The sequence below is a fragment of the Bufo bufo genome, chromosome 2 (assembly GCF_905171765.1).
Source record: "Bufo bufo chromosome 2, aBufBuf1.1, whole genome shotgun sequence".
NCBI lineage: Eukaryota > Metazoa > Chordata > Amphibia > Anura > Bufonidae > Bufo > Bufo bufo.
The window spans coordinates 634,573,907-634,645,995 of record NC_053390.1 but is presented as its reverse complement, the minus strand read 5'-3'; the positions used below and the strand labels follow the sequence as shown (position 1 = coordinate 634,645,995).

General features: G+C 44.9%; 1 protein-coding gene across 1 annotated transcript; it reads right to left on the bottom strand.

The window, feature by feature from the left end:
* Positions 1–32,927: 32,927 nt before the first annotated feature.
* LOC120989986 (microsomal glutathione S-transferase 2-like) lies at positions 32,928–65,050 on the bottom strand. The gene is made up of 5 exons (XM_040418471.1): positions 64,951–65,050; positions 51,916–52,015; positions 45,145–45,215; positions 36,724–36,805; positions 32,928–33,172 (listed from the first exon to the last, which is right to left on the bottom strand). The coding sequence occupies exons 1-5, from the start codon at positions 65,012–65,014 to the stop codon at positions 33,040–33,042; spliced, it is 450 nt and encodes a 149-aa protein (XP_040274405.1). The 5' UTR covers positions 65,015–65,050; the 3' UTR covers positions 32,928–33,039.
* Between the last annotated feature and the right edge of the window lie 7,039 nt (positions 65,051–72,089).

Sequence of the window (72,089 nt, the reverse complement as noted above, 5' to 3'; positions counted from 1 at the left end):
CTGCCGGTGAGCCTCAAGCCCGGCCTGGTGGTGTGCGATAATGGGCGAAATCTCTGGGACTAGCCGGTTTGACGCACATCCCTTGCCTGGCGCATGTGCTGAATTTGGTGGTGCAGAAGTTCATTCGCAACTACCCCGACATGTCAGAGCTGCTGCATAAAGTGCGGACCGTACTTCCGGCGTTCACACCCTGCCGCTGCTCGCCTGTCTGCGCTACAGCGTAACTTCGGCCTTCCCGCTCACCGCCTCATATGCGACGTGCCCACCAGGTGGAACTCCACCTTGCATATGCTGGACAGACTGTGCGAGCAGCAGCAGGCCATAGTGGAGTTTCAGCTGCAGCACGCACGGGTCAGTCGCACTGTGGATCAGACCCACTTCACCACCAATGACTGGGCCTCCATGCGAGACCTGTGTGCCCTGTTGCGCTGTTTCGAGTACTCCACCAACATGGCCAGTGGCGATGACGCCGTTATCAGCGTTACAATACCACTTCTATGTCTCCTTGAGAAAACACTTAGGGCGATGATGGAAGAGGAGGTGGCCCAGGAGGAAGAGGAGGAAGAGGGGTCATTTTTAGCACTTTCAGGCCAGTCTCTTCGAAGTGACTCAGAGGGAGGTTTTTTGCAACACCAGAGGCCAGGTACAAATGTGGCCAGACAGGGCCCACTACTGGAGGACGAGGAGGATGAGGATGAGGAGGAGGAGGATGAGGATGAAGCATGTTCACAGTGGGGTGGCACCCAAAGCAGCTCGGGCCCATCACTGGTGCGTGGCTGGGGGGAAACACAGGACGATGACGATACGCCTCCCACAGAGGACAGCTTGTCCTTACCTCTGGGCAGCCTGGCACACATGAGCGACTACATGCTGCAGTGCCTGCGCAACGACAGCAGAGTTGCCCACATTTTAACGTGTGCGGACTACTGGGTTGCCACCCTGCTGGATCCCCGGTACAAAGACAATGTGCCCACCTTACTTCCTACACTGGAGCGTGATAGGAAGATGCGCGAGTACAAGCGCACGTTGGTAGACGCGCTACTGAGAGCATTCCCAAATGTCACAGGGGAACCAGTGGAAGCCCAAGGCGAAGGCAGAGGAGGAGCAAGAGGTCGCCAACGCAGCTGTGTCATGCCCAGCTCCTCTGAGGGCAGGGTGAGCATGGCAGAGATGTGGAAAAGTTTTGTCAACACGCCACAGCTAAGTGCACCACCACCTGATACGGAACGTGTTAGCAGGAGGCAACATTTCACTAACATGGTGGAACAGTACCTGTGCACACCCCTCCACGTACTGACTGATGGTTCGGCCCCATTCAACTTCTGGGTCTCCAAATTGTCCACGTGGCCAGAGCTAGCCTTTTATGCCTTGGAGGTGCTGGCCTGCCCGGCGGCCAGCGTTTTGTCTGAACGTGTATTCAGCACGGCAGGGGGCATCATTACAGACAAACGCAGCTGCCTGTCTACAGCCAATGTGGACAAGCTGACGTTCATAAAAATGAACCAGGCATGGATCCCACAGGACCTGTCCATCCCTTGTGCAGATTAGATATTAACTACCTCCCCTTAACAATATATTATTCTACTCCAGGGCACTTCCTCATTCAATACTATTTTTAATTTCATTTTACCATTATATTGCGGGGCAACCCAAAGTTGAATGAACCTCTCCTCTGTCTGGGTGCCGGGGCCTAAATGTGTGACAGTGGCCTGTTCCAGTGGTGGGTGACGTGAAGCCTGATTCTCTGCTATGACATGAATACAGATTCTGCGCTGACATAAGGCCAGATTCTCTGTTACGGGACCGCTCTCCTCTGTCTCGGTGCCGGGGCCCAAATGTGTGACAGTGGCCTGTTCCAGTGGTGGGTGACGTGAAGCCTGATTCTCTGCTATGACATGAATACAGATTCTGCGCTGACATAAGGCCAGATTCTCTGTTACGGGACCTCTCTCCTCTGCCTGGGTGCCTGGGCCTAAATGTGTGACAGTGGCCTGTTCCAGTGGTGGGTGACGTAAAGCCTGATTCTCTGCTATGACATGAAAACAGATTCTGCGCTGACATAAGGCCAGATTCTCTGTTACGGGACCGCTCTCCTCTGTCTGGGTGCCGGGGCCTAAATGTGTGACAGTGGCCTGTTCCAGTGGTGGGTGACGTGAAGCCTGAATCTCTGCTATGACATGAATACAGATTCTGCGCTGACATAAGGCCAGATTCTCTGTTACGGGACCTCTCTCCTCTGCCTGGGTGCCTGGGCCTAAATGTGTGACAGTGGCCTGTTCCAGTGGTGGGTGACATGAAGCCTGATTCTCTGCTATGACATGAAGACAGATTCTGTGCTGACATCAAGCCAGATTCTCTGTTACGAGACCTCTCTCCTCTGACTGGGTGCCTGGGCCTAAATGTGTGACAGTGGCCTGTTCCAGTGGTGGGTGATGTGAAGCCTGATTCTCTGCTATGACATGAAGACAGATTCTGCGCTGACATAAGACCAGATTCTCTGTTACGGGACCGCTCTCCTCTGTCTGGGTGCCGGGGCCTAAATGTGTGACAATGGCCTGTTCCAGTGGTGGGTGACGTGAAGCCTGATTCTCTGCTATGACATGAAGACAGATTCTGCGCTGACATAAGGCCAGATTCTCTGTTACGGGACCTCTCTCCTCTGCCTGGGTGCCTGGGCCTAAATGTGTGACAGTGGCCTGTTCCAGTGGTGGGTGACGTGAAGCCTGATTCTCTGCTATGACATGAAGACAGATTCTGCGCTGACATAAGGCCAGATTCTCTGTTACGGGACCGCTCTCCTCTGTCTGGGTGCCGGGGCCTAAATGTGTGACAGTGGCCTGTTCCAGTGGTGGGTGACGTGAAGCCTGATTCTCTGCTATGACATGAAGACAGATTCTGCGCTGACATAAGGCCAGATTCTCTGTTACGGGACCTCTCCTCTGCCTGGGTGCCTGGGCCTAAATGTGTGACAGTGGCCTGTTCCAGTGGTGGGTGACATGAAGCCTGATTCTCTGCTATGACATGAAGACTGAATCTGCGCTGACATGAAGCCATATTCTCTGCTATGGAATGAAGAGACTGATTCTCTGCTGACATGAAGCCAGATTCTTTGCTATGGCATGAAGAGACTGATTCTCTGCTGACGTGAAGCCAGATTCTCTGCTATGGGACCTCTGTCCAATTGATATTGGTTCATTTTTATTTTTTTAATTTTAATTTTAATTCATTTCCCTATCCACATTTGTTTGCAGGGGATTTACCTACATGTTGCTGCCTTTTGCAGCCCTCTAGCTCTTTCCTGGGCTGTTTTACAGCCTTTTTAGTGCCCAAAAGTTCGGGTCCCCATTGACTTCAATGGGGTTCGGGTTCGGGACGAAGTTCGGATCGGGTTCGGATCCTGAACCCGAACATTTCCGGGAAGTTCGGCCGAACTTCTCGAACCCGAACATCCAGGTGTTCGCTCAACTCTAGTCCCTAACACTAGTTCCTACCTGTTTATGGGCCATGATAGCCACACAAAGTCCAGGGAATGCAGGTCAGCATGCGCGCCAAGCACACTCTGCTTTTAACCCCGTCCGGTGCCATTATAGCTTTCATCGGATCCAGGGATGCAAGTACCAACATGCATGCCGAGCCCACCATATACTTCTCCTGGAGCCAAATGGCTACTGGTAGGTTCTATATAAGCAGACTCAGTTTTATACTGACTTTAAAACCAGCCTCCAGGACAGATTGACTGGTCAGGTGTGCATGACTGCATGGAGATCGCCACGCCTCCAATATATACTACAAAGAAAAAATGTGGGTGATTGAGTCAGCACAACCCTGTATGTGGTGCACATCACTATGGCGAAATACATATACAAACGCAAAATACAAATGTGATAGCACTCTGCAACCAGCATTCTGCCCTGCCTCTATGCTGGATGAGGCATTGGTGTACATTTTGGCCAAAGCGTAATAAGCCACTCACCACGTCAAGGTCGCCTCTATGGAGTGGTCCCTAACACTAGTTCCTACCTGTTTATGGGCCATGATAGCCACACAAAGTCCAGGGAATGCAGGTCAGCATGCGCGCCAAGCACACTCTGCTTTTAACCCCGTCCGGTGCCATTACAGCTTTCATCGGATCCAGGGATGCAAGTACCAACATGCATGCCGAGCCCACTATATACTTCTCCTGGAGCCAAATGGCTACTGGTAGGTTCTATATAAGCAGACTCAGTTTTATACTGACTTTAAAACCAGCCTCCAGGACAGATTGACTGGTCAGGTGTGCATGACTGCATGGAGATCGCCACGCCTCCAATATATACTACAAAGAAAAAATGTGGGTGATTGAGTCAGCACAACCCTGTATGTGGTGCACATCACTATGGCGAAATACATATACAAACGCAAAATACAAATGTGTAAAACTGAGTCTGCTTATATAGAACCTACCAGTAGCCATTTGGCTCCAGGAGAAGTATATGGTGGGCTCGGCATGCATGTTGGTACTTGCATCCCTGGATCCGATGAAAGCTGTAATGGCACCGGACGGGGTTAAAAGCAGAGTGTGCTTGGCGCGCATGCTGACCTGCATTCCCTGGACTTTGTGTGGCTATCATGGCCCATAAACAGGTAGGAACTAGTGTTAGGGACCACTCCATAGAGGCGACCTTGACGTGGTGAGTGGCTTATTACGCTTTGGCCAAAATGTACACCAATGCCTCATCCAGCATAGAGGCAGGGCAGAATGCTGGTTGCAGAGTGCTATCACATTTGTATTTTGCGTTTGTATATGTATTTTGCCATAGTGATGTGCACCACATACAGGGTTGTGCTGACTCAATCACCCACATTTTATATTTATATATAGCCAATATTTATGGGGATTCTTTATGACGCCCGTTTTAGAAAATTTGTATGTGGAACAGACTGATTGCCCAGTTGAGGAATCACTACGATAGTTCCACATACATTTTTTTTCATGCCTCTGCCACCACCTATGACAAAATAAAATAAACAAGGGGCATATTTGTTTTTTTACCCCTGTCATTGACGGTATTTTCTTTCTATACTGTGCTCAACCACCACGAGGTGATGGATATTTTCTTTTTAGTGTTTTATCCTCCCCTGACATAAGCACAGTATATTTGGAGGTATTGCCTGCAATATTGAGGGCACCCTGCCCATTTTTGAGTTTTAAACAGCCTTTAATAAAGATTTATTATTTTTCTTTTAGTATCCTTTCAGGTAGTGATAGTCACTTAATATCACCAAATTTTGCAACTTACCGTATTTTTCGCCCTATAGGACTCACCGGCCCATAAGACGCACCTAAGTTTTTGAGGAGGAAAATAAGAAAAAAAATTTTTTTAACCAAAAGGTGTGCTTTTGAACTAATGGTGGTCTGTGCATGACACTATTATGGGGGATCTGTGGATGACGCACTGTTATGGAGGGGATCTGTGGATGGCACTGTTATGTGAGGGATCTGTGGATGGCACTGTTATGGGGGGATCTGTGGATGGCACTTTTATGGGGAGGGGCATCTGTGGATGGCACTACAATGGGGTGGAGGATATGTGGATGACTCTGTTATGAGGGAGATCTGTGGATAACACTGCTATATATGTGTCATCCACAGATTCCCCCCCATAACATTGTCCCCCAATACACCGGGCCCCGACACTCACAACAATATTTCTAAACAGTAATCCTTAACCTCTTAATAACTTTAACTAAAGTTGCGCTCTCCCCTGTATCAGCACTTACTAACGAGCATCCGGAGCAGGCAGAGCGGCTGGCAGCATTACATCACTCACTGACGTCGCGCGCCTGCTCCGCCTGCTTCATTCATAAAGTGGGAGGAGCAGGCATGCGACATCAGTGAGTGACGTAACGCTGCCAGCCTCTCTGCCTGCTCGTTAGTAAGTGCTGATACAGGGGATAGCGCAACTTCAGTTAAAGTTATTAAGAGGTTAAGGATTACTGTTTAGAAATACTGCTGTGAGCGGCGGGGCCCGATGTAAGAGAACAGTGACTGCACCGGGCCCCGCCGCAAGTTCCCGGACTCCAGCCCCTCCTCCCTCCCCGCTGATATATCGCAGTCTGTGATGCTGCAGCATCGCAAACTGCAATGTAAAATGGCAGCATTCGTCCATAAGACGCAGCGGCAGTTCCCCCCCACTTTTAGGGGGAAAAGTGCGTCTTATGGGGCGAAAAATAGGGGTATTTAAGCCAAAAGCCTGCCAAAAAAAATCAAACTGGTGGGCCCCTTGCCTGTCTGCCTATACTATAGCCAGAGCCACCAGCAGGGCAGTTACTATACTGTCAGGGGCCTCCCAGCTACCACCACCCGCTGTTATCAGGTTCTGGACTGCAGCACTGGCACCGGACCCCACATGAGCAGACAGCTCCGCTCCTCGCTGAAGTGTGATATTCCTTCATGTGTGAGGAGGGGGCAGAGACAGAGGAGCCGAGGCAGCAGCAGCAGGAGGTGATGGAGACGCTGCTCCTTCTGACCTCCTGTGTTACTGCGCCTCCGTCCAGTATAATGTTCAGTTCTCTCACTGGTCCTCCTACACAGCAGCACTGGGGTAAGTTACTGTGGGAGGGAAATAGTAGAACCCTGAAGCTGCTGCCCCTGCCCCTGTATCCCCCTGTTGTTCTAGCCCCTCACAGACCTTTTCCCACCAACTTTCTCACCTATACTTTATACAGAGCTCCTAAGAAGTTACAGGTGAAACTCGAAAAATTTGAATATCGTGCAAAAGTCCATTTATTTCAGTAATGCAAATGAAAAGGAATTGCATTAATGCAGCTTAAAATTAGAATTTTGTGAAAATGTTCAATATTCTAGGCTCAAAGTGTCACACTCTAGTCAGCTAATTAATCCATACCCCCTGAGCAAAGGGTACCTCAAAATTGTGACTTTGGGGTTTCATAAGCTGTAAGCAATAATCATCCAAATTATAACAAATAAAGGCTTGAAATATCTCGCTTTGCATGTAATGAGTCTCATATGTTAGTTTCACCTTTTAAGTTGCAATACTGAAATAAATGAACTTTGCACGATATTCAAATTTTTTGAGTTTCACCTGTATATCCTCCAGAGACACCCCCCCCCCCAAACATCAGTGTAGTCTACGCGTTTCGGACCCTAGACATGTTGGTCCTTCATCATACAAAACTCGAGCAAATCCACTTCTTATAAACCAGGATATGATCACATATAATTAAATAATTCCTAACACCTGTTCCTCCAGCAAAGGAAACACCAGTGCTGAAAACAGGGGTGGAATAAAAAAAGGGATTGTAATGATCCGGAAGGGATCCAAGTTTCATAAAAACATTCAGTTATATTGAAGAACTAGATCATATTTTCTATTCAGACCACCTGGAACACAAGTCCCTACTCTGAACATCCAGAAAGCTTCCCTACTTAGGAGCTTCTGTCTGTGGTTGCCCCCTCTAATAGGTAAAGAAACCCTTTCCACCCCCTGCCCTACAACGCAGTAATGCTGCCTTTGTGAACAGTGGCAAAGTGGAAAGTGGCCGCTGAAACATTCCGTGTTTTGTAATGTGGGATGTCAGACAAGTGTTTCCTAATTCTGACCTTAATCTGTTTAGTGGTACAACCTACATACTGCAGCAAGCAATCTTTGCAAGTAATGACATAAACGGCATACTCAGCGTTACCATTCACGTATTGTTGTATCTTATAGTAAGTGCCGATTGCTGTAGAAGTAACAGTCTGGCAGACATTCATGTAATAACAGCAAAGACATATATTGCTGCCACATTTAAAACGTAGAAAAAAATAAATAAAACATCCTGCACGATATGATAATAAATGCTGCGGATGTACATGGCTACATTTATACAGTCACAGAAAATAATGCACTATAATAATAGATGCAAGCATAACATATGGACTAAGCCCTCACTCTATTGATAAAATCTGAGACACTTGGTCAATAGATTTTTATCAAAACACATGTAAGCCCACCTACCAAGCGACAAGGTGGTCTCAGTTCAGGCGGGTCCTACACTAAACCTGCCTATGCCGTTATGCATTTATGTTCAGGAGCGCAGACCCCGCACATATAGTGTTTTGCTCCTAGTTACCTCCATGTGCTGCAGCAATCGGTGGGAGTAGGAGCACACACACCTATATGTACCACCTTAATCAAGGTCGCCTATTAGATAGGTGGGGCAAAAGTGCACATAAATACTACTCCCAAGTTTTATTGAATTTATTTCTCCTTTTGCCACCCATCCTTTCTTTATCCACATATGGAAATAGTAAAGCCTTTCCATCCCGCATGAGCGCCCATTGTTTTGCATGTGTAATACTCTGCTCCGTCTCATCGCTAATCTCATGGCAACCTTGTCTGCTTCAAGATCAAAAATATTGACATTCGAACAATTACGCCTACTTCTGATTATTTCTCCTTTCGGAATGTTTTTAATAACATGTGGTGGATGACAGGACGTGGCCAGGAGAGTAGTATTCCCTGCAGTTTGTTTTCTGAAGGTGCATGTTATTACTTTTGTCATGGTAATGTCCTCTTGGAGACACAGATCAAAAAACACTATGTGTGATGGATCACTGTGTATATCAAGTTTAATTGAAGGGATACATTGATTCATGTGTTCCACAAAAGATGACATGTCACATGTGTCCCCCTGCCACACTACTAACATATCATCTATATAATGGCCATACCATTTTATACTTTGAAAAAAAGGATTGACATCAGAAAACAAAAAAAATCTTCTCCCACCAGGCCATGAAAATGTTGGCAATCGATGGTGAGAATTTGGCACCCATAGAAACTCCAGATATCTGGAGAAAGAAATCCCCATTAAACATAAAAAAATTATGTCTTAATAAAAAATCAATTGATAAACACAAAAAATCCTGGAGAACCATTGTGTAGTTTTTCTGCCATCTAAAATCTTCAAAGTTTTGTAAAACCATACATGTGTCTTTTAAATAGCCTGGCATAAGTGGGACTAAAGGTGTAAAGGGGATTCAACCCACTGAGAAATTTTTTCAGAGTAGGAACCAATGCCTGCAGCAATGGGTCTAAGAGGTGGTGGATTTTAGGTACCGCATGAAAAATAGGAGTGACCGCATGTTCCACTATCTAATAAGACAACAGCTCCCCCCTTATCAGCTTCCTTGATAACCACATTCTGTGTTGATTTTTTGATATATAGCAAAAAGAATTTGAGATCTAAGGTATTATGGAGTCCACAGCATTGAGGTCCGTGGAGGAATGTGAGGACCGAATAAAAAAAATGGACAGTATATTTAATACATCAGACCCAACAACATAGGAAACATTGGATCTAAAAATCCGAATGACATCATTGGAAAAACTTTTAACTAGAGTTGAGCGGACATCTGGATGTTCGGGTTCAAGGGGTTCGGCCGAACTTCGCAAAAAAGTTTGAGTTCTGGACCCGAACTTGCCCCCGAACCCCATTGAAGTCGAAGGGGACCCGAACTTTGGAGCACTAAAAAGGTCATGGAAAGGGCTAGGAGACTGCAAAAGGCAGCAAAATGTGGTTAAGAACATGGCAAGTGCTCTGCAAACAAATGTGGATAGGGAAATGACTTCAAATAACATAAAATACGTAAAAATATAAAATAATAATCTTGATCTAGGAGGAGGAGGTCCATATGGAGTAGGAGGTTGAGCAGGCAGTGGATGTGGTGGTGTAGGTGGAAGCGGCAGTGGAAGAGGAGGTAGCCAACACTGTTTTTTTGTTTTTGTTTTTTATTTTATTTTATTTTTGTTTAAATTTGGGTAGACCCCAAAACATTGGGAAATATAAAAAATAAAACAAAGAGAAAGTGCGCTGGAGTACAACAATGGCTGGGTGAGGCCGATATACATGTCTATTCTACACAAGGTACGGACAAGTCCTGTGGGATCCCTGCCTGGTTCAATTTAATGAACGTGAGCTTGTCCACATTGGCTGAGGACAGGCGGCTGCGCTTGTCTCTGATAACCCCTTCCTGCCATGCTAAACAAACGTTCAGACAATACACTGGCTGCAGGGCAGGCCAGCACCCTCCAAGGCGTAAAGGGCAAGCTCAGGCCATGTGCCCAAGTTGGAGACCCAGAAGTTGAAGGGGGCAGACCCATCAGTCAGTACGTGTAGGCGTGTGCACACATACTGCTCAACCATGTCGCACGTCCCCGTGAAGTCCACGATCCAATTGGATATTTTCTCTATCAGCTTTCGATGTTCTTTTATGCGCCTACCATGGTGATCACGGGTAACAGGGAATCAGGGTTCCATGCCGGAGAGGGAGCCTGAGAAAGGGATACCACATCCAAGGGAGGTCAATGGCTGAAATCTGATCGGGTGGAAATGTGGGACAAGTTAATAAAGCGGAAGAATCGAAGGAAAGTGGGGGCACGCGGCAATTACCCACTCCCGACTCGGAGAGGTAGTGACGATAAATAACAATACAGGACTCTTAAGATGCCCTGTTATTGGAATGAGTAATAAAAAATTACAGGGAATTTCACTGCGGTATTTTGGATGAGGAAACATTATACAGGAGAGGCCCTGCTGCCGCTTTGTTGACTCTAGATAACTTCTGCCTGATTGCACGTCCCCGTGACGTCCACGATCCAATTGGATATCTTCCCTATCAATTTTTGATGTTCTTTTATGCGCCTACCATGGTGATCACGGGTATTGGGGAATCAGGGTTCCATGCCGGAGAGGGAGCCTGAGAAAGGAATACCACATCCAAGGGAGGTCAATGGCTGAAATCTGATCGGGTGGAAATGTGGGACAAGTTATTAAATTAAATTCAGCACATGCGCCAGGTAAGGGATGTGCATCAAACCGGCTAGGCCCAGAGCTGCTACGAGATTTCGCCCATTATCGCACACCACCAGGCCGGGCTTGAGGCTCACTGGCACCAACCACTCATCGGTCGGTTGTTCCATGCCCGTCCACAGCTCCTGCCCGGTGTGGGGTTTGTCCCCCAAAAAGGTAAGTTTCAAAAACTGCCTGCTGTCGTTTCCCCTTTGCTGTGCTAAAGTTGGTGGTGAAGTTGGTACGCTGACCAGATTAGAAGGAAGCAACAGGAGGCAAAGAGAAACGCCCTGCAATACTCGGTGGTGGAAGGACATGCGCCAAACTGCTATCCGCCTCAGGCCTAGCCGCCACTGCATTTACCCAGTGTGCTGTTAGGGAGATATAACGTCCTTGACAGTGCTTACTGGTCCACGTATCCGTAGTTAGGTGGACCTTGCCACAGATGGCGTTGCGCTGTGCACACCTGATTTTGTCCCCCACTTGGTTGTGCAGGGAAGGGATGGCTCGCTTGGAAAAGTAGTGGCGGCTGGGCACAACGTACTGTGGGACAGCCACCGCCATCAGATTCTTAAAACTGTCCGTGTCCACCAGACGGAATGACAGCATTTCAAAGGCCAGGAATTTGGAAATGCTGGCATTCAGGGACAGGGATCGGGGGTGGGTAGGGGGGTACTTCCTCTTTCGCTCCAGTGTTTGGGAGATAGACATCTGAACGCTTCCATGGGACATTGTGGAGATGCTTGGTGACTGAGGTGGTGGCGTTGCTGTCACATTTTCTGTTTGCGGAGGGGGATGAAGAGGCCGAGACCTCAGGAGAAGAGGAAGCAGGTGGAGCCAGAGACCTTTCTTGGTTTTTGAGGTGTCTACTCCACTGCAGCTCGTGCTTTGCACTTAGATGCCTGGTCATGCAGGTTGTGCTCAGGCTTAGAACGTTTATGCCTCGCTTCAGGCTCTGATTGCACAGCTTGCAAACCACTCGTGTCTTGTCGTCAGCACATTGTCTGAAGAACTGCCACGCCAGGGAACTCCTTGGAGCTGGCTTTGGTGTGCTCAGTCCCTTGGTGCGGTGGGCAGTAGCAGGCGTACTGTCTAGGGGACGCCTGCTCCGCTTTTGCACCCTGCTCCCTTTTTTGTTGTGCTGGTGGCTCTGTGCGACCACCGCCTCTTCCTCTGAACTACACAGGTCACTCGCATGACCTTGATTCCATGTGGGGTTGAGGACCTCATTGTCCTCCACATCATCTTCCACCCAGTCTTCACCCCTTCCCTCCTTGTCAGTCTGCACACTGCAGAAAGCCACAGCTGTTGGCACCTGTGTTTTGTCATCATCCTAGACGTGCTGCGGTGGTCCTCCCATGTACTCATCCTGAAACATAAGTGGTTGGGCATCGGTGCACTCAATCTCTTCCACTTCTGGGGCAGGGATATGTGGATGGCCCTGGGAAACCGTGCTAGCAGAGTCATTAAAAAGCAGAAAGAGACTGCTGCATGACTTGGGACTGCTTGGCTGATTTGCAAGGGGGTGAGGTGAAAGACTGATGGCCATGGGCTGCAGGTGCCAACTCTGATCTTTCAGCAGGGGACTGGGTGGGAGACAATGTGAAGGAACTGGAGGCACTGTCAGGCATTCGGACCTACCAAATAACGCTAAAGGTTCTGTCGCCTACTCGCACCTGAGGAAGGTGTTTCACTTGTGCGTGTAGCTGGCATAGATCGACCACGTTCTCTCCCTGCAACAGGAGCTCCACCAACACCGGCAGCACCACAACAAGGGCCACGTCCCTTATTTGACGCTCTCCTCATTTTTTGCGGTCACCCACTGAAGTAACAGACGTTTTTACTAAATTTAGTTCCCTGTGAGCAATGCAGAGCAGGGGTTTTTCAACAGCAAAAATGGGTTAATATCACCCACCAATGGAACAGACGATTTTTTGAAATTTCGGTCCCTGTCAACTATGCAGAGCAGGGGTTTTTCAACGGCAAAGATGGGTTAATGTCACCCACCAATGGAACAGACGATTCTTTGAAATTTCGGCTCCTGTCACCTATTCAGAGCAGGGGTTTTTCAACGGCAAAAATGGGTTAATGTCACCCACCAATGGAACAGACGATTTTTTTAAATTTCGGCCCGTCACCTATGCAGTGCAGGGGTTTTTGAACGGCAAAAAAGGGTTAATAGAAACATAGAAACATAGAATGTGTCGGCAGATAAGAACCATTTGGCCCATCTAGTCTGCCTAATATACTGAATACTATGAATAGCCCTTGGTCCTCTCTTATATGAAGGATGGCCTTATGCCTATCCCATGCATGCTTAAACTCCTTCACTGTATTTGCAGCTACCACTTCTGCAGGAAGGCTATTCCATGCATCCACTACTCTCTCAGTAAAGTAATACTTCCTGATATTACTTTTAAACCTTTGCCCCTCTAATTTAAAACTATGTCCTCTTGTAGCAGTTTTTCTTCTTTAAAATATTCTCTTCTCTTTTACCTTGTTGATTCCCTTTATGTATTTAAAAGTTTCTATCATATCCCCTCTGTCTCGTCTTTCTTCCAAGCTATACATGTTAAGGTCCTTTAATCTTTCCTGGTAAGTTTTATCCTGCAATCCATGTACTAGTTTAATAGCTCTTCTCTGAACTCTCTCCAAAGTATCAATATCCTTCTGGAGATATGGTCTGCAGTACTGCGCACAATACTCCAAATGAGGTCTCACTAGTGCTCTGTAGAGCGGCATTAGCCCCTCCCTCTTTCTACTGGTAATGCCTCTCCCTATACACCCAAGCATTCTGCTAGCATTTCCTGCTGCTCTATGACATTGTCTGCCTACCTTTAAGTCTTCTGAAATAATGACCCCTAAATCCCTTTCCTCAGATACTGAGGTTAGGACTGTATCACTGATTTTATATTCTGCTCTTGGGTTTTTTACGCCCCAGGTGCATTATCTTGCACTTATCAACATTAAATTTTAGTTGCCAGATTTTTGACCATTTCTCTAGTTTTCCTAAATCCTTTTCCATTTGGTGTATCCCTCCAGAAACATCAACCCTGTTACAAATCTTTGTGTCATGAGCAAAAAGACACACCTTACCATCGAGGCCTTCTGCAATTTCGCTGATAAAGATATTAAACAATATGGGTCCCAGAACAGATCCCTGAGGTACCCCACTGGTAACAAGACCATGGTCTGAATATACTCCATTGACTACAACCCTCTGTTGTCTGTCCCTCAGCCACTGCCTAATCCATTCAACAAAATGGGAGTCCAAGCCCAAAGACTCTAATTTATTGATAAGCCTCTTATGTGGGACAGTATCAAAAGCCTTACTAAAGTCTAGATAAGCGATGTCTACTGCACCTTCGCCATCTATTATTTTAGTCACCCAATCAAAAAAATCAATAAGATTAGTTTGACATGATCTCCCTGAAGTAAACCCATGCTGTTTTTCATCTTTCAATCCATGTGATTTTAGATGTTCAACAATCCTCTCCTTGAGTATGGTTTCCATTAATTTCCCCACTATTGATGTCAGGCTTACTGGCCTATAGTTGCCCGATTCCTCCCTACTACCTTTCTTGTGAATGGGCACAACATTTGCTAATTTCCAATCTTCTGGGACGACTCCTGTTGCCAGTGATTGGTTAAATAAACCTGCTAATGGTTTTGCTAATTCACCACTAAGCTCTTTTAATAGCTTTGGGTGTATCCCATCAGGCCCCTGTGACTTATTTGTATTAATTTTAGACAGCTGACTTAGAACCTCTTCCTCTGTAAAGACACATGCATCAACAGATTCATTAGTCTTCCTTCCTAACTGAGGTCCTTTTCCTTGATTTTCCTTTGTAAAAACTGAACAGAAGTATTCATTGAGGCAGTCAGTTAGTTCTTTATCTTCTTCCATATACCTTCCTTCTTTTGTTTTTTATTTGGTAATTCCTTGTTTTAGTTTCCTTTTTTCATCTATGTATCTGAAGAATGTCTTATCGCCTTTTTTCACTGACTGAGCTAATTTCTCTTCTGCCTGCGCTTTAGAAGCTCTTATAACTTGTTTGGCCTCTCTCTGCCGAATCTTATAAATTTGCCTGTCATCCTCGTTTATTTTTTTTATAATTACTAAATGCTATCTTTTTGTTTTTAATGATTTTGGCCACTTCTGCTGAGTACCACTGTGGTCTCTTCCTTTTTTTGCTTTTACTGACAAGCCTAATGCAATTTTCTGTTGCCTTCAATAGTGCCACTTTTAAGTAGTCCCATTTCTCCTGGACTCCATTGAAACTGTTCCAATCTGATAGGGAATCGTATACCACTAATCTAATTTTAGAAAAGTCAGTTTTTCTAAAATCTAAAACTTTTGTTTTTGTGTGGTGTGAATCAGTCACTGTACTTATAGTAAACCACACTGACTGGTGATCACTAGATCCCAAGATTTCCTCCACAGTAATATCAGATACCAAATTCCCATTTGTGAATACTACATCTAAAATGGCCTCCTTCCGGGTTGGCTCCTCAACTACTTGCTGTAGAGATAATCTCAATAGGGAATTTAGAATATCTGTACTCCTGGCAGAACTAGTTATTTTGGTTTTCCAGTTTACATCAGGAAGATTAAAGACTCCCATAATGATAACTTCCCCCTTCAATGTCATTTTAGCTATTTCCTCAACTAGTAGATCATCTAATTCTTTGACTTGGCTAGGTGGTCTATATATCACACCTACACGAGTTACCTTATGATTATCAAGCGGCAAGGTAACCCAAACTGACTCTAAATTGGTCTCGCTAACTTGTATTAAATTAGATTTTATGCTATATTTCACATACAGGGCCACCCTTCCCCCTTATTGCCTTCTCTGTCTTTCCTATATAGAGAGAACCCTGGTATTGTTATATACCAGTCATTACTTCCATTGAACCACGTCTCAGTAACAGCCACTAAATCTATATTCTCAGATGCCATTATAGCCTCAAGTTCATTGATCTTATTCCCTAAACTGCATTTGTAGACAAGACTCTGAGCTTGTCATTTCTTAACCTATGTGCTACTGGCATCTTCTGGCATTGTTCTGGGGGGCAGTCCGACTGCTGGATTGTCACTCTTTTGCCCCCCTTTCCTAGTTTAAATGCTCCTTAGCAAATACTTTGAACTGTTCACTGAGGACATTCGTTCCCTTGAGAGAAAGATGCAAACCATCTTTCTTGTACAGTTCTTTTCCATTCCGAGAGCTAACATGAGACACAAAGCCAAACCCTTGGTTCAGACACCATTCACCAAGCCATACATTAAATTCCTTAATGCGCATCTTCCTGTCATGCTGAAGGTTATGCACAGGCAAAACTGCAGAGAATGAAACAGTTGATGCAACCTCTCCAATGTCACCCACCAATGGAAGAGACGATTTTTAGAAATTTCGGTCCCTGTCACCTATGCAGAACAGGGGTTTTTAAATGGCAAAAATGGGTTAATGTCACCCACCAATGGAACAGACGATTTTTAGACAATTCAACTGCAAAAATGGGTTATTGTCACCGCCAATGGAACAGAAGAATTTTAGAAATTTCGATCCCTGTCACCTATGCAGAGCAGGGGTTTTAAAAATGGCCAAAAATGGGTTAATGTCACCCAACAATGTAACAGACGAATTTTTAGAAATTATTTCCCTGTCTGCTATGTAGAGCATGAGTATAAAACAGACAAAAAAGGGTAATGTTGCATTGCGCCCACCAAAAAATTTCTGTAGGAAGGTCAGCCACAGAATGAACAGACAGATAAATTATCTTTCTGTGTCCGGGGTGTAAAAATGGTGTATTGCACATGTGCCCTGGCTGGAAAATTGTGCACCTGGCCTATGTTGGTGCAGGAACCCACCCTCCGAGCCACTTGTGAATGACTGGCCTGATAACCGTGGAAATGTCACCACACAATCCTACAGATGGATTTACTGTATTTATTTGCCTGGCTGTCAGATATGCAGCGCAGGCCGCAAAGGTACTTTATGGCCCCAAAAAAGTTTTTTTTTTCTCCCACAATGTCCAAGTTGTATTTGCTGATTATATTTCACTATCAGATTTGCAGCACAGGCCGCAAAGGTACTTTATAGAAAAAAATATATGATTTTTTTCACCTACAGTGAAACAGATGAATTTACTGATTCTATTTCACTCAGATTTGCAGTGAGGGCCGCAAAGGTACTTTATGTGTTTTTTTGACCCACAATGTCCCAGTTGTATTCACTGATTATATTTCACTATCAGATTTGCAGCACAGGCCGCAAAGGTAGTTTATGGAAAAAAAAAAAGATGAATTTTTCACCCACAGTGAAAAAGATGGATTTACTGATTATATTTCACTATCAGATTTGCAGCACAGGCCGCAAAGGTACTTTATGGAGAAAAAGATATGATTTTTTTTCACCCACAAATGAAGGGGATGGATTTAACAGATTTTCTTTTACTATCACAAAAGCAGTTCAGGGCGCAAATATACGTTTTAGCAAAAAAATAATTATTTGTCCCCCCAGAATCTAACAGATGGATATACTGAATTGAATACACTCACATATGCAGCACAGGGGTACTTTACACCAAAAAAATGGGAATATGTCCCTGAACTCACAGACGGATTACCTATATTATTTTCCCTTCCCCTGGCACATATGCAGTGCAGGTGCACTTAAAAAATGGGTATATGTTGCCCACTGAACTAAAAGAACAGGATTAAATTATTGGCACTGGCACATATGCAGTGCTGGTGCACTGCACTTACACAATGGCCGCGGACGCCCACCTAACTAACAGACGGATAAAACTTATTTTTCTGTGTCATTGGGCTCAGGGCAGGGTACAAAAATGTTGCATCGCACCCACACAAAAAAAAAATCGCTGTAGATCGCAGAGTTAACAAGTTCTGACATCAGATTCTTTCCTATTCTCTCCCTCACAGCAGCAGCATCCTATCCCTACACTAGTAAGATCTGATGTGATGTGCAGCACTACGTGACTCCAGCTTATATAGAGGCTGGGTCACATGCTGCACTGGCCAATCACAGCCATGCCATTAGTAGGCATGGCTGTGATGGCTTCTAAGGGCACAGAGTTAAACGCTTGTTGATTGGCTGCCCTGCAGCCTTTCAAAAAGAGCCATTAAGTCACCGACTTTACAGTTCGGGTTCGCTGAACCCTACTTTTAACTAAAGAACTGCGCACCTGGTGGGATCTTACATCCCTAAAGAAATATGTGGATAAAAATATGATACCGCGGGGATTAAGATTGAAAAAGAAACCGACCACTGTGTATTCAGACCGCTTTCTTGATCAATGGCAAGAGACTTATCTCATTGTTCGTTTAAATTGATGCAACTCATAATTGAACATGAGGAAGAAGCTCTAAAAGACTTGCACTTTGAGATAAAAACTATACAAGAGAGCTTACAATGCCATGCGCAGACAACACTGTTTACTCCACTGGATGATAAGCTCAAAGAGATCCTTAATAAATTGAAAGAGGGACTTATCCAGTTCAAACAAAATAAGTATAACAGAGATCTTATGGATTATAGTACAGATACAGTGTACTCATTGCCAAGCACAAAGGCTACAACTCCGCGCTCGATCATGAAATAATTGACCCGTACTAAATAAAAGTCGCACCTCTGGAGTATCATGCAGTTCAACCGAGTTGGACTCCACTGACTCAGCCCCTGAAACAGTTAAATCTCCATTAACTTTGGCTAGTAATCCTGGTGAAACATCCATTGGCCAGGAAACATGTGGGAGGAAGCAATCAGCAAAGAAACGGCGGGCGGGGAGGAAGCACCGCAAGAGGTCGCAGATACCCGTCCCGCCACAAATAGACACTGAGGACATACAGGTAATCAATCTCTCCTCAATGACATTGTCCACGGCACAAGAGACTCTCTTGAAAAAGGGACTATCATTTCCGCCATCTTGCCATTTTGATTTGTAGCGCACTATTAGTGACATTAATCGCCTTGCTAGGAATTTAACTCTTAAAAAGCATTTTGCAGCTAATATTGATACATGTGGTGATGCACAGGTTGTTAAAGGCTGTCAGCAAGTAGCATCTGCTATTGCCGCCGCTCCCTGTGCTATGTCACAAGAGGGCGTCCCACAGGGGGCTACGGCAGCAATTGATTTAGTTGATTTGGCACATGTTGTTTCTCTCCAGGAGATGTGTCAAGAGCCTGCGGATGATACTCAGGTGAATACCTCTGGGTCCTTTAGAACCTCCAACAGGGATTTTTATCCTGTTCAGTCCAGATCACCGACTCTTTACCGCTTCCAGGATTTAGTGGAGAAAGATCTATGTTTATTAAATGACAAGGTAAAATTCAGAAACGTCAAAAATAAGGCTACTTTCACACTAGCGGCACGGACCTCCGGCAGGCTGTTCCGTCGGGTGAACAGCCTGTCGGATCTGTCCTGCCGCTAGTGACCGTGTGCCCCCGGAATGCCGCTCCGTCCCCATTGACTATAATGGGGGCGGAGTTCCAGCGAGCCACGGCAGCGCACGGCGAGAGGCTGCCGGAATAAATGTCAGACATGTCGTAGTTTTATTCCGGCAGCCTCTCGTCGTGCGCTGCGGTGCCTCGCCAGAGCTCCGCCCCCACCCCTATTATAGTCAATGGGGACGGAGCAGCAGTCCGTAGGCACACGGTCACTAGCGGCAGGATGGATCCGACAGGCTGGTCACCCGACGGAATGGTTCACCCGCTAGTGTGAAAGTAGCCTAAGGGTACTTTCACACTTGCGGCAGGACGGATCCGACATGCTGTTCACCATGTCGGATCCGACACGCGGCTATTTCGCCGTGCCCCCGGGCCGCCGCTCCGTCCCCATTGACTATAATGGGGACTGGGGCGGAGCTCCGGCGCAGCACGGCGGTGCACGGCGAAAGCCGCCGGACTAAAATTACTGCATGTCAGGTTTTTTAGTCCGGCGGCTTTCGCCGTGCACCGCCGTGCTGTGCCGGAGCTCCGCACCCGTCCCCATTATAGTCAATGGGGACGGAGAGGCAGCCCGGGGGCACGGCGAAATAGCCGCAGGACGGATCCGACATGGTGAACAGCATGTCGGATCCGTCCTGCCGCTAGTGTGAAAGTAGCCTAATATGTCCAGAGATGAATATGTTGCGCTCCAGGCACTTGCAGAATGTGGTTATCACGGAAGCTGATAAGGGGGCTGTTGTTGTCTTATTAGATAGTGAGGTATATAAAACGCAGATAATGAATATGCTAAGCCGTTCGCATACGTATTTACCCTTAAAGAACAATCTGCTCCCCCTTTATCAGCAAAAGATGATGGTCATTCAACAAGAGGGTTTTCCTTTGGGCATCCTCAGCAAAAAATAAATTGACTACATTTTTGTGGAACATGCGGTCCCTCCTAATTTTCATGCGTTACCTAAAATCCACAAGGAGGGATTTCCACCACCTCTTAGACCCATTGTTGCAGGCATTGGTTCCTACTCTGAAAAATTGGGTTGACTCCCTTTTACAACCTTTAGTCCCACTTATGCCAGGCTATTTAAAAGACACATGTATGGTTTTACAAAACTTTGAAGATTTTAGATGGCAGAAAAACTATACTTGAGTTACTGCTGATGTAGTCTCTTTATATACGAATATTCCCCACCACTCTGCGATGGTATCTGGCAACCTATAGCAACTACATGATGGTTCTCCAGGATTTTTTGTGTTTATCAATTGATTTTTTATTAAGACATAATTTTTTTATGTTTAATGGGGATTTCTTTCTCCAGATCTCTGGAGTTTCTATGGGTGCCAAATTCTCACCGTCGATTGCCAACATTTTCATGGCGTGGTGGATGAAGAATTTTTTGTTTTCTGATGTCAATCCTTTTTTTCAAAGTATAAGGGTACTTTCACACTTGCGGCAGAGAGATCCGGCAAGCAGTTCCGTCGCCGGAACTGCCTGCCGGATCAGGCAAAACGTATGCCAACTGATGGCATTAGTAAGACTGATCAGGATCCTTATCAGTCTTAAAAATGCCTGATCAGTCGAAAAAATGCATTGAAATGCCGGATCCGTCTTTCCGGTGTCATCCGGCAAAACGGATCTGGCATTTATTTTTTTCACCTTTTTTTCAGTCTGCGCATGCGCAGACCGGAAGGACGGATCCGGCATTCTGAATGCCGGATCCGGCACTAATACATTCCTATGGGAAAAAATGCCGGATCCGGCATTCAGGCAAGTCTTCAGTTTTTTTCGCCAGAGATAAAACCGTAGCATGCTACGGTTTTCTCTTTTGCCTGAAGACATCCTGATGCATCCTGAACGGATTACTCTCCATTCAGAATGCATGGGGATAAAACTGATCAGTTCTTTTCCGGTATAGAGCCCCTAGGACGGAACTCAGTGCCGGAAAAGAAAAACGCTAGTGTGAAAGTACTCTAAAATGGTATAGCCATTATATAGATGATATATTACTAGTGTGGCAGGGGGACACATGTGACATGTCATCTTTTGTGGAACACATGAATCAAGGTATCCCTTCAATTAAACTTGATATACACAGTGATCCATTACACATAGTGTTTTTGGATCTGTGTCTCCAAGCGGACATTACCATGACAAAAGTTATCACATGCACCTTCAGAAAACAAATTGCAGGGAATACTACTCTCCTGGCCACGTCCTGTCATCCACCACACGTTATTAAAAACATTCCGAAAGGAGAAATGATCAGAAGTAGGCGTAATTGTTCGAATGTCGATATTTTTGATCTTGAAGCAGACAAGGTTGCCATGAGATTAGCGACGAGACAATACACGGAGCAGAGTATTACACATGCGAAACAATGGGCGCTCATGCGGGATAGAAAGGCTTTACTATTTCCATATGCGGATAAAGAAAGGATGGGTGGCAAAAGGAGAAATAAATCCAATAAAACTAATAATCAAAAGAATCCACCCATTACTTTAGTCACAGGTTATAGCAGGGAATATACACAGATCTGTAACATTATTCGGCAACATTTACCAGTGCTTAACTATGACAAAGAATGGGCTAATATAGTCTCAGCGGGAGTGAAATTTGCAGCAAGGAGGGCCCCTACTATAGGTCAGAGGGTTAGCCCTAGACTATTTCATAATCGTTCAGAGAATAAACCCTCACTTATAAGGGAAGTTTTAAATGTGGCAGCAATATATGTCTTTGCTGTAATTACATGAATGTCTGCCAGACTGTTACTTCTACAGCAAATGGCACTTACTATAAGATACAACAATACGTGAATGGTAACACTGAGTATGCCGTTTATGTCATTACTTGCAAAGATTGCTTGCTGCAGTATGTAGGTTGTACCACTAAACAGATTAAGGTCAGAATTAGGAAACACTTGTCTGACATCCCACATTACAAAACACGGAATGTTTCAGCGGCCACTTTCCACTTTGCCACTGTTCACAAAGGCAGCATTACTGCGTTGTAGTGCAGGGGGAGGAAAGGGTTTCTTTACCTATTAGAGGGGGCAACCACAGACAGAAGCTCCTAAGTAGGAAAGCTTTCTGGATGTTCAGAGTAGGGACTTGTGTTCCAGGTGGTCTGAATAGAAAATATGATCTAGTTCTTCAGTATACCGTAAATGAATGTTTTTATGAAACTTGGATCCCTTCCGGATCAATACAATCCCTTTTTTTTTTATTCCACCCCTGTTTTCAGCACTGGTCTTTCTTTTGCTGGAGGAACAGGTGTTGGGAATTGTAGCAAGGAAAAGAGCAGGCACACCACCTTCTGGAAAATAATGTATTTGACTGTTTATTCAGGCTATAATACTCAATACATGATTTAAAACTCAATAATAGGTTAAAAGATATCATATAATAAAAATATAAATATAAACAATAAAAGTCACTAAATAAAAGTCACTAAGTGACAATTCAAAAGGTGTTCAGAGGTATGGTGCCCTCATAATATACGGACTCCAATGTATACAGTCTCCTGAAATGTGCCACAACTGTGGCAAAAAAGGGTATCCGGCTGTAACACAGAGGTAAGCACCACTCTTCTCATAGACCGCCCAATATAGTCTGATGAATAGTTTCCAAGCTTATTAGATTGTCTCAGTGAGACTCTTACCACTCCATAGTGTTTGTAGTGTCCGTTGGTGTGTCAGCAGAATCGCTTACTCACGTGTCTGTACGGGCACCTTCCAAAGAGTGGGGAGTAGGATGTTTTCACCGAGACGCTGAATACATGTGTTTAGAGCGCTCGGCTCCATTGCTTGGGGGGGGGGGGGGGGCGTGTCCAGGTCAGATGATCCTGGTAGACAGATCAGGTGATCAAATCAGCTGGTGCGTTATTGGAGTCATGTGGTACACGGGTCCTATACCACAGTAAGAGTCTGTATCACAGGGGCACAGGTCCTATACCACAGTCGGAGTCTGTATCAACGATGGTTAGTTCAAGAAATTTCTTTTATATCCACAGAATTCTTCTGTACTCTAGGTCCGGACCAGTACTGGATATGGAGAAGGCGTAGTTCGCTAGACGTGTTTCGAGGCGACTTGCCACTTGCTACTGAGGAAGAGGCAAGTCACCTCGAAACGCATCTAGCGAATTATGCCTTCTCCATATCCAGTACTTTTCCGGACCTAGAGTACAGAAGAATTCTGTGGATATAAAAGAAATTTCTTGAACTAACCATCGTTGATACAGACTCCGACTGTGGTATAGTACCTGTGCACCTATGATACAGACTCTTACTGTGGTATAGGACCTGTGTACCACATGACTCCAATATCGCACCAGCTGATTTGATCACCTGATCTGTCTACCAGGATCATCTGACCTGGACACGCCCCCCCCCCCCCCCCCCCCCCCCCCCCCCCCCCCCCCCCCCAAGCAACGGAGCCGAGCGCTCCAAACACATGTATTCAGCGTCTCGGTGAAAACATCCTACTCCCCACTCTTTGGAAGGTGCCCGTACAGACACGTGAGTAAGCGATTCTGCTGACACACCAACGGACACTACAAACACTACGGAGTGGTAAGAGTCTCACTGAGACAATTTAATAAGCTCGGAAACTATTCATCAGACTATATTGGGCGGTCTATGAGAAGAGTGGTGCGCACCTCTGTGTTACAGCCGGATACCCTTTTTTGCCACAGTTGTGGCACATTTCAGGAGACTGTATACATTGGAGTCCGTATATTATGAGGGCACCATACCTCTGAACACCTTTTGAATTGTCACTTAGTGACTTTTATTTAGTGACTTTTATTGTTTATATTTATATTTTTATTATATGATATCTTTTGAACTATTATTGAGTTTTAAATCATGTATTGAGTATTATAGCCTGAATAAACAGTCAAATACATTATTTTCCAGAAGGTGGTGTGCCTGCTCTTTTCCTTGCTACATTTTCTTATCTTTAACTGGGTGGGTGACCCAGTGAGCAGTGAACCCACCGTTACCCTTCCATCTAGGTGTTGAGCCTCCCTACTTGACGTTTTTTGCAGGTGTTGGGAATTATTTAATATATGTGATCATATCCTGGTTTATAAGAAGTGGATTTGCTTTAGTTTTAATATGTCATGATGAAGGAGCAACTTGTCTAGGGTCCGAAACGCATAGACTACACGGTTTGGATTTTATCTGCTATAAATAAAGAATTATTTTTATGGGAAGCTGGATCTGCTGCTTTTTGGGATTTGTCTGACCCTGTCCAGGTCTTTCATCCGTGCCTCCCTTAACAGACTACACAGGTGAGCTCTGCAGTATTTGCTTTACATATGATGTATTGTCTCTTGAGGTTATATCAGTACTCAAGCGTTATAAGAGGAGCGGCTGATATCAGTCACATATTATGTAATGTCTAGAGGTTTTATTAGTGTTGGAGCATTATAAGAGCAGAGGCTGATATCAGTCACATATGATATAATGTCTCTGGAGGTTTTATTAGCGCTGGAGCGTAATAAGAGGAGCGGCTGATATCAGTCACATATTATGTAATGTCTAGAGGTTATATTAGTGCTGGAGCGTTATAAGAGGACAGCCTGATATTGTCACGGCCTTTGGTTTGCGCTGTGACACTGTTACCACACTTGTGGTTGTCCGCGGAAACGTGTTGCTGTGAGAGCATGCGGTGGCAATGTCTCTGCCTTCTGGGTGATTGCCGGGACATGGTTGCCACACATGCTGTTGGCGGTGGTAACATGTGGACAGTATGACCACAATGGCTCCTTGCTTGGAGCCTTCGGAAGAGGGCCCAGCATGTGTCGCCTGCCCATTTTCTGGCGCACATGCTTATCCTCCGGAGGGAGGGTGAAATGTGAGACGCTGTTACCAGTACGGTTCCCTGTGACAGTTGGTCGCATTTGGTGTGAACCGTCACTGGTGTTTGCGTCCCTCCTCGTCTATTCCTCAGTGGTTCAGATGCTTGTGTTGTGTGCTGGATGCATTCCTTGGTGTACTGGCTGTGTGCTGGTTGGGGATGCATGCCGGCAGCGACCTGCTGTGAACCGTGTCTGAGGTTTCTCTGGGATGTTTGTTGTTCCAGGGGCTGGCGGCAGTCTTAGAGAGACATCTGTGCACTGATGCTGATCCTGTTACTTTACCCTACCCCCCCGCCCTGTTGTTTTTTGGGTGTTCTGTTTAGTTCCCCCTTTTTTGGGGGGGGGGGGGCTTTGAGGGGTGGGAGTGTCAAGGCCTTTGGTTTGCGCTGTGACACTGTTGCCACACTTGCGGTTGTCCGCAGCAACGTGTTGCTGTGAGAGCATGCGGTGCCAGTGTCTCGGCCTTCTGGGTGATTGCCGGGAAATGGTTGCCACGCATGCTATTGCCGGTGGTAACATGTGGATTGGTATGCTTGTGTGTGCACTTCCCCTTTAAGTGGCTTCCTTCCCTTGTCTAGTGTTGGAAGGGTTAACTCCCTTCCTTGTGTTTTGTGAACACTGGGTTTATGTGTGTGTGGGTGTGGCTGCTTGGGCTATTTAGTCTCTGCTGGATGCCTGAAGCTCTGGATTCCTCCAGCCTTGGTGTATACTGGTGGTTCACGGTTCCTGGCTTGTTCCATCTGTCCAGTGAGGGCCACCCTTGTGGTCAGAGATGTTCTATGTCATCCCGGTGTCTCCTTCCCTTCCTGTCCCTATTTGTATGGAGTGGGTTATGTGCATGGTGTTTGAATGTCTAGTTTGGTGTTACATGTCTGGTTGGGTTTGGTGTCATGTTTACTAGACATTCCCCTGTCTCAAGTTATTGCAGCTATGGTGTCCTGGGTTCCTGTGTGGTTCGTGGTGTGTGCTGTGTCCTTTAATGTTGGTGTGGACACTAGCACTTGTGCACGGGTTCCAGTCAGTGTGTCTGTGGCAGGTAAGTGTGTTAGTGGTTTCACTTACCTGCCATCTCCTTTAGCTGTATGTGTTTCCCCTCCTTGAAGCCTGGCCTTAGTTAGAGACTCCTGTTCCTCCGTGTTGTGGATGAACAGGTAGTCTCTCCCCTGCTCCTAAGTGAAGGATTTCCAGGGCGACTCAGGATATTCGGTATCCAGTGTATGAGCCGTCCCACCATCGGGGTCCGCTCATATGGTGAGGAGTCAGGGAGAGGATTAGGGACGCGGTAGGAGTTGACTTATCACTCATTTTGGCCTGGCTGATCCCCTTTTTCCTTTAAAACCGCACAGTGGGGGCTTTCCCCCACTCCCCGCCGTGACAGATATCAGTGACATATGATGTAATGTCTCTGGCAGTTATATCAGCGCTGGAGCGTTATAAGAGGAGCGGCTGATATCAGTCACATATGATGTAAATGTCTCTGGCAGTGATGGTCACTTCGCAGTGTTCGCCAGCGAACACATGCGGGCTGCCATCTTTAGTAAGGTAGACTCACCCGTCTGGCGATGCACAGGTTAGCCCTTACCTGTGCCTGTGTCGGGAGCCGGTCTGAAATCAAAGCAGTCACCGGGAGCAGGCCATCGGCGGCTGTTCTCGGAACTGCCTGCTCCCTGTGACTGCATTTGATTTCAGACCGGCTCCCGGCACAGGTAAGAGCTTACCTGTGCATCGCTGGACGGGTGAGTCTACCTTACTAAAGATGGCAGCCCGCATGTGTTCGCTGGCGAACACTGCGAACTGGCCATCACTGGTCTCTGAAGGTTATATCAGTGCTGGAGCGTTATAAAAGGAGCGGCTGATATCAGTCTCATATGATGTAATGTCTCTGGGGGTTATATCAGTGCTGGAGCGTTATAAGAGGAGTGGCTGACATGTCACATATGATGTAATGTCTCTGGAGGTTATATCAGTGCTGGAGCGTTATAAGAGGAGCGGCTGATATCAGTCACATATGATGTAATGTCTCTGGAGGTTATATCAGAGCTGGAGCCAGGGCCGTCTTTAATATTGATTGGACCCTGGGCAAAGATTTACTTGGGCCCCCTGGATCCCGCCTTCCCACACCCTTGCATGCAATCACGGCCTCCACCACAACACACACACAAAAAAAAATTCCACACACCTGGTAGAGTACAGTAAATGACTGTAAATACTTCCAGTTCTGAAGACTCCAGCGGCTCAGGATCAGTGCTCTGGGCAGCTGGGCTCAGGGCTAGAAGTGGGCACCGCTCTGCAGGAAGGAAACCGGGGCTCGGCTCACCCTAGCGTTACAGTGCACCCCAGCACCCCACAGTATGCAATATAGCAGCCTATAGTATACAGCACCCCACAGAATGCAGTATAGCACCCTATAGTATACAGCAACCCACAGTATAGCACCCTATAGTATACAGCACCCCACAGTATGCAGTATAGCACCCCACACTATACAGTATACAGCACCCCACAGTATACAGCACCCCTCAGTATATAGTAGAGCAGTATAGCACCCCACAGTATACAGCACCCCACAGTATACAGCTCCCCACAGTATACAGTACAGCAGTATAGCACTCCACAATATACAGCACCTCACGTTATACAGCACCCCAAACTATACAAATACCGCACCTCACAGTATACAGTAGAGCAGTATAGCACCCCACAATATACAGCACCCCACAGAATACAGTAGAGCAGTATAGCACCCCACAATATACAGCACCTCACGGTATACAGCACCTCACAGTATACATTATACAGCACCCCAAACTATACAGAATACAGCACCTCACAGTATACAGCACCCCACAGTATACAGTAGAGCAGTATAGCACCCCACCGTATACAGCACCCCACCGTATACAGCACCCCACCGTATACAGCACCCCACCGTATACAGCACCCACAGTATACAGTAGAGCAGTATAGCACCCCACAATATACAGCACCCCACAGGATACAGCTCCCCACAGGATACAGTAGAGCAGTATAGAACCCCACACTATACAGCACCCCACAGTATACAGCACCCCACAGTATACAGTATACAGCACCTCACAATATACAGTATACAGCACCCCACAGTATACAGTATACAGCACCCCACAGTATACAGCACCCCACAGTATACAGTAGAGCGATATAGCACCCCACAGTATACAGCCCCCCACAGTATACAGTAGAGCAGTATAGCACCCCACAATATACAGCACCCCACAGTATACAGCCCCCCACAGTATACAGTAGAGCAGTATAGCACCCCACACTATACAGCACCCCACAGTATAAAGCACCCCACAGTATAAAGTATACAGCACCCCACAATATACAGTATACAGCACCCCACAGTATACAGTATACAGCACCCCATAGTATACAGCACCCCACAGTATACAGCACCCCACAGTATACAGTAGAGCGGTATAGCACCCCACAGTATACAGCACCCCATAGTATACAGTAGAGCAGTATAGCACCCCACAGTATACATCACCCCATAGTATACAGTAGAGCAGTATAGCACCCCATAGTATACAGCACCCCACAGTATACAGTAGAGCAGTATAGCACCCCACAGTATACAGCACCCCACAGTATACAGCACTCAATAGTATACAGTAGAGCAGTATAGCACCCCACACTATACAGCACCCTACAGTATAGAGTACCCCACAGTATACAGTAGCTTACAGTATATTAGCATAACAGCCCATTTCACCTTTTCCTGATGTAATCTTCACAAAAAAAGCTCCACAGTTAAGGCAAACTTCTCCTGCAGCAACACTCCTGGTAGAAAGAAAGGACATTTGATGACCTCATAGCCATGTGACCAGTAATATTGCTAGGTTACTGGTCACATGGTGATGATGTCATCTAAGGTCCTTTCTCCTAAGAGAATCACAGCTCTCACAGTTCGCTGCCTGGAGTGACGGCAGGCAGTCATGACATGGCAGCATCCCCCTGTGTAGCTGACAGCCTGACACCCGGGGCAATGGCCAGCAGGGCTGAAGAGGCAGCTGCCTTGGGCCTCCCAGGAGCAACTGGGCCCGGGGCAGCTGCCCCTTTTGCCCCTTGGTAAAGACGGCCCTGGCTGAAGCGTTATAAGAGGAGCGGCTGATATCAGTCACATATGATGTAATGTCTCTGGAGGTTATATCAGCGCTGGAGCCAGGGCCGTCTTTAATATTGATTGGACCCTGGGCAAAAATTTACTTGGGCCCCCTGGATCCCGCCTTCCCACACCCTTGCATGCAATCACGGCCTCCACCACAACACACACACAAAAAAAAATTCCACACACCTGGTAGAGTACAGTAAATGACTGTAAATACTTCCAGTTCTGAAGACTCCAGCGGCTCAGGATCAGTGCTCTGGGCAGCTGGGCTCAGGGCTAGAAGTGGGCACCGCTCTGCAGGAAGGAAACCGGGGCTCGGCTCACCCTAGCGTTACAGTGCACCCCAGCACCCCACAGTATGCAATATAGCAGCCTATAGTATACAGCACCCCACAGAATGCAGTATAGCACCCTATAGTATACAGCAACCCACAGTATAGCACCCTATAGTATACAGCACCCCACAGTATGCAGTATAGCACCCCACACTATACAGTATACAGCACCCCACAGTATACAGCACCCCTCAGTATATAGTAGAGCAGTATAGCACCCCACAGTATACAGCCCCCCACAGTATACAGCTCCCCACAGTATACAGTACAGCAGTATAGCACTCCACAATATACAGCACCTCACGTTATACAGCACCCCAAACTATACAAATACCGCACCTCACAGTATACAGTAGAGCAGTATAGCACCCCACAATATACAGCACCCCACAGAATACAGTAGAGCAGTATAGCACCCCACAATATACAGCACCTCACGGTATACAGCACCTCACAGTATACATTATACAGCACCCCAAACTATACAGAATACAGCACCTCACAGTATACAGCACCCCACAGTATACAGTAGAGCAGTATAGCACCCCACAATATACAGCACCCCACTGTATACAGCACCCCACCGTATACAGCACCCACAGTATACAGTAGAGCAGTATAGCACCCCACAATATACAGCACCCCACAGGATACAGCTCCCCACAGGATACAGTAGAGCAGTATAGAACCCCACACTATACAGCACCCCACAGTATACAGCACCCCACAGTATACAGTATACAACACCTCACAATATACAGTATACAGCACCCCACAGTATACAGTATACAGCACCCCACAGTATACAGTATACAGCACCCCACAGTATACAGTAGAGCGATATAGCTCCCCACAGTATACAGCCCCCCACAGTATACAGTAGAGCAGTATAGCACCCCACAATATACAGCACCCCACAGTATACAGCCCCCCACAGTATACAGTAGAGCAGTATAGCACCCCACACTATACAGCACCCCACAGTATAAAGTATACAGCACCCCACAATATACAGTATACAGCACCCCACAGTATACAGTATACAGCACCCCATAGTATACAGCACCCCACAGTATACAGCACCCCACAGTATACAGTAGAGCGGTATAGCACCCCATAGTATACAGTAGAGCAGTATAGCACCCCACAGTATACATCACCCCATAGTATACAGTAGAGCAGTATAGCACCCCATAGTATACAGCACCCCACAGTATACAGTAGAGCAGTATAGCACCCCACAGTATACAGCACCCCACAGTATACAGCACTCAATAGTATACAGTAGAGCAGTATAGCACCCCACACTATACAGCACCCTACAGTATAGAGTACCCCACAGTATACAGTAGCTTACAGTATATTAGCATAACAGCCCATTTCACCTTTTCCTGATGTAATCTTCACAAAAAAAGCTCCACAGTTAAGGCAAACTTCTCCTGCAGCAACACTCCTGGTAGAAAGAAAGGACATTTGATGACCTCATAGCCATGTGACCAGTAATATTGCTAGGTTACTGGTCACATGGTGATGATGTCATCTAAGGTCCTTTCTCCTAAGAGAATCACAGCTCTCACAGTTCGCTGCCTGGAGTGACGGCAGGCAGTCATGGCATGGCAGCATCCCCCTGTGTAGCTGACAGCCTGACACCCGGGGCAATGGCCAGCAGGGCTGAAGAGGCAGCTGCCTTGGGCCTCCCAGGAGCAACTGGGCCCGGGGCAGCTGCCCCTTTTGCCCCTTGTTAAAGACGGCCCTGGCTGAAGCGTTATAAGAGGAGCGGCTGATATCAGTCACATATGATGTAATGTCTCTGGAGGTTATATCAGTGCTCAAGCGTTATAAGAGCAGCGGCTGATATCAGTCACATATGATGTAATGTCTCTGGAGGTTATATTAGTGTTGCAGCGTTATAAGAGGAGCGGCTGATATCAGTCACATATGATGTAATGTCTCTGGAGGTTATATCAGTGCTGGAGCGTTATAAGAGGAGCGGCTGATATCAGTCACATATGATGTAATGTCTCTGGAGGTTATATCAGTGCTGGAGCGTTATAAGAGGAGCGGCTGATACCAGTCACATATGATGTACTGTCTGGAGGTTATATCAGCACTGGAGCATTATAGGTGGAGCGGCTGATACCAATCACATATGACTGTGGATAGGTCATCAGTATATGATTGGTGGACCTCTGCTGATCAGCTGTTTGAGAAGGCACCAGTGCTGCTGTGATCACTGTGCCCTTCTCTGTGCTTTTCCTAGGCAACGTGACGTTCATTGATCAAGTGGCCTCAGCCCCATAGAAGTGAAAGGTGCTGAGCATGATACCAAGCACAGCCGCTATACAATGTACGGTGCTGAGCTTGGTGAGCTGTGAGGAGGCCGTGGTGCTACTACGATCACTTAATCACTTACGATCAATAAACTTATCTTTTTCAATATGTCAGCAAACATTTCCTTCACTTTGGATATTGTTTAGGCTGGCTGGGGAACTTGGTGGTTCATCTAGGACATGGAATGTCCACGTGTGAGTGCTGTCCAAACTACTGACTGTAAGTAACAGACACAGTTATGAACTAAATGAGTTGCTTAATGGGAAACAATTTGATATAGTGCAGTGCACAATACTGTTCTGTTTAGCACACTGTATTGTGTGCTAAAATGCATACATTCATGTGTGTGAGACTGAAAAATGAACGAGTAATATCTCCAGCTCTAGGGTGGGCCCTAGGCACCCCAGTCCGACACTGTTTGTAAATGAACTCCAATTTTCCTTGTGTATTCTCACTTATGGGTAATAGAATCATAAAAATGTTTTTATTATGTGGGTTTTTATTATGTGGGTCCCCGTGATGCGGGCACCGGCCGTGTGCTCCCCGCATCACGGATGCGGACCTATTCACTTGAATGGGTCCACCATCCGGAGCTGCGGTGCAGAACGGAGGCACGGAACCCTGCCGAAGCACTACGGCATGCTTCCGTGGTGTTTCTGTCTGTGCCTCTGCATCGCAAAAAAATAGAACATGTTCTATTTTTTACGGTGCGGACGTATAACGGACCCATTCAAGTTGAATGGGTCTCGATCCGTCCCGGGCCGTCGCACGGACGTTGCCCGTGCATTGGGGACCGCAATTTGCTGTCTCCAATGCACGGAACGGCTGCACAACGGCTCTGTGCATGAGGCCTTAAACTAATACTACTAATTATTTTTTTCAGTCAATTTAGCCTCATTTTACCCAAAACCAAAAGAAATCTGATTTAACGAAAGTCAATGTAATAGTATTTCAGGTTTTTATTAGTTATTTTTATTTTATAAAAAGTACTGTAAAAATGTTCTCAACCTGCACAGTGGAAGTAAAAGAAACATAAGACAGAACCATAGATTACTAGCGTTAGAACATATGATGTACTTGTTTCACAATGTTCACATCCAGATATTTTTTGAGTAAGGTGTTTGTGATCCCAAGTGCAGATAAGACATTCAACAGGAACAATGAGAAGAGGCTGAGGTAAAATCCAGGGATCCTGAAGAGAAGACCATACACACAATTACATGCAGAAACTTATATGGACATGTATCACTCACTATTTTACCAGGACAAGCCCAGTTGGTACTGAAGACCACTTATCCCACTTTGGACTTCCACGGATCATGTGAAAGGGGACCTGTTCTCCCCGTTTGAATGGAGCACTGTTCACACAGACATGTTGCTGCTCTCTTTAGCTCTTCCAGAGAAAGCAGAGCACTTGTACTCGGCTGTCTCCAGCAGTCTCATACAGTTGAATAGAATAGTAGACACACATGGCTCTCCAATTAAATAGCGGGACACAGGCCCCCATTCCTGTGATTAGCATGGAGCTCCGGTGGTTTGCCCCCTGCCAATCAGACACTTTTGCCCTATCGTGGGGATAGGGGATAAGTTTTCCTAATGGGACCACCCCTTTAACATTTTACAATTTCTAAAATTCACTGCAAACGTAATGTAGTTCTGAAAGCTCTTTTCAGGTCAATGGTCTCCCACTTATTATTGTGTGCAAAATCACAATGAAGACGCAAACTTTCCATGTAAACCACAATCATTTCAGTCGATGCTGATATTGTCTACAGAGATCAGCACTCACAGTTCTAAACGTCGGAAAATAAAGGAGGATTAGATCAAAGGACCTCCACATTTCCTCACACCCTCTAATATGGTATTTTATAAGCCCATTATTTGCTAGGCCTAATTAGTATCAACCTTCAGTCATGTCATTTTAATGATAGGATGTGTAATGATTCTGCAGAAACAATAGTGGCCTTCACACTATCAAATAATACAAACAGCATACAGACATGAAGGCTTCTTCAGACACAAATTTGGTTTGCAGGTTTTTTTGCCCCTAAGAAAAACCCATGCATTTTTTGGTTTCATGTATTTTTAAAAAATACACTGCACCTGAAAAATCTGTGTACTGCATTTCAAAATTCACATAGACTTTCCAGTTAACATCTACAGGTTACATTAAAAACACCAAAACCGCATGTAAAAAAAAAGGCCAGAAAACACAAAAGTTAGCAAAAATGGCTAGAGCAGACTTCATGAAATAGGTCCTCTAGGACAGTGTTTCCCAACCAGTGTGCCTCCAGCTGTTGCAAAACTACAACTCCCAGCATGCCCGCACAGCCAAAGGCTGTCCAGGCATTCTGGGAGTTGTAGTTTTGCAACAGCTGGAGGCACACTGGTTGGGAAACACTGCTCTAGGACATCTACAGTATAAGCAGGGGCGGATTGGGAACCTAAAGTGGCCCTGAAAAAAAAAATTACTAAAAGTGGCCCCATATTGTAGGAGGGTTTAAATTGTCAGGAGGCGGGGTCACAAAAGTAGGGGGGTCAGCAATACCATAGCACAAAATACCACATACCACACAATATGTTGCTCCAAAAGCTGTCCCTCTGAGTTGGCCAACAATAGAGGCCATTTTCTCTCCTCCTCCTCTAGTTGTCTCTGATTAAGATATGGAGAAGGGGGCTTAAGAGGTGAATTGTGGGACATAGTTGAATTCTGGAGGGCAGGTCGCTGGCCTGGTACATGAGCACCTGATTCTTACCACTGATAGCTCATTAAGTACCCAGCCAGCGGCAGAGATGGGGGCTTGGGAGGCCCCCTGAGTCTATGGCCAATCCACCCCTGAGTGTAAGATGTCCAGATGAAATGGCCAGGTGGGGAGGCAGGTCTTTCTATACACTGTCAATATTATACAGCATCCCAGATTCTGACTTAGAAGGCAAGATAAGGGGCATGCAAAGATAGGTTTTATTCTAAAATGTTGCATTTTTTTTGTTTTAGCAAAAGAAATTGCTGCAGCCAGATGTTACATGCTGGTCAGTAGGAAACTATAAAGCACTCTACACACATTGTATTTTTGTAGCGACATTTAGGACAGTGTTCAGTTTTTTTTGTCCCTTGGCATTTTTTTTTTTTTGCAAATTACAGCATGCACTAAATGTGGCCTGGTATTTCTCCATACATTTCTATATAGGAACAAAAAAAAAGTAAAACGTGTGATTAAAAAAAATGCCACCATAAAAAAAACTTTAAGAGGACCTTTCATGTGTTTTTTTTAAAAAAAACCTACTGTCTTGTCCTGCTTGTTTTTTGGTGCCAAATATGTAAATTAGTACCATTGGTACAGGGAGGAGGAGACCTCAGCTCTCCTAAGTTGGCGTCTCCTTCTCCCTGGTTGCGACGCTGTCCAATTGCAGCAAACCGCTCCAAAGTCAGGGAGGAGACAGGCTATGTAAGCAAGAACACCAAGAAAGAATGGTGGTGTTGATGGACTGTGATGGATAGGTCTGGTAGGTGGGTTAAGTGACATGAGGGAAAGATGATGAATTCTGTTTTATCTATGTTGAGTTTTAAGAAGCGGGAGGAGAAGAATGATGATAGACACATCTGGATTCTAGACAGAACAGAAATGACATCTGGGCCAGAAAGGTGGATTTGAGTGTCATCAACGTAGAGTTGGTATTGAAAGCCATGAGAGCCTATGAGCTGTCCCAGGCCGAATGTATAAATGGAGAAAAGTAAGGGACCCAGGACAGAGCCTTGAGGGACACCAACAGAGAAGGGGTGTGATGAGAAGGTGATGTTTAATTAGGAAATGCTGGAAATTCTGTTGAAGAGGTACAAGGAGAACCAGGAGAAGGACAGGTGTCTGATTCAGAGGGATGAGAGGGTCTGCAACATGAGAGTGGTTGACTTGTCAAAGGCGGAGGACAGGTCAAGAAGCAGGAGCACAGAGCAATGATGCTTAGTATATCTGTAAAGAATAAATCAAGGCAACTGGACGTACTGTAGATTTCTTGAAAACGAGCTCTCTCTATTCTGAGTGACTGTACAAGAATTCTCTGGGAATAAATATGTAACTGAATCAACATCTGGTAATTATACCCAGCATGGGGTCAGAGGTCATTATACCCAGCATGGGGTCAAAGTTGTTGATTCCATTATCCTAACTGGAGTCAGTAGGTGATAAAGACTTCCCAGAAAAAGGTGTCAAGACAGCATTGTATGTGGCAGACAATAGATGTCTAACCCTCCCCCCCCCCTTCCCCCCCGCCTCTATTCAAGCTTGGCTTCTCCAAATGATGTTTAGCTTTTGGCAGCTAGCAGATCATTGGTGACTTTGCTTAGGGCGGTTTCAGTGGAGTGATTGGGTCAGAAGCCAGATTGCAGCGGATCAAAAAGTAAGTGGGGTGAGAGGGCAGTTCAAGATGGACATGTTGTTCTCGAAGCTTTGATGCGAATGGGAGTAGTGAGATAAGGCGATAGCTGAAAAGAGAGGATGAGTCCAGGGAAGGCTTCTTGACTATGGGTGTGATAGTGGCAAATCTGTCTATGAAACTGGCTGACCTGCTACATGTGCACTTGGCAGCTGAAGGCATCTGTGTTGGTCCCATTTTCATATGTGCCCGCATTGCTGAGAAAAATGATGTTTTCATATATGCAAATGAGCCTCCATGTACAAATCTGCTGACAGATGTCCTTTAAAAGTGGAAAAGAAGACACCAGCGGTTACAATGGACTGTACTTACCGACCCTGAGCAGATGTCACATAACCTTTGAAGTAGAGATGACGTGCAAATATATAAAGTAAGCCCAAAGCTGCAGCTACTTCTGCAAAAAAAAATAATAAAGATGGCATTAGCCTTGACTTCTGAAGTGCCTTAATCCAATATCCCTTGTTTAGACTGGTAAAATGTATCATGTGCAGTCTTTATTACAGACATTAAAATAAATATGTATATAGTTGACACTCAAGGCATACACTGTATATAATAGGTATTAGACACCAGTATTTATTAAAACTAAAATATATGTGAATAGAGCTGTTATTACCGTTATTACTACCTGACAGCATTTCATGCAGTTTAGATGGTATATCTGTATCTATTTGGTTAGGTATTCGGGCGAATTATCTATGGGAAGATCATGTCTGCATTATGTTATATAATTGTTCCCAGTCTTTATATATTTTGTTATAATGGTTTTATTAACATATATTTTAGTTTTACTAAGTAGTGGTGTCTAATACCTATTATCTACAGTGTATGCCTTGCTGACATATATACACTGCTCAAAAAAATAAAGGGAACACTTAAACACCACAATGTAACTCCAAGTCAATCACACTTCTGTGAAATCAAACTGTCCACTTAGGAAGCAACACTGAGTGACAATCAATTTCACATGCTGTTGTGCAAATGGGATAGACAACAGGTGGAAATTATAGGCAATTAGCAAGACACCCCCAATAAAGGAGTGGTTCTGCAGGTGGTGACCACAGACCACTACTCAGTTCCTATGCTTCCTGGCTGATGTTTTGGTCACTTTTGAATGCTGGCGGTGCTTTCACTCTAGTGGTAGCATGAGACTGAGTCTACAACCCACACAAGTGGCTCAGGTAGTGCAGCTTATCCAGGATGGCACATCAATGCGAGCTGTGGCAAGAAGGTTTGCTGTGTCTGTCAGCATAGTGTCCAGAGCATGGAGGCGCTACCAGGAGACAGGCCAGTACATCAGGAGACGTGGAGGAGGGCAACAACCGCTACCTCCGTCTTTGTGCAAGGAGGAACAGGAGGAGCACTGCCAGAGCCCTGCAAAATGACCTCCAGCAGGCCACAAATGTGCATGTGTCTGCTCAAACGGTCAGAAACAGACTCCATGAGGGTGATATGAGGGCCCGACGTCCACAGGTGGGGGTTTTGCTTACAGCCCAACACCGTGCAGGACGTTTGGCATTTGCCAGAGAACACCAAGATTGGCAAATTCGCCACTGGCACCCTGTGCTCTTCACAGATGAAAGCAGGTTCACACTAAGCATATGTGACAGATGTGACAGAGTCTGGAGACGCCGTGGAGAACGTTCTGCTGCCTGCAACATCCTCCAGCATGACTGGTGGCATTTCTTTGGAGGGTCGCACAGCCCTCCATGTGCTCGCCAGAGGTAGCCTGACTGCCATTAGGTACCGAGATGAGATCCTCAGACCCCTTGTGAGACCATATGCTGGTGCGGTTGGCCCTGGGTTCCTCCTAATGCAAGACAATGCTAGACCTCATGTGGCTGGAGTGTGTCAGCAGTTCCTGCAAGACGAAGGCATTGATGCTATGGACTGGCCCGCCCGTTCCCCAGACCTGAATTCAATTGAGCACATCTGGGACATAATGTCTCGCTCTATCCACCAACGTCACGTTGCACCACAGACTGTCCAGGAGTTGGCAGATGCTTTAGTCCAGGTCTGGGAGGAGATCCCTCAGGAGACCGTCCGCCACCTCATCAGGAGCATGCACAGGCGTTGTAGGGAGGTCATACAAGCACGTGGAGGCCACACACACTACTGAGCCTCATTTTGACTTGTTTTAAGGACATTACATCAAAGTTGGATCAGCCTGTAGAGTGTTTTTCCACTTTAATTTTGAGTGTGACTCCAAATCCAGACCTCCATGGGTTGAAAAATTTGATTTCCATTTTTTAATTTTTGTGTGATTTTGTTGTCAGCACATTCAACTATGTAAAGAACAAAGTATTTCAGAAGAATATTTAATTAACTCAGATCTAGGATGTGTTATTTTTGTGTTCCCTTTATTTTTTTGAGCTATATATACACTCACCTAAAGAATTATTAGGAACACCATACTAATACGGTGTTGGACCCCCTTTTGCCTTCAGAACTGCCTGAATTCTACATAGCATTGATTCCACAAGGTGCTGATAGCATTCTTTAGAAATGTTGGCCCATATTGATAGGATAGCATCTTGCAGTTGATGGAGATTTGAGGGATGCACATCCAGGGCACGAAGCTCCCGTTCCACTACATCCCAAAGATGCTCTATTGGGTTGAGATCTGGTGACTGTGGGGGCCATTTTACTACAGTGAACTCATTGTCATGTTCAAGAAACCAATTTGAAATGATTCGAGCTTTGTGACATGGTGCATTATCCTGCTGGAAGTAGCCATCAGAGGATGGGTACATGGTGGTCATGAAGGAATGGACATGGTCAGAAACAATGCTCAGGTAGCCCGTTGCATTTAAACGATGCCCAATTGGCACTAAGGGGCCTAAAGTATGCCCAGAAACATCCCCCACACCATTACACCACCACCACCAGCCTGCACAGTGGTAACAACGCATGATGGATACATGTTCTCATTCTGTTTACGCCAAATTCGGACTCTACCATTTGAATGCATCGAGACTCATCATACCAGGCAACATTTTTCCAGTCTTCAACAGTCCAATTTTGGTGAGCTTGTGCAAATTGTAGCCTGTTTTTCCTATTTGTAGTGGAGATGAGTGGTACCCGGTGGGGTCTTCTGCTGTTGTAGCCCATCCGCCTCAAGGTTGTGCGTGTTGTGGCTTCACAAATGCTTTGCTGCATACCTCGGTTGTAACGAGTGGTTATTTCAGTCAACGTTGCTCTTCTATCAGCTTGAATCAGTCGGCCCATTCTCCTCTGACCTCTAGCATCCACAAGGCATTTTCGCCCACAGGACTGCCGCATACTGGATGTTTTTCCCTTTTCACACCATTCTTTGTAAACCCTAGAAATGGTTGTGCGTGAAAATCCCAGTAACTGAGCAGATTGTGAAATACTCAGACCGGCCCGTCTGGCACCAACAACCATGCCACGCTCAAAATTGCTTAAATCACCTTTCTTTCCCATTCTGACATTCAGTTTGGAGTTCAGGAGTTTGTCTTGACCAGGACCACACCCCTAAATGCATTGAAGCAACTGCCATGTGATTGGTTGACTAGATAATTGCATTAATGAGAAATAGAACAGGTGTTCCTAATAATTCTTTAAGCGAGTGTATATATAATTGAAAACAACAAGCCAGCACTCCGGATAACTGCTCATTGCAGTCTTTATCATTTATTTATATATATATATATATATATATATATATACAGTGTGTATATATATATATATATATATATATATATATATATATAAAAAAATATATATATATATCGTCATTTGGTTATAAAATTGTGGCGACAATAAACTGATCACCTCATGTGCCTTTTTCAGTCATCAGCGTATAACTGACCAGCTCTCAATGTTAAAGTGTACCTAAACCTTTAAGTACAGTTTTTTTAATTGTTACAAATGTCATAATAATGATTTTTGTAATATATTTTAATTACGGATTTTATTGTTTTAGTAGCCAAACAGGCCCCAGAAGTTCAGCCTTCCTGAAATGTTCTTCACTGCAGACCATACAGAATCCGTACATCACAACCGTGTTTGGGGTGTATGGATAATGAATTCCACAATATGTGCGGTAGTGAGAGCTGGACCGGCAGGTGATCAATTTATTGTACCCACAATTTTTTTTACATGTCACATTCATTTCTATTATAAAGACTGTGCATGATAAACTTTACTTTATAGGCCCAGTCCAAACAAGAGATATCTTTATTATCGCATTTATAACAGTTTTAAAAAATGTACATGAAAGTTTAGGCGCACTTTCCAGTCCTTATCTCATATAAGTGGCCCCCACCCCAGCTCTTTCCACAAGTATAATAACTACCACATATTTTTGCCGTTTCCAACATGAGCAGACTTGCAGGGACTGACAATATTTCTGACATTAACCCTTTCATCCATAATTCTGACTGTTGAGTTTATCGCCATTAAACATATAATATACGTTGTGTATTCATAAAAAACATTATCTGACTCAGGGAAACTGAAAAGAGCAATTGTACATCCCTCAAAAATCATCACAGTAAGATATGTACTTATATAACACAATCTCCATATGCCTCACATAGATTGGCTGGAGCAGAAGCTTCCAAAATTGTTCAGTGCTGTACTACAGTTTTATACCATATGAAAGTGGCAAAATAAAATTAGAAATGTATACTGCCCCCCTAAGCCCAATACATTTATCATAATGTACGCAGTTATAGCTGCAGTCTGCTCCAGCCCATAGCTGGCATAGATTTCAGTTTGTGGCGTGCATCTCTTAATAAATTAGTTGCATTTTACTCCAACAGGCTTTTCACTTAGGCTACTTTCACACTTGCGGCAGTGTGATCCGGCGGGCAGTTACATCGTCGGAACTGCCCGCCGGATCCGCCGATCTGCCGCTGACTGAAAGCATTTGTGAGACGGATCCGGATCCGTCTCACAAATGCATTGCAAGGACGGATCCGTCTCTCCGCTTGTCATGCGGACAGACGGATCCGTCTTGTACATTTTTTCACATTTTTATCGGTCGGCGCATGCGCAGGCCGGAAGGACGGATCCGGCATTCCGGTATTCTGAATGCCGGGTCCGGCTTTTAGGCAAGTCTTCAGTTTTTTTCGCCGGAGAGAAAACCGTAGCATGCTGCGGTTTTCTCTTTTGCCTGATCAGTCAAAACGACTGAACTGAAGACATCCTGATGCAAACTGAACGGATTACTCTCCATTCAGAATGCATGGGGATAAAACTGATCAGTTCTTTTCCGGTATAGAGCCCCTGTGACGGAACTCTATGCCGGAAAAGAAAAAGGCAAGTGTGAAAGTAGCCTAAGGGCTCTTTCACACTTGCGTTCTTTTCTTCCGGGATAGAGTTCTGTCGTCGGGGCTCTATGCCGGAAGAATCCTGATCAGTTTTATCCTAATGCATTCTGAATGGAGAGAAATCCGTTCAGGATGCATCAGGATGTCTTCAGTTCCGGACCGGAACGTTTTTTGGCCGGAGAAAATACTGCAGCATGCTGCGCTTTTTGCTCCGTCCAAAAATCCTGAACACTTGCCGCAAGGCCGGATCCGGAATTAATGCCCATTGAAAGGCATTAATCCGGATCCGGCCTTAAGCTAAACGTCGTTTCGGCGCATTGCCGGATCCGACGTTTAGCTTTTTCTGAATGGTTACCATGGCTGCCGGGACGCTAAAGTCCTGGCAGCCATGGTAAAGTGTAGTGGGGAGATGGGGAGCAGTATACTTACCGTCCGTGCGGCTCCCCGGGCGCTCCAGAGTCACGTCATCCATGCGCATTGGGGCGCTCTGACGTCATTCTGGAGCGCCCCGGGAGCCGCACGGACTGTAAGTATACTGCTCCCCCGCTCCCCACTACTACTATGGCAACCAGGAATTTAATAGCGTCCTGGCTGCCATAGTAACACTGAATGCATTTTGAAGACGGATCAGTCTTCAAATGCTTTCAGTTCACTTGCGTTTTTCCGGATCCGGCGTGTAATTCCGGCAAATGGAGTACACGCCGGATCCGGACAACGCAAGTGTGAAAGGGCCCTAAGACCAGCACAGTAATTCTGCCCCTTTATTTGTAAATCTAATAACCATTGTATGTTTTTAGGCACTGTATTCACGGATACATAGTATATATACATGGTATACATAGTTGCCAATAGTCTAGTGGTCAGTGCGAAAAGTACACAATTTTAGATATTTTTTTTATATAGATAGTGACACGGAAAATTAACCACTTTATTACCAGAGTTTTTACCCTCCTTCCTTACCAGACCAATTTTTCACAATGGGCCTATCACACTGCAAATAACTATTTAATTTTTGAGCCAACCTACATACATGTAGTTGATATTATTTTTCACAGGGCACATTAGACCTTTCTTCTGTGCCATTAGATGACAGATATAATGTAACCACTGTAGGTAGGGACAGACGAGGACAGCGAGTCCCTGAACTAGAACCAAGCCCGCTTTCCATACCTACTTGCAGTGTAAGACCTAAATGGCAGAACTGCAACTGGATGACAGTCCCTACACTAGTATAGATACAGGACAAACAAGACACACAATACAGACAACACAAAAGCAGAGTCATACAAAATGGGTGAGAACCAGACCGGCTACGCAGTACCAAAACGTGAGACAGAGGGTTGTCAGAAGACAAGCCAAGGTCAGGAACACTGGGAACAAATAGCAATACAGGAACCAGGAACAGGGGAACCAGCTAGAGCCAACAAAGATTATCACTGGTAATGGTGAGGGGATTTAAATAGAGCATCGAGTCCCTGGATCAGAACCTGATGGGTCCATTAAATTGGCGCTCCATTGGTCAGAAACACAAGTTACACAGTAATAGAGTAGCTGAGCTAATCAGCCCACTGCTAATCTCCCCCAGCATATGCACGCTGTGGGGAGAAACAGAGCATTGCATCCTGTTACTAAGGATGCAGTCGCGTCAACGGGGGGCGTGGCTCATCAGCGTATCTCTCCTGGCGTGGGTGTGCCAAGGCTGAGGATCACGCCGCTGGAGCCCGTCCAGGTACGTTTATCTAATATATAAAGCTGAGTGTATGTATGTGTGTATGTCCGCTAAAGGAATCTGCACCGTTGCATTTACAATCAAGAAATTTTGCACAGCTACCTCCTGTGACTCGGGGAACATCATAGACTACGTTTTGAGTGGAAATTTTCACCCCACGCTTTCTAAATATTTGCCAAAAAATATGCTTAGTAACCTAACCGCCAAACTACAGGAGCCATCTTCTGTTGGCTGTTGTGGCAGTTAGCCTGGATATTCATTAGGTTGCATATAGCAACCGATCACAGCTCAGCTTCTATTTTGCTACAGGTCATTGAGCTATGAGCTATGATTGGTTTCTATAGGCAATGAAGGGCATTCTTAGTATAAGACAGCTTATGTGTGAGTTAATATGATTTTCATTGCAACGGTTAGCCAACGTTGTTGTGACTCAAATGACTTTAAGTGTATACAAATTCTATGGGGTTTTATATACTGTCAATTAAAAGACAATAATGCCCCGCTGTGGAGGTCTTTGTTTTGGGGGAGGGTGGAGTGTTGTGGAGGTCACTGTTAAAGGAGCAGGGTGCTGTGGAAGTAACATTTTAAGGAGGTGGGGCACTGTGGGGGCATTAGTGTTAAGGGGGCGTGGGTCTGTAGAGGTCACTGTTATGGGGGATACTGTGGATATCTTTTAACACACACAAACATTAAATGAAATAGATGAAATATACCCATGCGAAGCCGGGTCCTTCTGCTAGTTACATATAATATTTTAAAAAAATGATATTTCTGACCATTTTTTTTCCTTTACAAAATATTTCAAGGCAAAAATTTCAGAAGCCGTTACCTATATTTGTACTGTGAGACTGGATACTACCTGTGTAATTTATCTACAGGCTGGGCCCCCCTGCAAGCCTTCAAAGGACTGTGGTGCATTTTGGATTCTGGCAACCTATTTTCCTATTGCTAATTCTATGGCACCGTACTGCCATAAAAGATGTTCTGCCGAAGCTAATAACTATCGCCATAACTTTTTAATATTTTTTACATTTTAATTTTTTTTATTAAAAAATGAATTAACTCCTTCCTGCCACAGTCAGGGCAGAAAGGCTTTAATTCACAATGACAGCAGGATCACTGTTAACTTTAAAGCCAGCAGGGGTCTCTCTCACATAAAGAAGATCTTAGCAAAAACACTCTTGCTGGCTTTATACTTTTCTTCACAGTGGATCGCTGTGATAGCCTGTCACAGTGATCACATGCCCGGAGACCACTTTGGCTGGTCTACGGGACCTTCCCTGTGACCGCAGCTGTCTAATAACAGTGCAGTCACAGCGACCTGCAGTGCCACAGGGGCAGTGGGAGATCGTAATGTAACCCAGCATGTTTATACGTCGGATTATTGTTAACCTACCGCCACGATGTATAAAGTCGTACGGCAGTAGGGAAGTGGTAAAAACCAAAATCACCAAACATTCTAAAAATATGTATAGCATAAAAACTTGATTTATAAATGTAGGTCATTTTCTGATGACACATTACCTTTGAAATCCTATATGTCACAGATTTGCCGCAAATTTTGAAAAGGGTGAAATTTGTGGTAAAATATGTGCAGCTCATATTACACACGGTCAGCACATAAATTACACTTGTGTCAATAATTTGTCAAATATCATTAAGTCTTAAATGCGTTTTTTTTAAGAAGAAGAAAAATAATCATGTTACCTTCAAAGAAGAAAAAGCCAGCAGTCCACAGAGCTACCAGGAATATTGGGAAGAACTCCATACAGTTCTGTCTGTAAATGAGAGAAAGTGGCTGTGTCAGTTATAAAATATATTACTGTACTTGTCTATGCTGGAATATGGCAAGGAAACTTAAGAAAAAAGTATGGCTTCCCATTGTAATCATTCATTAGAATAGGCTCAGCATAGATGCAGGCTGCTTTGGTAGATAGAACCACACAGAATCTCTATGCTCTTGCATACTACAGCAGCGTTGATGTGTATCATTTAAAAAGGTTCTCCAGGAATAAAGAAAATTGAACTACATAAATATTACTTTATTATAAATATATTCCCAAAAACCTTTCATTACTTAGAATGGCTCGTTTTGTCTGGGGAACAATCATCATGGGCAATAAAATGGCCGCCGTCCTATTAGTACACAAAAAAACTGTCCTAATCACACAGGAGGACAAGTTACATCACAACACTGAGGTAAAGAGCTGCCTCGTCCTCCTCTCTGCTCTGCTTGTCAGCAGTTGTATGTAGTCTCCATTACCATAGCCCTACATTACCAGCCTTAACTGTCTGTCCTCTCTGTAACTTATATCTCCTCATGAACTACATTCCTACAGAGATTAAACTGAAGATTTTATCTGTATTCAGGATCATAATCCCTAACAAGTAGAGCAGAGAGAAGGATGAGGATGTTGTAAAGTAACTTGTCCTGCTGTGTGATTAGGACAGGTTCTGTGTGTACTAATAGGACGGCGGCAAGTTTTATTTCTCCTAATGATTGCTCCCTAGACAAAATGAGGCATTATAACGAATGAAAGGTATTTGGGAATATATTTATAATAAACTAATATTTAAGTATTTTCATTTTCTTAATTCCTGAAGAAACCCCTTTAAAGTTGGAGGCGACAACCCCAATGGTTGGAACCGATGCCCACAGCTGCACCATTCCTGCACTGCTGCCCTGTTCCCAGACGCTCCAGAACCTTGTAAACCTGCCATTTTGAGCTAAAAATCGAATGTATATGCTGAGCTCCGGAGTCTCTGCGGTCAGATGATGTTTGGAAAGAAAAGGATCAGGTGAGTTGAATTTCAATGCCTGACCCTTTCGCTCTCCCAGAAGAAGGAGCTAAGCCACCATCAGAGGTGTTTGGCAGCAGCTTTTTTCTCGGTTCCCATTGAAAGCACATATGGTACACGGTCAGTCAGGTGTGTATGTGGGAGTCAAGAGATATATGCCATAACTATCTTATAAATGCGAGCCCCAGCTCAGGGACCTCTACCTATATCCTGAAAGGGGGTCCCACGACCCCCACGCTTACAGTAAGTCAGCCAATGGCTGTGGCTTCCAGGTGAAGAATAAAGGAGAGGTGACCATGCATGTTCACAACTCTTCCACTCAATTATATAGGAGTCACAGATGGAAACAGTTGAGCAATCCATTCATGATCTGCCTGGATGCGGTATCTGGAAGCTTCCGCGCCAAGCAATACAGAAGTTGGGTAACTGCAGAACATTTATGATAAATCCTCCCGATTTGTTAGATTACATGAATGAACTGAATGAGCCCATACAGTGCCTTTATGTAACTCCAATTTTACTAAGAGGCAGACTCCATTACTTAAAGAGGACCTTTCATGTTTGTTTGTTTTTATTATTCTAGATAAATGCCTTTACTTGCAGGGTACCCCCTGCTGATGCTGCCACCCTGCCTGTTTTTTTTTAATATCGCTCCTACGCCCCGCTGTGCCCCCTGTAGTTTTCCCGCTCATTATGTTAACACTGAGCATCGGTACAGGGAGGAGACGCCAGGGTTTCTCAATGGGTTTCTCCTTCTTCCTGGCTGTGCAGCGATCAAATCACAGCGGAGAGCGTCACAGCCAGGGAGAGAGAAAAAAGCTCACCTCCTATTAGTACACACAAAACCTGTCCTAATCACACAGCAGGACAAGTTACTTCACAACACTGAGATAAAGAGCTGCCTTATCCTCCTCTCTGCTTTACTTGTCAGGGATTATGATCCTGAATACACATCAAATCTTCAGCTTAATCTCTGTAACATAGTAACATAGTACATAAGGCCGAAAAAAGACATTTGTCCATCCAGTTCGGCCTGTTATCCTGCAAGTTGATCCAGAGGAAGGCTAAAAAAAAACCCTGTGAGGCAGAAGCCAATTTTCCCCACTTTAGGGGGAAAAAAAATTCCTTCCCGACTCCAATCAGGCAATCAGAATAACTCCCTGGATCAACGACCCCTCTCTAGTAGCTATAGCCTGTAATATTATTACACTCCAGAAACGCATCCAGGCCCCTCTTGAATTCCTTTATTGTACTCACCATCACCACCTCCTCAGGCAGAAAGTTCCATAGTCTCACTGCTCTTACCGTAAAGAATCCTTTTCTATGTTTGTGTACAAACCTTCTTTCCTCCAGACGCAGAGGATGTCCCCTCGTCACAGTTCTGGGGATAAATAGATGATTGGAGAGATCTCTGTACTGACCCCTGATATATTTATACATATTAATTAGATCTCCCCTCAGTCGTCTTTTTTCTAAAGTGAATAACCCTAATTTTGATAATCTTTCAGGGTACTGTAGTTGGCCCATTCCAGTTATTACTTTAGTTGCCCTCCTCTGGACCCTCTCCAGCTCTGCTATGTCTGCCTTGTTTACAGGAGACCAGAACTGTACACAGTACTCCATGTATGGTCTGACTAGCGATTTGTAAAGTGGTAGGACTATGTTCTTATCACGGGCATCTATGCCCCTTCTGATGCAACCCATTATCTTATTGGCCTTGGCAGCAGCTGCCTGACACTGGTTTTTGCAGCTAAGGCTACTTTCACACTTGCGTTCAGAGCGGATCCGTCTGGGGTCTGCCCAGACGGGTCCGCTCATATAATGCAGACTTCGGATCCGTTCAGAACGGATCCGTCTGCATTATATTGTAGAAAAAATTCTAAGTGTGAAAGTAGCTTCAGACGGATCCGTCCAGACTTTACATTGAAAGTCAATGGAGGACGGATCGGTTTGAAAATTGAGCCATATAGTGTCAAATTCAAACGGATCCGTCCCCATTGACTTACATTGTAAGTCTGGACGGATCCGTTTGCCTCAGCACGGCCAGGCGGACACCAGCGTTCAGGTGTCCGCTTGCTGAGCGGAGGCTGAACGCTGCCAGACTGATGCATTCTGAGCGGATCCGCATCCACTCAGAATGCATTGGTAGCTGGACGGATGCGTTCGGGGCCGCTTGTGAGACTCTTCAAACGGAGCTCACAAGCGGAACCCCGACGCTAGTGTGAAAGTAGCCTTAGTTTGCTGTTTATTAAAATTCCTAGATCCTTTTCCATGTCAGTGTTACCGAGTGTTTTATCATTTAGTATGTACGGGTGACTTGCATTATTCCTTCCCATGTGCATAACTTTACATTTGTCAGTGTTAAACCTCATCTGCCACTTATCTGCCCAAGCCTCCAGTCTATCCAGATCCCTCTGTAGTAGTATACTGTCCTCTTCAGTGTAAATTACTTTACACAGTTTAGTGTCATCTGCGAAAATTGATACTTTACTATGCAAGCCTTCTACAAGATCATTAATAAATATATTGAAGAGAATAGACCCCAAGCTACCCCACTAGTGACAGTGACCCAATCTGAGTGTGTACCGTTAATAACCACCCTCTGTTTTCTATCATTGAGACAGTTACTTACCCACTTACAGACGTTTTCTCCCAGTCCGAGCATTCTCATTTTATATACTAACCTTTTATGTGGTACAGTGTCAAATGCTTTGGAGAAGTCCAGATATACGACATCCATTGATTCGCCGCTGTCAAGTCTAGAACTTACCTCCTCATAGAAACTGATTAAATTAGTTTGGCATGACCGATCCCTCACGAAGCCATGCTGATATGGCGTTATTTGCTTATTTCCGTTGAGATGCTCTAAGACAGCATCTCTCAGAAAACCTTCAAACAGTTTACCCACAACAGATGTTAAACTTACCGGCCTATAGTTTCCAGGCTCTGTTTTTGGACCCTTTTTGAATATTGGCACATTTGCCATGCGCCAATCCTGTGGGACATTCCCTGTCAGTATAGAGTCCGCAAATATCAGAAATAAGGGTCTGGCTATGACATTACTTAATTCCCTTAGGATACGGGGGTGTATGCCATCTGGTCCTGGCGATTTGTCTATTTTAATCTTTTTAAGTCGATGATGTACTTCTTCCTGGGTCAGACAGGACACCTTTAATGGGGAATTTATTTTTACATTCTGCATGTCATCTGACAGTTTATTTTCCTCAGTGAATACATTAGAGAAAAAAATATTTAACAGCTTTGCTTTCTCCTCGTCGCTCTCTGCGACTCCCCCCTGATTACTCTTTTTAAAAGGCCGACACCTTCAGATTTATACTTTTTAACATTTATATAATTGAAGAACATTTTAGGGTTAGTTTTACTCTCTTTGGGAATTAATCTCTCGGTCTCTAGTTTGGCCGCTTTTATTTGTTTTTTACATGTTCTATTTTTTTCTTATAGTTTTTCAGTGCTTCCGTGCTACCCTCCTGTTTTAGTGATTTATATGCTTTCTTTTTGTCATTTATTGCTTTCTTTACAGTTCTGTTTATCCACATTGGTTTCTTTTTGTTCCTTAACCTTTTATTCCCATACGGTATGTACCTCTCACAATGAGATTTTAGGATGTTTTTAAAGATATCCCATTTTGTGGCTGTATTTTTATTTTTGAGGACTTTGTCCCAGTTAGTTAGGCCTATGGCCTCTCTTAGTTGGCTAAATTTAGCTTTTTTGAAGTTTGGTATTTTTGTTCCTCCCTGTAGAAATGCTCTTTTGAATGATAGGAAGGGAGTTCATGAGGAGATATGAAGTACAGAGAGGACGGACAGGACAGACTGGTAATTTGGGGCTGTGGTAATTGAGACTACATACAACTGCTGATGTCCTCAGGACAGCGATACAGCTGAAGACTGCAGCTGGGCACTGGAGAGTCGTCTCCCTGTCCTGCTCTTTCTGATAGGCTTCGGGCCTCGGGCCTGTAGCCTATCAGAGGTCAGCACAGGCGGCTCAATGACATCATTATCATCACGCCACCTGAGCCGGGCAGCACACAGCGCAGGACAGAGGCCGGAAGAGGCCTGCATTGCATCACTGAAAGTGCCATAGAGGTAAGTATGTGTGTTTATTTTTTTATTTGGCACCTTGCAGTTTGGTCAACTTGAGGAAGGGGGAAAGGAGCATTATGGGGGGCATCTACCGAGGGGACAATATACGGTAAGTGAACTTTATGCTGGCACAGATTATGGGGGCACTATATACGGGAATTTTTATTCTGGCACAGACTATGGGGGCACTATATAGGGGAATTCTTAATCTGGCACAGATTATGGGGGCGCTATATAGGGGAATTTTTATTCTGGAACAGATTATGGGAGCCACTCTGGGGGCACTATATAGGAGAATTTTATTCTGGCACAGATTATGATGGGCACTCTGGGGGCACTATATAGGAGAATTTTATTCTGGCACAGATTATGAAGGGCACTATATAGGGGGATTTTAATTCTGGCACAGATTATGGAGGGCACTACATAGGAGAACTTTATTCTGGCACAGATTATGATGGCACTATATAGGGGAATCTTATTCTGGCACAGATAATGGCGGCACTATATAGGTAGATTTTATTCTGTCATAGATTGTGGGGGGCACTATGGGGAAGGGGGAGAGGAGCAATATGAGGGCATATACTGGGGGCACTATATAAGGGAATTTTATTCTGGCACAGATTATGGGGGGCACTATGGGGGCATCTAACTTGGGCACTATATAGGAGTATTTTATACTGACACACATTGTAGGGGCACTATGGGGACATTATCTCTACTGGGGCACTAAGGTAGTATTTTTGTACTGACACACAAAAGGAGGCATTGGCACATGTTATGGGGGCACTATGGGGACATTGTCTATACTGGGAAAACTAAGAGGGGGTATTTTATGTACTGCACACAGTAGGGGCATTGGCACACGTTATGGGGGCACTATGGGGACATTGGTTCTGCTGGGAGCACAGATAATGTATTTTTTGTACTGGCACACATTATGGGGCCATTTGTTTTGTACTGGTATGCAATGGAGGCATTTTTTTGTACTGGCACACAATGGGGGCATTTTCTTTGTACTGGCGCACATTATAGGGACATTATTTAGTACTGGCACACATTATAAGGGGCATTTATATTCTGTTTCTTTTTCTGCAGTATAGTATTGGGGAGCGCAGCGGGCACAGTACTGGGGTGACAGGATGGGGTGTTCATAAGGTGGGGAGGATGATGGAAAAGTAGGAAACTAACATGTCTGTCAATCTCTGCAGAGATGGTGGTCTGGTCTGAAAGGAGAAGATGAGGAAAGAGAATATCTGCATCTGAGAAGAAGTCACTGGAAGTAAGAGGTATAGGGGCGCTGTATTACCTTGTATGTTCTGTAGTGCTGTATATAATGTCAGGAGTGAAGAGGTTAGGTTGAGAATTTGGCATTGGGAGGGAGGGAGTGCTGTTTCAATTTTCGCCTCAGGCAGCAGAAAGGCTAGGTGCACCCATGGGGAGGATGAGATCATTACCATGGTTTGTGGCGGATCAGATGGCCTCCTGGGTATCGGCCCACTGGGAAGTTTCCCTGTAGGGTCTATGACCAGTCCAACCCTGAGTACTGCTCCAAATCTCTTCACAACATACTTACTGTGCACGGAATGTCCTCTCAAACTCTGGATGCCCAGTGACTGCAGGAGGCATTATCTTATGTTTCATTCTAGATCTTCCAACAAGCCTGGCATAGTACCCTATCACAGAAAACAATGAGAACTGAGTAAATGATAGATATTTGATGTGTATAAGCTTAGTGGAGGTACTGGCTCTCCTTGAGGAGTACATTCATGTATGGTGACAAAGTTCCATGGAAAAATAATATTCAAAGAAATATCTCTGAGGAAAAGAGGACTATCTACATAGTGCCACCTATTGTAAGTGGCTACCTGTGAGTCAATGTTGGACTTTTTAACAAGCCTTGAGTGTGAAGGGCTACCTATAAGTTAATGTTAAACGTTTTAAAAAGTCTTGAAACAAGATAAGCGAAATAGCCAACAAGTCATGTATCCATCCTAACACAGTACAGATTAGGATTCTGGCTGGCTTAGGGAGATGCTTTGATGCAGTTTTCCTTAAGGAGACCAAGTATGGTGACTTAGTAGCAATGCTCCCTGGGAAAATAATATGCAAAGAGGTATCTTCCCGAGAATCGTCTTGCTAGTGCCCCTTATTGGAATGAACTCCCTATGAGTCATAGGGAGCCCTTATCACTGAGGGCAATAACAAGACAATTCTCTGGGAGATATCTCCTTGCAAGTGTGAATGAGCAAATAGCCCTGGAGCCTCCATTATTTAGGATGTTTTCCCAAAAAGCATATAACATATTACACTGGTGAGTGTTAAATGTGTACAAAATAGAATCTGACTCCATTCATAGATTTCATAGTACATTTTTTACACTACCAAGACCTACCTTTACACTGTTCCATCTTAGTAAATATCTTCTTAGATCATCATGTGTCACTTATATTCTAAAGGTCTATACACAGTCGAGTCACATAATTCTGACCACCAACTAATAACCGGAGTAACGCCGTGTGCAGCAGGCACAACAATGAGATGGGATGGGAGTGACTCATTAAGGTCCTGGTAGGCCGTTACAGATTTCTGGAGCCTAGCGCACCTTCGTAGCAGACGTTCACCTCTCACACCAATGGTGACATTTGTCCACTTATGATATAAACAGGTCACAAACTGTGCAGTTTCAGAATTACTGCCAACCTTGTCCGAAAACCAATAATCATCCCTTTTTGCAACTCTGTTAAATTGTCCTATTTACCCATGACAGCAATGTGGAATATGTGTGCAGACAGCATATCACCCACCTGTATACCCACCAAGCCAGCTCATGACACGTGACTTCCTTCATGAGCTACATGTCACCGACCTTGAAAGTAGGAAGTGGTCATAATAATGTGACTCGACTTTGTATATACCGGAGAATGAAAAAAGTACACATGGAAAACTCTATGCGATTGAGCTGAGATTGACCCAGTATAAAGTGTTAGTGGTGGCCATGATCACACAACCAGGTGGTGCACCCTTTATTTTGGGTTCTACAGCAGGATATACGTTGAGGCAGAGTCATATTAATACTGCGTGGCATCTCTTTGCTGTGATACAGACTGCCAGTCTGGCATGATAACAGCCATACAGATGCTGGATATCCTCCTGTGGTATGTCATTCCAAGCTCTTTCAGCTTGGACCCATAGTTCTGAGAAGGTGGTTGTTGGCCGCTGTGCAAGTTTTGTAGGTGTTCTTTTTTTTCTTTTTGATCATGTCCTTTTATTATGCAAAAATCATGGATCTGACATCCAATTGCAATGCAAAGATCTACTGCTGCCCCATAGTGTACCCAGCCAAAGGCCTCTTTCACACGGTCAGTATTTGGTCAGTATTGTATCAGTATTTGTAATTCAAAACCAGGAGTGGGTCCAAAACACAGAAGAGGCTTACATTAATATTACACCTTTTCTCGCTGAGCAAATACTGATGCAAAATACTCACCAAACACTGACCATGTGAAAGAGGCCTTACTGAGGAAGTGTATAATTTAATTTATTTACATGGAATCAGATAACCCCTAGACTACTTTCACACTTGCGGCAGAGTGATCCGGCAAGCAGTTCCGTCGCCGTAACTGTCTGCCGGATTCGGCAAAACGTATGCCAACTGATGGCATCCTGGTAAGTCTGAAAAATGCCTGATCAGTCAGAAAAAATGAATTGAAATGCCGAATCCGTCTTTCCAGTGTCATCCGGAAAAACGGATCCGGCATTTATTTTTTCCACCTTTTTTCGGTCTTCGCATGCTCAGACCGGAAGGACTGATCCGGCATTCGTGTATATATTCCTATGGGGGAAAAAATGCCGGATCCGGCATTCAGGCAAGTCTTCCGTTTTTTGGGCCGGAGATAAAACTGTAGCATGCTGCGGTTTTATCTTTTGCCAGATCACTCAAAAAGACTGAACTGAAGACATCCTGATGCATCCTGAATGGATTACTCTCCATTTAGAATGCATGGGGATAAAACTGATCAGTTTTTTTACGGTATAGAGCCCCTAGGACGGACCTCTATGCCGGAAAAGAAAAACGCAAGTGTGAAAGTATCCTTAGGTAACATTATGGTGGGTTTTTTCTAACTAACAAATCTGGAAAGGTCTTCTCTTCTCACACCAAATGTGTCCACTGGGTGGCACTGTGTCCTGTCCGGCTTTTTAACATACCACATAGTTTACTAAATACATGTAAAAAGTGAATATCTAGACTCAAAATATCTTCTGAATTCATACTTTATGTTAATAGGTTAAAATAAAATAGTGAAAATGGTACTACGTTTAAAATGCTTAAATATTTAGTGGCCATGAAGTATGCAAAGCATAACTTCATAATGGATCCTGTCTGTTACAATTGAGCCCACTTTTCTGTCAGTTGAAGCCTGGAGCACTACAATGATATACCTTGCACTATGGTCTAGACATCACCGACTGTAGTCAACAATATACTGGTTATCAGCAACTATTGCCTACAAACTACTAGAGGCTAGCTGCTAAAAAAAAACAAAAAACACTGGACCCAGCGAAGCATTGGGTGCCTGCTCTGCCATCAGCACACCTCTAGTTCTCAGGTACAAATATAAACCATTAAAGAAGAACTCCCGCAAAAAAAAAAAAAAAATTCTCTGACCTAGAAAGGTACATGATATAATCTGTAGTGAATGCAATCTTCTTACCAGTGTCTGTATCCCCTCCCTTCTGCTTCTCAGCTCTGTCATGTGACCAGCAATCAGACTTTCCAAATAACACAGCATTTTATGTGTGGACAGGATGGCAGGTTCTCTATTTATTCCTATGGGAGCCTCAATGTTAGTCTTATAGGAATGAATAGAGAAGTAACTGACTTCCTGTCCTGTGTCAGTCGGAGATCAGAGAGTTAGGCCTCTTTCAGATGGACATCCCGGATTTTCTCCGATGCGTCGCGTGTGCATTGCGGGAAACCCGCGCGAGTGCGCACACAATTTCAATCAGTTTTGACTGCGATTGCATTGTGGTGTTCAGTTTTTATTGTGCGGGTGCAATGCGTTTTGCACGTGTGTGATAAAAAACTGAATGTGGTACCCAGACCCGAGCCCGGACTTCTTCACTGAAGTTCAGGTTTGGGTTAGGTGTTCTGTAGATTTTATTATTTTCCCTTATGACATGGTTATAAGGGAAAATAATAACATTCTTAATACTGAATGCTAACTAAAATGTTGCTTGAGGGATTAAAAAAAATAAAATAAAAAATAAACTTACCTCATCCACTTGATCACGCAGCCAGCATCGTCTTTTTTCTTCTTCTTTGAGGACCTGCAAAAAGGCCTTAGAAGGACCTTAGATTGTCATCAATCTTCATTCAGCAGGACCTGTGCTGATGTCACCACGTGGTGAGCACAATTACGTCATCAAAGGTCCTTTTGCAGGTCCTGAAAGAAGAAGAAAGAAGACAATGCCGGCTGTGCGATCAAGTGGATGAGGTGAGTTAATTTTTTTAATTTTTAACCACTCAATCAAAATTTTTGTAAACATTCTGTATTAAGTGTCTGTCTTCTGTTTACATAACAGTGGAGACTTGCTCAACACTGACTGTTATGTAAACAGAAGACGGAGGAGCGTTACTAAGGCTACAAATGGGACACTTTAGAGGTGTTTTTCTAATAGCAATTTACTATTTCAGTAATTAAAGTATATTCCAAAAATGGTCAGCATCACTGCCCCTATACATTACACACATAAAAATAGAATGGCAGTTACACTTTACGGGATAAAATAGATAGGAGTAACTCAATGTTACTCCAAGATAAAACCAGAAGGGAACAGAGCCTTATAACTGTATTTAAGTCTTTCTAAGAAATCTACTGATCTGAACTCATATACTGTATGCCTGGCTTTGAATAGATTAAGTCGTTAGGATAAGACACCCTTTAACCCACTTATGGTATCTTTCTGAACTACAGTAACCTGTATTTGGAAAAAGCAGCTTTTTCAGGTTTTACAGGACAGTCTGCCTATAAGAAGTCACAGGTCCTTTACACAACATATTGTGGAGAACATAGGCCCGTTTAGCAGCTCACATCTGGTTTCTTTGTGCAGTGTTAAGGAGTTCTGGACATATTTCTAACTTTGGTTGGTGCAGACGTTTGCAGAATGGACAACGCCAGACTGTAAAATGAGAAGACTATTGAAAATCAAAAAGACAAACCAATATCTGCTGGATTGCGATTTAGAACTTTCTCTTAGGGAGCATTCACACGACCGTGTGAAGCCCGTGCCCGTATTGCGGACCGCATTTGCGGATCCGCAATACACGGGCACCGTTCCGTGTGCATTCCGCATCAAGGATGCGGACCCATTTATTTCAATGGGTCCGCAAATCCGGAGATGCGGAACGGAAGCATGGAACGGAACATTACGGAAGCGCTACGGAGTGCTTTCTGAGGTTCCGTTCTGTGCTTCCGCATGGCAAAAAGATAGAGCTTGCTCTATCTTTTTGCGGAACGGAGGGATTGCGGCCCCATTCAAGTGAATGGGGCCACGATCCCTATACGGCTGCCACACGGCAGGTGCCCGTGCTTAGCGGACCGTAATTTGCGGTCCGCAATATGGGCACGGGCTTCACACGGTCGTGTGAATGCTCCCTTACTGTTACTGCAAGGAGCTTTGCTAAAAATAGAACACAAAAAATCGTCAAATCTACACCAATTGGCCATAACATTAATACGTTAATGACATGGATTACCTTGTGTCAAGGGCACCACTCAGTGGTGGGGGGATAGCAAGTGAACAATCGGTTCTTAAAAACTGATGTGTTGGAAGCAGGAAAAATGGGCAAGTGTAAGCTCCGAATGATTTTGACAAGGGCCGGGCTGGGAGGACTAGATGACTAAGACAGAACATCGCTAAAACTGCAGTGGGGTGTTCCTAGTATGCTGAGAATTTATTTAATACAGGAATGGCAAAACATAGAGTGTTGTGCATTTTCATACGTATACAATATTATCTAATGACATTATAATCAAAATGAATGCTCATCTCATTGCCTTTAAGAATAAGATCAGCCTGAACCAAAGTTATATTATGTGGCTGAGGAAGCCAAGATGAGTTCATGGCAAGTTCAGTCTACATAAACGGACATTGTATTAAAAGTTATCGCTAAAGATATGAGACCATCTGTAAGGAGTATGCCAACTCCCTAAAACATGTCTGTCTGGAGGGAACAAGGTTACTTGATAAGGAACTCATATCCTTGGGGCACACCTGCTATAAGGTTCAATTTATATATTCATAATTATATTATATATATCTTTGCATGGTATATTTAGTTTACAACATATGTTAATCAATAATTCATATAATGTGTTATCTATGTGTAACAATGTATCGATTTATATATATGTTATACCATGTATTTACCATTTAGAAGGTACAGAAACAAAGTAAGTTTAAGTTAATTGGGTTTCTGGGAGAAGTAAATGCCATTTCAAAATAATAGTTATTCATGGATGTAGATAAATGAAATGTACAAGTTCCGATGCCAAGCATCAAAGCCGCTTTATAAAACTTTCACCAAGTCAACCTATATTTCAAAAAGATAGGAGAAGACAGTCAACTCCAACAAGTCCAGGATATAGGTAATTAAAAGTGTCAGGAAAAGACCTTCCTCAATGATTTATAGTGAGAAAGGTCCACGAGGTCATATTAACATATTATTAGATATTTAATTTTAATGCTTAAAAGTTGGGATGTTCACCTAAAGTACCGCAGTGCCATCTGGAGGCAGATGGGCAACATTATATTATTTCATTATTTGTCCTATACCATATTAGGAGTTGAGATAACGTCATGATGTTATTAGCATGCGAATACACCCACCCTACCTGATTGGGAATCCATAATCTAAAGGGGATGATTCTTAGATAAGGGGGGGAATAATTACTTGTGTGCGGAGTAGCATGAAAAGTTAGCAAGAGAAAAAAAAAGAGCTAGAGGAAAAGATCCATATATCCATTGATCCATCCATTCATTCAATCAAAAAGAAAAACTTTACCAGAAGAAACTTGGATTATTCTTTTTGGATTACTAGGAAAGTTCCTCAGAACTGGTCCCATCAGAACTGGTGCCTACTACTCATGATATTAATAAGATATTTCTCTCGGTATATAGCCAAGAGTTCCCATATTGTGGGAATATATAGTGTTAGGTGCCTCCATAATGCTGATTATTCTCTTAGCAAAGATGCATATTGTTAATGGAAGATCTGACATTATTTGAAAAGAGGACCAAATCCTTGGGAAGTTATTTTCCTTAATCTGATTGCCGAGCTGAATATTTTATCATATTAATATCATATATTTTTGATTGGTCATAGGAAAACAGAGTCAAGGGATAACAGTTATTTTCCTGTAAATCTGTGTTTTATTGTTATAGCCTGTTTGATAACAGAAGATCCTAAGTTTCTCTTGGTATATGAGTCTGTTTGTTAAAAGTATGACACGGGTTGTCATGAATCAATAAATCATACTGTGCTGATCATATAGGGGTGTGTTAACACCACCGTGTGGTACATTTCGGATGTTACGTTGTAACTTCATCATTTGTTTTGCAGTTGTATTGTTTTTATATTCTTTGTTTTTATAATAAACAAATATATTTTTGCACATACAATTATTCCTTTGTTTCACTGCTTGCACAAATCAAATTAAGATACTTGATAAAAAGAACTTAGAGGCGTTTTTTATGTCCGCCTGAAGGATAATATATTTTTATATTTTTTTATCCTCTCTTTTATATGAAGAATCTTTTTCATATAGAAGATATATGACAAGAGTCATAAGAATAGATTATCCAAAACTGATATTACAAAGTAGTTACTAAAGCTGACATGTCAGGAGAGGAGACCCTTAACCCCCAGTACCGTAATAATATAGCGCTGGCAGTCCTCACAGGTCCAGCGTCATACTATACAGCTCTCTGATCAGCAGCAGGATCACAGCTGTCATACAAAACCAGTGCAACACTCCATCAGCGCCTCCACCATGTGAACATAGGGTGCCGAGGTTTGCTATGGCCTAACAGTGGCCCCCAGTTCTGACCTTTACACATACCTATTAGACTCTGGCAGAGGAAGTGTCTAATATGATGTGTCACGGTTCCCACCGGTGTCTGATTGCCAGAGGAAACCAGGGCTGCTGGGCGTCCCTTTCTGATGTTGGAGCCCAAGTTCAATAAGGTGGCGCACCAGGGCTCCAGAGCGTCAGGACGCACTGCAGGGAGCTCCACCCGCCATGCAGGGAAACCAGTGTGAGCTGCTCTCTCCTTTGCATATGAATTTCTTGTCCTCTGGCTGTTTTAGTAAGCCAAAGAAGTCTTCTATACAAGAAGAGGACAGCAGGGGGTGCTGTTCTCTTCTTGTATAGAAGACTTCTTTGGCTTTGGATTTCTGACTACATTTCTTGGCTTCTGGTGATTTGGTATTGTATTGATCTCCTGGTTTTGACCTTTTGGCGTGTTTGATTTTGTCTTTTGCCTCCGTCATTCTTTGTCGGGCTGGCATTTAACCCTTTATTGTATGACTACTCTTTGTGTTTGTCTGCTTGTTGTTCCCTGTTTGTGTGTCGCCCTCAAACATATTGCAGTATAGGGACTGTTGTCCAGTTGTAGTGTCACTGTGTGGGATGACTGTGCAAATATGTAGGGATAGTGGGTCACCACCAGACATAACACACTGCCATACAAGTCCCCAAATGGGACTAAAATAAAAAAAATAAAAAAAGGTAAAAAAATTAAAATACTAAAAACCTTTTCCCACCATAAAATGCTTTATTATGTGGAAAAATAAATAAAAAGGAAAAAGTACACTTAATTAATATCACCAGGTCCATAATATCCCAAACGATAAACCTATGTAATACACATGGTGAATGCTATTAAAAAGAGCAAATATAAAAATTTGGATTCTCATTTTTTGTTCAGCCTGCCTCCTAAAAAGTCCGCAGCAAAGGCTAGTCTGCCTGGTTTGATACCACAGAAGAACTGCTGTAGTGCAAATTCCTAAAAAGGAGTATTCCTATCAACAGGATAGGTCACAAATGTCTAACAGATATTGGCCAGACCTCTGGGACCCATACCTGTCTCCAGAACAGGGGTCCACCAACCGCTGTGCTGACAAAGGAACCGGCCTCCAGCCGCTACATCCAGGCAACAATTGAATGGACAGGTGGCTGCCCTCTCATTTCACGGTTCCGTAAGTTCCTAATTTACTCTATGGGTCTCTTTATTGGATTCATTGGCTTGAGTCCTAGACTATAGTACCACTGGATTGAAAGTGGTTTTCTCCTATTCAAAACTTATCACCTATCCACAGGACAGATGATAATTGTCTGATCCCATGCCATCTATTTGAATGGATGGGTGGTCAAACATGTGTACTGCTGCCCCATTCAGAGTCTATGTGCCAAAGAAAGCCAGTACACTCAGTAGTCGGACCCCCACCGATCACCTAACCTGTAGATAGTGATAGTGTAGAAGTTTTGATTATGAAAAAAAACCCTGATGGTGGCCCTATGCTCCCAATATCTACTACACACAATATAATTTAAAGTGGCACTGTACTTTCATTAAACTGTTGATATGTTATAGGCAGGGGCGGACTGAGAACCCTCAGGGCCCACGGGCAAAATAAATCAAGGGCCCCCTTACAGGCCCCACCCATGTTCTGCTGCAAGCCGCACCCTTGTCCCGCCTCCATGCCCCGCCTCCAGCCACACCCTACACAATCTTTAATAAGATTTCAAAGTTAAAGCGACACAAAAGGCACCCAGACCACTTCAGCTCATTGATGTGGTCTGGGTACAGTGTCCCTTTTGCAAATCGAGCTGCAATGTTCTAGAGAAACTGCATTGTTTACGTTCCAGAAATAAGTCGGCCTCTAGTCGCTGGCAGCCACCTGAGGGCTTCCTGGAGTAAAACAGACCTTTGGTCTGGTATCTGACGCTGGACGTCCTCACACTCTGCATGATGACCTCCAGGGTCAGATTTTTCCCCATAGGAAAGCATTGATTCAATGCTCTCATATGGGGTGATTTAATCTCAGCGTCCATTAGTGAGCCTCTGTTAGAAGCAGTGTGGGCATAACTACTGTGAAGGGGGCACATATCTGGGCATAACTACTGTGAAGGGGGCACATATCTGGGCATAACTACTGTGAAAGGGGGGGAGGCCCTTCACAGTAGTTATTAATCCCTTTCAGCAGTCCCCCCTTCAGTGAATGGGGGACTGCTGAAAGGGGTTAATAACTACTGTGAAGGGCCTAGCCGTCTGGGCAACCCCACAGATCATCCCTCCACCCACCTTGTACTTGTTCCACTGATCCGCTACTTGCGGGCTACATGGGCATGAGTTCAGTCACTTCGGTGCGCAATCCCATCCTGAGGCGCGTGATCCCGCGAGACCCGTGACCTACAGCGGCAGGTCTTGCGGGATCACGCGCTGCAGGACGGGATTGGCCACCGAAGTGACTCAACTCATTCCCGCGCAGCCCAAAAGTAGCGGAACAATTACAAGAGGAGTGGGGAATAGCCAAATAAAAAAATATTTTGAACCAAAAGGTGTTATGGGGGATCTGTGAATGGCACTGTTGTGGGGGGATCTGTGGATGACGTACTGTTATGGGGGCTCTGTGGATGACACACTGTTATGGGGGATCTGTGGTTGACACACTGTTATGGGGGCTCTGTGGATGACACACTGTTGTGGGGGGGGCTCTGTGGATGACACACTGTTGTGGGGGGGCTCTGTGGATGACACACTGTTGTGGGAGGGGCTCTGTGGATGACACACTGTTGTGGGGGGGGCTCTGTGGATGACACACTGTTGTGGGGGGGCTCTGTGGATGACACACTGTTGTGGGGGGGGGGCTCTGTGGATGACACACTGTTGTGGGGGGGGGCTCTGTGGATGACACACTGTTGTGGGGGGGGGGGATCTGTGGATGACACATATATAGCAGCATATACAGTGTCATCCACAGATCCCCCATAACAGTGTCCCTGCGAGTGAATGATCCCCAATACACTGCGCATGCGCGAAAAAGATGACTTGGCGCAGGCGCAGTAGAGGTTAACAAAATGCAAACAAAAATAAAGGTTAACAAAATGCAAATATCTAGACCTCTTCAGCACCTCTGTGACGTTTAATTGACAGTATTATGTCTATATCGTGGAAAATAGTTTTAAGGAAATGAAATAAAGATTTAAAATTTTATATTAGTCAGCAGTTCAAGCTAGACGTAATGCAAAACTATCTCCCACGATATAGACATAATACTGTCAAGTAAACGGAACACCGGCATCTGGTGTTGTAATGGCAGCGGGGCCCGGTGCAGTCACTGTATTCTATTACACCGGGCCCCGCTCACTGTAATACTAATATTCCGATGTGAACAACTTGAAATCCTCTGCGATCCTCTCCCTCTCCCTCTCTGTACTCACAAACTCAGTAGCAGGCCGGCCGGCAGCGCAACTCACTGACGTCACACGTCTGCTCCTCCCACTTTATGAATGAAGCAGGCGGAGCAGGCGCGTGACGTCAGTGAGTTGCGCTGCCGCCCGGCCTGCTACTGAGTTTTAGAGATGGGAAGTTCGGATCTTTTTCATGAATCGGATCTTCGGTTCACTTCTTGAGCCAGCAGAAGCAAGTGAACTGAAGATCAGTGCGCATGCTCAGCTCATCGAATCTTCGGCTCACTTGCTGAGTCGGCTCTCAAGTGAACCGAAGGTCTGGAGGGACTCGCTCCTGGCAAACACAGCTCTGCTGCAGTGGAGCAGACTGATGTAATTACACTGTATAGTTATTGCAGGGATTTAGATAATGGTCTAAGAGTTTATTAGTTAAAAGAATCAAATGAGTCAGAGACTGTCACCAAGTCCCTGCCAGGCTTCCTGCTCTGCTACATTGCTGCAAGCACCCTGTACACACACAGCTCTGCTACATTGCTGCAAGCGCCCTGTACACACACAGCTCTGCTACATTGCTGCAAGCACCCTGTACACACACAGCTCTGCTACATTGCTGCAAGCACCCTGTACACACACAGCTCTGCTACATTGCTGCAAGCACCCTGTACACACACAGCTCTGCTACATGCAATACTATACCACCCCCCCGGACGGACTTGTCAGGAGACAGGGAGCCACAGAGCAGGAAGTCTGGCAGGGACTCGGTGACACAGTCTGACTCATTCGATTCTTTTAACTAATAAACTCAGACGATTCTCTAAGTCCCTGCGACTCCTCCTGTGCTGTGAGTCAGTGCTGGCTGCCTCTGATTGGTTGGAGGGCGGGGAGGGGCGGGGCTAGCTTCCACTGTCGGCTCCTATTACACTGCCTGCTGCTGAGGTTGTGAGTACAGAGAGGGAGAGGATCGCAGGGGATTTCAAGTTGTTCACATAGGAATATTACTATTACAGTGAGCGGGGCCCGGTGTTATGTTACTCTGGGGCGGGCCCCCATCCCGACCGGGCCCTCGGACCATGTCCGAAGTGCCCGACCAGTCAGTCCGCCCCTGGTTATAGGCACATATCAAAAGTTTAGATCAGTGGGGGTCTGAGCATTGTGCCCCCCATGATCTCTAGAACAAGGGGAGAGAAGAGGTCTCACTCCTCGCTGCATGAGGCGGGCCCATACACTTCTATTGAGCCCTGTCCTGCAGTGAGGAGAGAGAATGAGCTAAGCGAGCGCTTCTCTCCCCCATTCTAGAGACTGGTGGGGGTCTTTATAACATATCAAAAGTTTAATGAACGTACAGTGCCACTTTAATGTCTTTTGACATTGTGTCACCTTTCCTTTTATTTCTCATCATCACATTAGGTTAAATATCACGTTGCCAAAATAGACAACTTTTTGATGCAGGGGCCTGAGGAAGAGAGAGAGGATTTTAGGAATTACCAGTTAAGGCCTCATGCACACGGCCGTTGTTTTGGTCCGCGTCCGAGCCGCACATTGTGCGGCTCGGGCGTGGACCCATTCACTTCAATGGGGCCGCAAAAGATGCGGACAGCACTCCGTGTACTGTCCGCATCCGTTGCTCCGTTCCGCGTCCCTGCAAAAAAAATATAACATGTCCTATTCTTGTCCGCAAAACGGACAAGAATAGGCAGTTATATCAACGGCCGCCCGTTCCGCAAATTGCAGAAGGCACATGGGCGGCTTCCGTTTTTTGCGGATCCGCGGTCTGCGGACCGCAAAAAACAGCACGGTAGTGTGCATGTAGCCTAACTTTGTATTTACAGTCAATCTAGTAAATTATCAATGCACAAACTAAGATACACGGCAGATGTCTATGTTAGAGATATAAACGATGAAATAATGGCATTTTCATCAGCATTTCTGTATGAAGACAAGCGGACGTGAGAAGGGAGATAATGAGGCAGGTCACACAGCAGGAAGTCTTACAAGGTGTGCTGCAGTCCACTAGTGAGCTCCGGAAGAATTCCACAGGTACGGAGGAAGACAATACCTTATTATTAACCGAATCCTTGCTGACTAGCACGTCTAACACCATTTCAGGGCTTAATCATGGAAATTTCTCTTACCATGTTGACAAGCAGAGAGCAGGGAAACAATGGCAAGCAGCACAATATCAGATTCGGCACCCATGCTTTAGTGATCGAAGATTCTCGCTGTGAGTGACAACTAGTTACACAACCAACAGCCAAGATCCGCCTCATCCAGAGGCACTCCCATAGAGTCAACACTCTGTTACACATTGCCTCGAGCAAACACAGCCTTCAACCTACAGTTGAAATCCTACTAGGCTGCCTTCACATCACCGTTTAGCTTTCCGTTCTTCTGATCCGTCAGAAGAACAGATTTAAAAAACAAACCATCTTTTATTTTCAGCATCAGTCGTGCTCAGTTAGCATCAGTTTGCACTTAAAATAACCGAGCCATCTTTTTTTGAGCATCAGTTATGATTAGAGAAGAGCGAATTTCATATTTTGAAATTCGTTCACACTTCATTTAGTGGTAAAAGGTGAATTGCTTTATGGATTCTGTTACCACGGACCATAACGCAATTCTATGACGGAATGCATAACGGAATGCCTTTAGAGGCATTCCGTTATTCATTCCGTCATAATAGAAGGGTATGAGCTGCAAATCATATTCAGGGTCATCTACCTTTTCTGTTCAGCTGTTTTCTTAAAATTAGGGCTCATGCAATTTGCTGTCCCCAATGCACAGGCCCTATCTGTGCGGCTGCCGCAGACAGATGCAGACCCTTTCAACTTGAATGGGTCAGTGATCTGTCCACACCACAAAAAAATAGAACATGTGCGGAGGCACGGAGAGAAACCCCATGGAAGCACTTCGTAGTGCTTCTGTGGGGTTCCGTGCCTCCGTTCTGCATCGCACCTCCCGGATTGTGGACCCATTCAAGTGAATGGGTCTGCATCTGTGATGCGTGGTGCACACAGTCGGTGCCCGCATATTTCAGACCTGCTATTTGCGGGCCGCAATATGGGCACGGCCGGGCAATGACCGTGTGCATGAGTCCATACTTTTGAGAAACTCCAGTGGGAATCAAGCTCTGGAGTCCTGGAATACATGAGCTGCGCCTCCTGCTGCCCTCCCACAGATGATTGACAGCGTTCTTCCTATACTATGTATAGGAAGAAAGCTCCCCAATCAATAGCAGAGGGAAAGCGGAGCAGTTGGGAGCCCATGAGGATGAGAATGTGCAGTGCATTGTGCGGACCCCGCGCTCAGGGCCCGCTGGAGCTGCCGACCACTGATTTCCTCAGGGTCTCTGTCGCAAGTTTATTCTGACTTATCTACACACAAAGGTGAAATCATTACATGTAGGTTTAGAATAAAATAAAACTGCAGTAAAGGTATCTGTACAGGACAAGAAGTGACGCCTATTATTTGGCTTAGTGGCCAGTGCAAAAACTGCAGGATTTTATGGTTTTTGTTTAAATATATTTATTGACATGGAAAATTAAAAAGAACATCATCAAAAATTCTTTAAAAATAAGCTAAACATAAAAACGTGATTTAAACAATAGGTCATTTTCTTATGACACATTCCCTTTAAATAGCAGGGAATATAGCCAGTCAGTTGACCCTGATCTTGGTCCATGCATGTTATGCGCTTTTCTGTGATGTGATCAAAGAAGGCAGAACAGTCGCTCCCATTGTATTTTTACAGCCATCATACATTCATACAGCTGAAGAGACTGAAGATGCTCTCCGGTCGTTGCTCTGCTCTGGCTCAAACGGGGCACAAAAGCAATGCCAATGTGATTATTGTGACTCATCAGCAGGGGCGCATTGGGAACTTAAAGTGGTCCTGCTAAAAAACTAAAAGTGACCCCATTTTGTAGTCTGGTCCAAATTGACAGAAGTCAGGGCCAACCTAAGTAGGTAGCGCCGCCATTACCATATTGTGGCACATTATACCACCCCAACAGAGCCAAATACCACAGTGCAGCACAAAATACTACCACTCTGTAATGACCAGCACCAGCTGCCATGTTCCATCCTCCTACTTCAGTTGCCTTAGGACGCTTTCAGACAAGCGAATTGCATACTGTGGACTTGCAGTGTGAGTATAAGGGTCCATTCACACGTCCGTGTGTGTTTTGCGGATCGGAATTGCGGACCTGGGAGTGCGGATCCGGGCAGCACATCGTGCTGCCCCATAGAAATGAAAGGGTCCACAATTCCGTTCCGCAAGATGCGGAACGAAATTGCGGACGTTTGAATGGACCCCTGCGGAATGAAATTGTGGACATATGAATGGACCCTTAGGGGTCCATTCACATGTCCGCAATTTCGTTCCGCATTTTGCGGAACGATTCATTTCTATGGGGCAGCACGATGTGCTGCCCGGATCCGGAATTGCGGATCCGCACTTCCGGGTCCACAATTCCGATCCCGAAAAAAATAGAACATGTCCTATTCTTGTCCGCAATTGCGGACAAGAAAAGGCATTTTCTATGAGAATGCCGGCGATGTCCGTGTTTTGCGGATCCACGGATCCGTGGATCCGCAAAACACACACGGACGTGTGAATGGACCCTTATACTCGACAGCTCCCATCCTGACCTCCCAGCACTGACGGGGTCGCCTAGCATTATATTGATTTAAGAAATTAGGATGATATTTAACCCTTACAGTTCTGGAATGTATTGGATAACACTGACATAATGCTGTCAGTGTTGTCCAATACATTCCAGGCCTCTAAGGGCTGTTTCACACGAGCGGATGCCGTGCGTGGCATCCACTCCGTGAAAGAGTGCCAAGACCCGATGCAGACTGCAGAAGCACGGAGCATTAACATGACTGATAATGCTCCGTGCCTCTCTGTGATCTCTTTACTACGAAATCACAGTGACAACTGTGATTTCGTAGTAAAGAGGTCACAGAGAGGCACGGAGCATTATCAGTCATGTTAATGCTCCGTGCCTCTGCAGTCTGCATCGGGTCTTGGCACTCTTTCACGGAGCGGATGCCACGCACGGTATCCGCTCGTGTGAAACAGCCCTAAGGGTTACACAGCATCATAAATCAATACAATGCTATGTGACCCCGGCAGTGCTGGAAGGTCAGGACAGAAGCTGTCTTATACTCACACTGCGAGTCCGCAGTATGCAACTCGCTCGTCTGAAAGCGGCCTTATGATGACGGTGAGGAGAGCTCAGGCGGCATCCTGGGCATTGGTTCACTAAGGAAGTTTCCCTGTAGGATCTATGACCAGTCCACTTCCTGGTCATCAGGAAATAAATGTACCTACAACTGCTTCTACAGATACCTTCTATTGGTTACATTATCCTAAATTATATGTGTGACCTCCATAACATCATCCGAGACGAGAGGCATATACGCCGGTTAAAGACACTCTTGTAATATTTCATGACAAGACTGACTTCCTGGCATTCCCATTCATCTAACTAGATGTAATCAGCAGCCAGAGAGGACTGTGTGACTAGACATCTAAGTGATTGTTTACCTCATCAATCAGTCCCTACAGATGGTTGAGAATTACTGCTCTTCAGTCATCTATTATGCACATTACTGTTAGAGGGTGGGTGGGCTTGTGTGACCAAAACTACTACTTCCAAAGAATTCTGTCTCTTCATCTGTAATAAAGCAACTTTGCTAATCATTTTGATTAAAAATATCCAATTGTTTTATGTGTACAGCTCCTATGCAGATGCATGGGCAGTCCTAGTTCGGGTTTCTCATACTTAGAGACCCCCTCTGAGGGGTTCATGAGAAGTTATATGCAGTACTGTATGATGTAGGGTAAAGAGCAGGCTAATATCCCTAAGGGCCTCAGGTATCAATAAGGTATAATATGCCCCCGGGTTAGGGCAGGGATATATGTTCACAGATACTGGATGCTGTAGACAAGGTGCATTAAATATATACACATATAGTCAGGGTTAACCAAATGGTCAACTACCAAAATAGACCTCGACGCGTTTCCCCCTAGTTAACACTATGGGATCATCAGGAGGTAAATATATCAATTCAGTATAGCATGATAATATGTCAAACACTGATGTAGCAAAATATATACTGGGGCAACACCAGGTTAGATAATCAAATAACCGCTATGCATATTATAGCAGTGGAGAGCAGTATAAACCTAATCAGCTTAAGATACAGCACCGTTGCAGGTTAACCAAAGGTATCAAAAGTGGCACTAATATCAGTGCTGAAGCCGCAGGTATCGAAGGCCGGAGAAAATGTGTTCCACATCCTGTTGGACAGAAATAATAATACATTGATATCAGAGAGGTATACCTAATGATATATATCAAAAGGCAATAGTGTAGTGAACACTCACAGCTGAAGGTCTGATGCACCGGTGGAGAGATCGCGGTCCCATCTCCACCTGCCATATGGGGTTCCCCCCAGGACCAGTCTATGAGGTCCCCTACCTCTGTAGCTGGTACTAAAGCAGGGTATACTTCAGTCGGGTCTTCCCAGTAAACCTCCACAATATCCTCCCAGCTGAAGGGCTCTGGACCTGGGTCTGACACTCTGCTCTCTCGCTGACCCCTCTCACTGGAGTGGAACAGCTGCTGGTAGTCCTGTTCCAGCTTCATCTCCCGGGTCACCAGGTGGACCAGGTCTTGCTCAATTTTGTGAGTGTCGTCCCAGTCATACCTGCTCTCCCGCCACTCAAAGAGGTCCCTGAACCGGGCCTGTGTAGGGCTCTCAAACTCCAGCTCTGAAAAAGTCTCCCATAACAAGCCAGGACCATCAAACTCCTCTCCCTCTGGCTTGTCATGCTCAGCTGTCCTGGGTAGGTACTGTGCTCCATACCACCAGAGCGCCTAGTAGGCATTTTCCAGCCACAGCTCCTGCCATGCTAGGTGTTCCAATTCCTTTACCCATTCCTCCCGGGGCTGCTCTCCCAGGAAGGGCATCCGCAGGGCTACTTGCTTCTGCAACCGCTGGTCTTCCGTGGGGAGTCTCTCGTCCCACAGATACTCCAAAATACCCAGTGCCTGGTACCAGATGCCTTTGCGGGCTGTATCTCGGTCATCCATGACACACTCATTGTACTCCACTGCTGTTTCCATTCTGCTGTAGCCAGGGGCGCTGTACGGATACTAGCGTTGCCCTCAATATGTTCCACGAACGGTGTCTCCGAGCTGCTCCTCCTCGCACTAGGACGCCATCCCACTGCTGCCACCAATGTAACGGATCTCCTAGCACCCCGACCAGGTACCTCCGTTGATGGATGCTCCTAGTGCTTCCCGAGGACTCCAAGCACTCCGCTCTACACCAAAACCACCACAGGAACCAGGAACAGCTCTTACAAGAGCTAATAGTATAGCCAGGGGAGTATAGCAAATCTTCAGTGTATAGCAATCCCCAGTGTAGATCAGTTACCCAAACACCAGCCTCAACATGATGAAGGGTAAAACAGGAACTCTTTATTGAACACACAGCATTGACTTATATACACATGACATACTGAGGACATGACATAGCAGCCAATCCTGTACAGTTTAAACACAAAACTAACCCTATTCAACAAACACAATGGCATGGTCTGTGACGCAATTAACAAACACACTGGCATTGTCTTTGACGCAATCAACAATGAACATGCAAACAGATATGTTCACCCCTTCCATAATGAATGAATGGGAAGAGGAGACACATGTGATGGGATTATCTCCTGAGTGTATCATAGGAGTCGGCTGCTATTATAATCAACTATCTTATTCCCATCACTAACACAATCAGTGGGAGTCTCAGTGCATAGTTAACCCTTTTTGTGTTGCTGAACCCACACCACGCCTTTTTAATGGGCAATAGGAAATATGTGGCATATAAATTACACACATAAATCAGGGTTCATAGTTCCTTGTAACCCCAAAAGGTCTAAGGGGGTCTCCATAGTTCTCGGTCCATAGTCTGTAGGAAGGAGGCTGGCCCTCAGGCTTCTCCAGCAGCCCCAGTGACGGTTCAGTCCGTCACATTCTCATTAGGATAAAGCACAACATCAGCTCCACGAGCCCCCCAGCCAAGTGTTGAAGTGGTGTCCGAGATCCCCAAGGGCCAAGCCAAGTAATTGTAAGTTTTCCTGTGGAGTATGTTTGTTATACACATATAGCATACACTGTGCCCCACAATATACAGTACACCGCTACACTGTGCCCCACAATATACAGTATACCTCTACACTGTGTAGGGGTTATACTGTTTATTGTACAGCATGGCACAGAAGTTATATTGTCCGGCATGGTGTAACCTCCATACATTTTATGTACAGTATACAGTAATCCGCCTTGCCATCTATGCTTTGAATCTGGTTTTATATGTTACTTGGTTTGTGTACATTTACTTGCAAGTGCTAGTTGAGACCTGCTGTGATTGGGTTTTAGTTAGTTATTAAATGCTAACATGACAGTTTTTTGGTTTTGCCCATTATTGATGATTGTATTTCATGACTACTCTTCTAAGGGTATTGCCTTCCTTTATACTGCAGTTCTCCTATACCACTCTGCCTGCGACTTTTAGCAGTTTAAGCAGTAATTTATTATTTTCTTTTGCTCTCAATAAATCTTGTGTTATGCATAAAAAAATATATATACAGTACAGACCAAAAGTTTGGACACACCTTCTCATTCAAAGAGTTTTCTTTATTTTCATGACTATGAAGGCATCAAAACTATGAATTAACACATGTGGAATTACACTCACCTGAAGAATTATTAGGAACACCTGTTCTATTTCTCATTAATGCAATTATCTAGTCAACCAATCACATGGCAGTTGCTTCAATGCATTTAGGGGTGTGGTCCTGGTCAAGACAATCTCCTGAACTCCAAACTGAATGTCAGAATGGGAAAGAAAGGTGATTTAAGCAATTTTGAGCGTGGCATGGTTGTTGGTGCCAGACGGGCCGGTCTGAGTATTTCACAATCTGCTTAGTTACTGGGATTTTCACGCACAACCATTTCTAGGGTTTACAAAGAATGGTGTGAAAAGGGAAAAATATCCAGTATGCGGCAGTCCTGTGGGCGAAAATGCCTTGTGGATGCTAGAGGTCAGAGGAGAATGGGCCGACTGATTCCAGCTGATAGGAGAGCAACGTTGACTGAAATAACCACTCGTTACAACCGAGGTATGCAGCAAAGCATTTGTGAAGCCACAACATGCACAACCTTGAGGCGGATGGGCTACAACAGCAGAAGACCCCACC

What these genes read in the sequence shown, in the direction of transcription:
- LOC120989986 (XM_040418471.1), bottom strand. Translation starts at nt 65,014, where the DNA reads ATGGGTGCCGAATCTGATATTGTGCTGCTTGCCATTGTTTCCCTGCTC. An exon ending in GCTCTCTGCTTGTCAACATG is followed by an intron (nt 52,016 to 64,950) that starts GTAAGAGAAATT and finishes TTTCTGTGATAG; the next exon opens with GGTACTATGCCAGGCTTGTT. An exon ending in GAGAGGACATTCCGTGCACA is followed by an intron (nt 45,216 to 51,915) that starts GTAAGTATGTTG and finishes TCTCATTTACAG; the next exon opens with ACAGAACTGTATGGAGTTCT.